Below are 67,864 nucleotides of genomic sequence, written 5' to 3' on the forward strand. Positions count from 1 at the left end.
GACTTTTGTAGGAGGATTACATGCAGATTTGAAAATGCGGCATATGAAGAATTTGCTGCCACATTAAGAAAGATGGTTCAGAGGACTACCATTTAGGAGTAGCAAGCTGAATTTGAAAGAGTTAGTAGTCGATGTGAGCCACCTTGGCCTAAACTGACATTGATGAGCACATTGATTTCAGGGCTGCGGGAGGAGATACAGGCAAATATTCGTGCTATTTGTCCTACCACTCTTGAGGAGGCCTTTGAGAAAGCCGTGAGGATGGAGCAAAAGCATAAGGCTCTCAAGATGGCAGCGAAAACCAATTTGGGCAGTTGAGATGAGCGGTTTGCACCTAGAACGCCAGCTGAGAATTCTGCGGGTTCAAAAACAGCGGCTGCGAGTACTAGACCACGACCACCTTTGAGACCTTCTTCCGATGTTAGAGGAGGCACAAGACCCCCCATTCGAACTCTTACACCTACCCACGTGGAGGAGCGAAGAGTGAAAGGCCTTTGCTTTCGATGTGATGAACGTTTCACCCCCGTTATCAGTGTTCCAAACCGATCGGGAGTGTGATGCTCATCGACGGTCTCGAGGAGGACGATGAGGTTGTTGGTGATGGAGAGTGATCATAGGAGGTCCATGAGGAGGCCGTGGAGGAGGGCGCAAAGGAAGATATCCAACCTGAAATAACGATGCATGCATATTCGGGTACTTCTGCGCCGAGGACATTATGGGTAGATGGACTCGTTAGAAAGCATTGTGTGCATATCCTCATCGATTCGAGGAGTACACACAACATTCTAGACGAGAGGTTAGTGAAGAGATGGGGCTTGGAGGCTGAACCGACCGCGGGATTCGATGTTGCTATAGGAGATGGCACGAAGCTTCGAGCAGAGAGCTTGTGTCGTCGGGTCGGTATACAGATGCAAGGACACGATATCATTGTGGACTTGTATCTGTTGGTGCTGCAAGGAGCGGGCATTGTCCTTGGCACTTAGTGGTTATAGAGTTTGGGACCTGTCACATTTGATTTTCGGAGCATGTGGATAAAATTTATGCAGGGAAACAAAGATGTGTGGCTTGATGGTGTTCGATCTCCGCCGATTCCTGCGATGCAGCCGATAGTGGGGCTGCCTTTTCCAAGTGATTTGGCCTATCTTCTTTAGTTAAGACCAGCAGAAGAGGAGCCTCAAATGAGTCCAGATACTACCATCGAGTTGTCTAATTTATTAGATAAATTTGTTGAACTATTTGAGGAACCAAAGGAGTTGCCACCAAGGCAAACGGCGGAGCATCGCATAGAGTTGTTCCTGGGGCTACACCGACGAACGTGAGGCCATATCGGTATCCACATGTGCAAAAGAAAGTTATCTCCAAGATGGTAGCTGAGATGTTGGAGCAAGGCCTCATACAACCAAGTCAAAGCTCTTACTCATCGCCCGTGCTATTAGTGCGAAAGAAGGACAGGACATGGCATTTTTGTGTCGACTATCAGGCACTAAACGCTATCACCATTAAGGATCGGTATCCTATTCCAGTCATAGAGGAGCTATTGGACGAGCTTGCAAGGGCGACCATATTCAACAAGCTTGACTTGAGGGCCAGGGCCAAGTACCATCAAATTAGAGTTGATCCGACAAATGTGCATAAAACTGCATTTTGGACTCCAAACGGGCACTACGAGTTCCGGGTGATGCCCTTTGGTCCTACCAATGCTCTAGCTACTTTTCAAGGCCTCCTGAATGATATATTTAGGCCTCTATTGCGAAGGTATGTTTTGGTATTTTTTTGAAGACATTTTGGTATATAGTAGGACTAAATTGGAGCATTGGAGGCATTTAGAGGATGTGCTGAATTTGTTGAAACAAAACCGGTTGATGATCAAAAATCCAAGTGCCTATGGGGAGTACCACAAGTGGAGTATTTAGGCCACATCATCTCACCAGAAGGTGTAGCGGTGGATCCTCAAAAAGTGGCATGCATGATTGCTTGGCCTATTCCTACTACCACCAAAGGATTGCGAGGATTTTTGGGGTTGTCCAAATATTATCGCCGCTTCATTGCCAGGTATGGCAAAATTGCTGCTCCTCTCACTTCTTTGTTGAAGAAAATCTCTTTTAGATGGACGGATGAAGCAAATATAGTCTTTGAAAAACTGAAAATAGCAATGACAATGGTGCCCGTTCTAGCTCTACCAAACTTCACCAATGAGTTCATTGTGGAATGTGATGTATCGGGAGTTGGCATAGGAGTTGTACTATTGCAAGGAGGACGTTCCATTACCTTTCTTAGCAAAGCTTTATCATAAAAATCTCACCAATTATCGACTTACGAGAGATAGATGCTGGCAATTCTGCATGCGGTGATAAGGTGGAGGCTTTATTTGATCGGTAGGCGATTCATTATCCGAATTTTTCTTAGAGATGTTGCTCAATTACATGGTATAACACGCACGATTGTCTCAAATCGTGATCGTGTATTTATGAGCGACTTTTGGATGGAGTTTTTCAAATTGCAGGGGACTCGATTGAACTTCAGTTCGGCCTACCATCCACAGACGGACGGCCAAACCGAGGTGGTCAATCGAGACATTGACCAATACTTAAGGTGCTTTGTTGGAGAGATGTCGAGATGACTTTGATGCTCATCTCTTAAAGAATGTGCAAAGGACCACAGTTGGAGCATACCGGGAAGAATTTGAGAGGATAAGTAGTCATTACCATCCTCTTTGGACTGATCAACAACTTCGCAGCATCTTCATCTCCAAGCTACAAGGAGACATACAAGCCGACATGAGGGCTTTAAGGCCTAGAATCTTAAAGGAGGCCTTCGAAGATGTAGTACTAATAGAAGACAAGCATTGAGCAATGAAGATACACCTCAAACAGAATTGGACAAGCCAAGATAGTGATACACTTAGTTAGAATATTTTCTTATTGTATTAGTTATTTATTTTCATTAAAATAAAATTCCTATAAATCGCGTTCGAACGCTCTTACGAACACCTGCATCAGGTTCGCAAATACAGAGAACGCAAAAAGTGCGTTCGAACACGGTCGGGTGAGTTCAAATGCCCACATTCGAACGCCTGCATTAGGACTTGTTGTTTTAGCAAATACAGGCACGTTCGAACGCGATCGGCAGGAATCCTCTAGAATTAGGGTTACTTATTATTTTAGAACTTGTTGGCTAGCCTTTATAAATATGTGGATGACAGCCAAATTCATTATGCTATTGGAATATTGATTTCTTGCCTCTCTATCATTTATCTACCCTAATCTCCCTCCTCCCTCTTCACTATCTTCCACCTCTACCGTTGGTAAGGTTTCTCCTAACTTCTAATCTCCCTCGTCTGTCGAGTCACTCCTCTTTTTTCGGATCACATCCACCATGCACCTTCATCTCCATACCCATCCATAACCCTAACATCCACTCCACCCATCACCACCAACATCATCCACGTTATTCTGTATTTTTATCCCAATTGTAGTTCAAATCTGCGAAGGGCATAAATACAAAAGTTGTAGATCCGGAAGTTATGAATCTAATCCACTTAGTTTCATAATTTTCTGACTATAGAGGAATATCTGATGAATATATTTCCACGGTTGCGTGGACTGATTCCTATAATAATTTTAGATCTTGAAGGAATCGTTGTGTAGCCTATCTTTGGTACGAGAACCCATCAATTTGATATCAAAACTTATCATTTGATATCAGAGCAGGCGAACTTCAGACCTCCATTAATGGTTGAAACAAGAATGAAAAACTGCTAGACACAAGTATGTATCTAAATACTAGGCAATGATATCACTTGTTCGCTTAAGTAAAACTCTGAAGAAATATTAAAACTGAAAGCAGAGATGAACGCCAAGATTTTAACGTGGAAAAATCCAAACAGAAAAAAACCACGGATCCAAACTCGGATCAAAATTAATCACTAGAATAGTATCAGTTACAAGACTAGCTCACAAAACAACCCGTCGATCCAAACGACTTTATTCCTCTCAGTCTTGCTCGCTAGAACCCATGATTCACTGCTTCTCATGATTGAAGTCCAACCTCAATAGCCCTCGAAATTGATCTTTCGTCTAGATAGCCCTTAAGACGAAAGATTAAGCTTTTTAGAAAAATAGAACATTGTTAGTTGAAGAACCGATGTAGCCTCAAGAAGTCCCCTTTAATAATGCTTTTTCGACCCCCTTAGAGATTGGGCATCACAATCCTTATATATGATCTCCAAGATAGAGCCAAATCCAAGTCTTATCCGAACTCACGAGAATCCAATATTTTCAAACTTCGTTGGTGCGTTCGAACAGCATGACTTGATCTCAAGTGCGTTCGAACGGACCCGAGTGCATTCAAACGCGACAACTTGAATTCTTCAAGTTGCGTTCGAATGCGTTTGTGAATGCAGCTCTCGGTCTGTGTGAACACAGTACCCACGTTCGAACGCGTTTGTGAACGCAGCTCTCGGTCTGTGTGAACATAAGTACCCACGTTCAAATGCGTTTGTGAACGCATCTCTCAGTCTGTGTGAACGCAAGTACCTGCGTTCGAACGCGTTTGTGAACGCAGCTCTCGGTCTGTGTGAATGCAAGTATCCGCATTCGAACGCGTTTATGAATGCACCGCGTTCGAACGCGTTTGTAAACGCAGTGTGAACTCAACAGCTTTTCTCCAATAATCTTGCAATTCTTTAAACCAAAGATATTCTAGACTTGTATAAAGCTCATATACATGTAAAAATATACTTAGAATATTTTGTACACAATTGCCAACAATTAAAAACCTAACAAAGGAATATCATATCAATAAGGAGACCTATGGGGAGCACACCGACAAGGGAAGACTCAATCCACGATGACCCTAACCGTGAGGTTGATTTTTCTAGAGCGATCATGACAGGACCGAGTCAACCAACGTCCATGGGTATGAATATGGGCTTAGCGGATGAACTTAGGGGCATGTTCTAAATATTGCTGCATAGAGTTGACACAATTCAAAAGGGTTACAATAATTTCAAGGAATATGTCATGAACCGATTGGATTCGTCATCTCCTCGACGACGATCAAAACTTCAAGAAGGACTAGCAGTGGGACCTCATCGAACTGATACCCCACAGGTCCAGGTGCGTTATGTGAGTGTCAGTGATCCCCTCTTACCTATGCCTACACATCATCCCCCACATCTATTACAAAACCCAAGACCGGCGGTGGTGGAACCCGAGAGGCTTGCGACATCGTTGTGCTTCGTTGATGAGGAGGATTGACACTTTGAGGATGAGCTTGATCCCTTTGGAGATGGTGATGGACGTGCTCGAGGATTTAGAGAAGGTAATCAACATGCACAAAGGTTTAGACCTGAACTAAAGATCTTTCTAAACCCAACAATGCTATTTAGGGGAGAATCGCACGCTTGGACTTTCCAAAATTCTAAGACGGTGATCCAACGGATTGGGTGTTTCAAGTTGAACAATATTTTGATGGTCAAGGTAAAGTGGAAGATGTAAAGGTCCAGATGGCAAGCTTTCACCTCCAAAGAACGACACGCAGATTTGAGACAGCGGCATATGAAGATTTTGCTGCCACATTAAGCAAGATAGTTCAGAGGATGATTGTATTGGAGTACCAAGCTGAGTTTGAAAGAGTTAGTAGTCGTTGTGAGCCACCTTGGCACGAACCAATATTGATGAGCACATTTATTTCAGGGCTGCGGGATGAGATACATGTAGATGTTCTTGCTTTGTCCTACTACTCTTGAGGAGTCCATTGAGAAGGCCGTGAGGATGGAGCAAAAGCATAAGGCTCTAAAGATGGCAACAAAAACCAATTAGGGCAACCGAGATGGGCAGTTTGCACCTAGAATGCCAGCTGGGAATTCTGCGGGTTCAAAAATAGCCGTTGCGAGTACTAGACCATGACCACCTTTGAGACCTTCTTCCACTGTTAGAGGAGGCACAAGACCCCCCATTCAAACTCTCACCCCTACCCAGGTGGAGGAGCGAAGAGAAGGGCCTTTGTTTTTGATGTGATGAGCGTTTCACCCCCGGTCATTGGTGTTCTAAACCGATCGAGACTGTGATGCTCATCGATGGTCATGAGGATGATGCGGTTGTTGATGGTGGGGAGTGTCCATAGGTGGTCCATGAGGAGGCCGTTGAGGTGGGTGCGGAGGAAGATATCCAAGCTAAAATATTGATGCATGCATATTCGGTACTTCCGCCGTGGAGGACGTTACGAGTAGACAGACTCATTAGAAAGCATTGTGTGGACATCCTCATCGATTCGGGGAGTACACACAACTTTCTCGATGAGAGATTAGTGAGGAGATTGGTTTTAGATGCCGAACGGACCACGGGATTTGACGTTGCTATTAGAGATGGCACGAAGCTTAAGGCGGAGAGCTTGTGTCGCCCGGTCGGTATACAAGCGTAAGGACACGACATCATTATGGACTTGTATCTGTTGGCACTGCGAGGAGTGGACATTGTCCTTGGCACTCAGTTGTTACAGAGTTTGGGACCTGTCATATTTGATTTCCGGAACATGTGAATAAAATTTAAACAGGGAAACAAAGATGTGTGGCTTGATGGCGTTCGGTCTTCGCCGATTCCTCCGATGCAGCCAATGGTGAGGCTGCCTTGTGCATATGATTTGGCCTATCTTCTTCAGTTAGGACCAGCAGGAGATGAGCCTCAAACAAGTTTAGGTACTACCATTGAATTATCTAATTTATTAGACAACTTTTCTGGACTGTTTGAGGAGCCACAGGAGTTGCCACCGAGGCGAACGGTGGACCATCGCATAGAGATTGTACCCGGGGCTGCGCCGGAAAAGGTGAGGACATATCGCTATCCACATGTGCAAAAAGAAGTTATCTCCAAGATGGTAGCCGAGATATTGGAGCAAGGCCTCATTCAACCAAGTCATAGCTCATACTCATCCCCCATGCTATTGGTGCGAAAGAAGGATGGGACATGGCATTTTTGTATCAACTATCGGGCACTAAATGCTATTACCGTCAAGGACTACTATTCAATTCCAGTTATAGAAGAACTGCTGGATGATCTTGCAGAGGCGACTATATTCAACAAGCTTGACTTGAGGGCCGGGTATCATCAATTTAGAGTTCACCTAGCAAATGTGCACAAAACTACACTTCGGAACCCGGACGGGCATTACAAGTTCTAGGTGATGCCTTTTGGTCTCACTAATACTCCACTACCTTTCAAGGCCTCATGAATGATATATTTCGGCCTCTATTGCAAAGGTATGTCTTGGTATTTTTTGACGACATTTTGGTGTATAGCAGGACTAAATTGGAGTATTGGCGGCATTTAGAGGACGTGGCGGCATTTAAAGGACATGCTGAATTTGTTGAAGCAAAATCAAGTGAAGACCAAGAAATCCAAGTGCCTATGGGGAGTACCACAAGTGGAGTATTTAGGCCATATCATTTCAGCGGATGGTGTAGCATGCATGACCACTTGGCCTATTCCTACTACTACCACTAGATTGAGAGGATTTTGGGGGCTGACTGAATACTATCGCTGCTTCATCGCCAGATATGGCAAGATCGCTGCTCCTCTCACTTCATTATTGAAGAAAGAATCTTTTAGATGGACAGATGAAGCCACTACAGCCTTTGAAAAACTAAAAACAGCAATGATGATGGCACCCGTTCTAACGCTACCGGACTTCAGCAAAGAGTTCATTGTGGAATGTGATGCGTCGGGTGTTGGCATAGGAGCTGTCCTATTACAAGGAGGACATCCCATTACCTTTCTTAGCAAAGCTTTATCACAAAAATCTCAGCAATTTTTGACTTATGAGATAGAGATGTTGGCAATTCTGTATGCGGTGACAAAGTAGAGGCTTTATTTGATCGGTAGGGGATTCATTATCCGAACCAATCAAAGGAGCCTTCCATACTTTATGGGACAGTGCATACACACTTCGACACAGCAAAGATGGGTCACAAAATTATTGGGGTGTGATTATGAAATCCAATATAATAAGGAAACAGAAAATAGAGCGGCGGATGCACTATCGCGCCATTCCGATACCGCCGAGCTTGCAGCCTATTCATCTCCTACCTTTCCCTTCTTTGACGAACTGAGGTATGCATGTATATCTGACCCAGATATTTTGAGATTATTTCAGGAGGTGACGGATGATCTAGAGCGCCATGTAGAGTTGGAAAACCGAGGGTGTCTTGAGGACTTATAGGAGGACATCTTAGAGTTGCATGAGGCTAGGATTGAGGCGAGATGTGAGGAGTTTTGTCTGTGCTTGCGAAGTCTGTCAAAGGGCTAAAGCAACCACATTGAAATTGGCCAGATTACTACAGCCTTTACCTATACTGAACCATGTTTGAAAAGACATTTCTATGGATTTCATAGAGGGTCTTCCACTGATACGTAGTTATTCCGTTATCTTTGTGGTGGTTGACATATTGAGCAAGTATGCGCACTTTTTGGTATTGTCATATCCATTTTCAGCCAAGTTGATGACTAAAATTTTTGTTAGAAATGTTGCTCGGTTATATAGCATGCTACGCACAATTATTTCGGATCATGATCATGTATTTATGAGCAACTTTTGGACGGAGTTTTTCATCTTATGGAGGACTCGATTGAACTTCAGTTCGGCCAACCATCCACAAATGGACGGACAAACCGAGGTGGTCAATCGAGGCATTGAGTAGTACTTCAGATGCTTTGTAGGAGAGATGTTGAGACGGTGGTTAGAATTCTTACCATGGGCGGAGTGATCTTACAACACTGTGAAAGGCTCTGATACCAATTTGATGGGTGATCATACCAAAGATAGGTTACATAACGATTCCTTTAAGATTTGAATGTATTATAGGAATTAGTCCGCGCAATTATGGGAAAATATTCATCAGATATTCTCCGGTAGTCAGAAAATTATGAAACTAATTGGGTTAGATGGTAGAGGTGGAAAGATTATGAAACAATGGTAGAGCTTCATTATGAAACAGAAAATTATGAAACAATGGTAGAGGTGGAAAGATGGTGAAGAGGGAGAAGGGAGAGAGTTTAGAGAAGATATGAGGCAAGAAATCAATATTTCATTAGCATAATGAAGCTCGCCAACAAGTCCTAAAATAATATGTAACACTAATTCTAGGGAATTTCCGCCGATTGCATTCAAACGCATCCAATCGCATTCAAACGCACCAAAAGCAATATCTATGTATGTGCGAACGCGATGCAAGCGTTCGAACGCGGGCATTCGAACTCGCCCGACTGAGTTCGAACGCACAATATGTGTTCTCTGTATTTGCGAACCTAATGTAGGTGTTCGCAAAGGCGTTCGAACGTGACCCCTCCTACATTCGAACGCGACTTATAGGAATTTTATTTTAATGAAAATAAACAACTAATGCAATAATAAAAGATCCTCACTAAGTGTATCTGCCCACCACGCTTCCCCTACCTTGCCCTTAAGGTGAAAAATTAGGGAAATACTCCAAAATGTCAGTTTTCAATTCCCATGTTGTAACACCCGCTGCAACCCTAAACACGTGCATGACACGAGCCCACATGACACGTGCATGGCACCTGACTATTTGGTTAAGTACTAACAATTAAATAAACATGTAAAACATCATAATTTATACACAATATCTAAACTAAGAACAATACAAGTCTAACTGCCAACAGTACACGGATAACCCTACTTGGGCCCCACACAGGCCACAACACATCATCAAGAGTTTTTCATCACAACATATACACAAATGGTGGTAGATACATAATTATACAAGTACAAAGTCACCTGCTAAAATATAAGTTAAGGATAAAGACACACTTTGGATGATGTCCACTAATACATCAAATAAGATAACACATCTAACGCATAACACTAACCACACACTACTCTACACCCGTTGGCAAGATCTCTAAGGGAGTATCCTGCTCCACTCGTTCACCTAGGTTTTTGGGAAAGAGAAAACAAAGAGAGTCATGAGCTAAAGGCTCAATGAATAGACCTTACCCCGAATTAATGAAGTCAAACAAAGAGTAAATCATGTACTGGATAATATGAATCAGAAAGAGCATCATGTTATGAATGAGAGTATGAATGTAACCTCAATAATATATAATTGAAATGTAGATAATATGTTATAACTGATAAAAGCATATAATCATCAACAATAAGTAAACAAATCTCCATGTCATAGTATCATCATGACTCTCTCAAATATGACACATGATGCATGCCATCTATGACCATGCTATGATATCAAATGCAACATATATGATGTAAATTGACCACTTGATAATTAGGTATTCAGATGAGAATAAATCATATGCAGTTCTCAACATCTCAGTCATCAATGTTAGCTCTATATGTCATTATCATACCAGACAACTGTGCATAATCAACACCCGGCACCCGGTCTCAACATCATGCCTGAAGGCTCTGAGCATACTCTAACATCCGCAAGGAGTATCTCAAATATAACCATACCCTGCCATCCGCTAAGGGTATCAACATCCATCCAGACCGGGCACCCTTCTAGTTGATAGAAATCTCGTAAGGATAACTCACCACATATGCCCTGGAAACGGCATGTGTATGAATGTCTCCTGCGCATATAGACTAACGACCTCAGACGTAAAGCCAACAGGATCGCGACTATGTTGAGCAATCAATCATCCACTAAGCACGTCCTAACCCTCGCGCCCACTCGGGTATCCTCACGCTTTCTATCAACTATCCTATCAATCACATTTCATGCTTTCCTTCTAAATGATAGATCACATGCATATATCTAGTACGATAACGAGTCAATGTATAACAGGAATTTAGGTGGAATAGGAATCAAGAGAAAATTGATGCAATGTAGACTCCAACCATGTATCTAACACATGCATAATCCTGCTAGTCTATCACATGCACACTCATACTAGAAATCACTCCGACACAAAGTCATAACAGTATAATCATCTCTAATCATCTCTATTTATCATCACCATACTCATATTCAAGATCAGCCTAATCAGATGCATGATAAAATATGCTCGACTGTAATCATCTCTAGATAAAGTCATATAATCATACTAGAGGCCAAAACATGTATATACATAAGATATAATATATCCTAATTTGAAAAATGCGTCTAGAGGATAAGATTACTCACCACTACTACAAATACCAAACAACTACTTATTCACGTTGCTATGATAATGTTCAAGTCTCGATAGCTAAGTCCACGGGATCTTGAATAGGGGGGTCGGAATCTAAAATTATTTAAATAGTATGATGTTAGCCGTTTATCTGATTATAATCTGTTCATGTAATATATGATGATTTAGAAGGTTTTAGAATTTCTACTTATCTTTATAACTAGCTAGATTTTTAATTACAGATAAAAATAAAATATAAATATAGATGAAAATCTAACTATAATTATATCTTGATTAATTAGTGATTACTTTATAAAATAATAAATAAATACATAAGCCTAGTATTTTATTTGTTACAAAAATAACAATATATAATAAATTAATAGAATTACTTAAAATGTATATCATAAGAATATTAGAATATAAATCTAATAATTATAATTTACAAATCTATCTATTAATCTAATACACATATAAATAAATAAATAAATAAATAAATAAATAAATATAAGTATTACCTATATTTATGTGTAATAGTTTATAACCTAATTAATCATCAATAAATTTTAATTAACAATAATCATAATGATGAATATCTATTATTATTAAAATAAATAATGTCTAAATCTATTTGTATTAATTAAGACAGAAATACCAAAATAAATAAATAATAAAATTAAAAAGAATAATGGATCACTAGTAGTAGTGCTGGGCTTGGCCCAGCATTGGCCTGCTACAGTGCTGGGCCGAGCCTAGCACTATTGCAGAAAAATAAGAAGAGAAGAAGCAGCTGAGGAAGAAGAAGAAGAAAGGAAGAAGAAGAAGAAAGGAAGAAGAAGAAGAAAGGAAGAAGGAAGAAGAAGGAAGAAGAAGAAGAGAAGAGGAGGGAGGTGCAGACCCGGGCCGGCGGGGAGGGCACCAATAGCCCGAGCTCGGGGCAAGAAAGAGAGAGAGAGAGAGAGAGAGAGGAAGGAAAGGAGAAAGAGATAGGGAGTGAGAGGTCTCATCGGCGACGGCAGCTCTAGGGAAGGTGTTGTCAATGGAGAGAAAGGAGTGCGAGAGAGAATAGAGAGAGAATAGAGTGAGAAGGTGGCCGAGAGAGAGAGGGAGAGAGAGAGAACGGCGGTGGAGGGGAAAAAGGGTGGCGGTGCCAGGGGCCACCGTGGCCTTGCTATGCATGGTGCTAGGCTGAGCCCAACACTATGTACATTTATATATATATTATATATATATATATATATGCACAATTAGTTTAGCTTAGTTAATTTAATATATTTAAGTTATACAAATTAAATATAATTATATCATAGTTAGTATATAATTCTAATTATATCATGTTTAGCAAAATACCTGCAATATAAATTATTATTTTAATCCTAAGTAGGTAATAGTAATTATTATGGTTATGTACGTATATTCTTACATAATTAATTGCAGTAACTTAATTCTTATTTTCTTAATTATCAAAGAGAATAATAGGCAGATAAAATATATTTTAAATACACAATTAAATAATATAATTATGATTAATAAATAATAAAAACAAATATAGAAATGAAGAGTACATAATTACAATAAGAAACTATCCTTTTGTCGGGTTAATTTTAATTAATAGAAAGACTGACATATTTGTTATAAATAATTTCAGATCCCGACCCCCCTGTTCAAGACTCTATGGACCTAGCTATTGAGGCTTGATCGTTATCGTAGCAGCGTGAACGAGTGGTGGTTTGGTATTTGCAGTAGTGTGAATAGTCTTATCCCTTAGACGCCTTTCTCAAATTAGGTTATATTATATATTTATGTACATGCATATTTTAGCCTCCAACATGATTATATGATTTTATCTAGAGATGATTACAGTTGAGCATATTTTATCATGCATTCAATTACGCTGATTTGGGATATGAGTACATTGGTGATATATATAGAGATGATTAGAGATGATTTTATTGTTATGATTGTTTACTGAGTTGATCTATAGCATGAGTATGCATGTAATAGATTAGCATGAGTAGGCATGTGTTGACGATACAGTTGGAGACTACATTGCATCATTTTCTCTTGATTCCTATACCACCTAAATTCTTGTTAAGCATTGACTTGTTATCGTACTGGATATATGTATTTGATCTATCATTTAGAATGAAACCATGAAATGTGATTGATAGGATAGTTGATAGAAAGCGTGAGGATACCCGAGTGGGCGTGAGGGTTAGGTCGTGCCTAGAGATGATTGATCGCTCGACATAGTCGTGATCCTATTGGCCTTATGTCTTAGGTCGTTAGTCTGTGTGCGCAGTAGACATTCGGACACATGCCGTTCGCTAGGGCATATGTGGCGAGTTATCCTCACGAGGTTTCTATCAACTATGTGGGTGCCCGGTCTAGATGGATATTGATACCTTAGCGGGTGGCGGGGTATGGTTATATTAGAGATACTCTTGCGGGTGGCAGAGTATGCTCTGAGCCTTTGGACATGATGTTGAGAACTGGTACCGGGTATTGACTGTGCACAGCGGTCTAGTATGATAATATTATACCGAGATGTCGGTGATGATCGTGATGTTGAGAAATGCATATGATTTCATTATTATCTAACATACCTGATTATTGAGTGGTCAATATACATCACATTTGATTGCATTTGATATCATAGCATTGTCATGGTCAACATGCATCATATATCATATTTGAGAGAGAGTTATGAGGATCATATGACGTGGTGACCTGTTTATTCATTGTCGAGGATTATGTATTCCTATCAGTTATGACATGTTATCTATATTTTATTTATGTATTATTGATGACACATTTATTTACTCATTCATGACATGATACTCTTTCTGATTCATATTATCCAGTACTTGATTTACTCTCTGTTTGGCATCACTGATTCGGGGTAAGGTCTATTCACTGAGCTTTTAGCTTATGACTCTCTTGTTTTCTTCTTTCTAAAAACCCAGGTGAATGAGAGGAGCAAGATACTCCCTTAGAGGTCTTGCCGGTGAGTGTGGAGTAGAGTGGGGTTAGTGTTATATGCCAAATGAGTTATCTTATCCGATGTACTAGTGGACATCCTCTAAAGTGTATCTGTATCCTTGTCTTATATTTTAGTAGGTGACATTGCACTTGTATAATTATGTATATACTACTGTTGTGTATATATAGTTATGAAAAGCTCTTGATGATGTGTTGTGGCCTATGTAGGGCCCATTAGGGTTATTTGTATGCTGTTGACAGTTAGACTTGAGTTATTCTTAATTTAGAGCTTGTGAATAAAATTATGATGTTGCTACAGGTTTATTTGATTGTTAGTATCTAACCAAATAGTCAGGTGCTACGTACGTGTCATGTGGGTTCGTGCCATACACATGTTTAGAGTTGGGTGTCACACTGCAACCCACCCGAGTCGACCCACCCACACCCATCTCCCACCCCCATCTCTTTACAGGGAGGGAGACAGTAGGGCGAGAGGAAAGCCCAACGGCTGCGACGCTGGCGGCGCGGCACGAGGCCGACGGTGCCAACGGCACAGCACGGGGCCGGCGGCATAGCGCGAGGTCGGCGGCGCAGCACGAGGCCGACGACACGGCCACGAGACCGACGGGTAAGAAGGGGAAAAGAAAGGGAAAGAGGGGAGGAGGAGGGAAAGAGGAGAAGATGAGGGCCGACGGCAACGGGCCGCGCTCCATGGACGGCGTCTATGGAGGTGCCTCCTCTCCTCAACGAGGGCCTGAAGCCCAGAGATGGCTTCTCGCCCTCCATTGGGGCTTCTCGGATCGGCGGCTAGACATGAGGTCATCGGCCGCCGTGGGCTCCGACGCCGGCGAGGGAGGGGGATTACACTATCGAAATTAATGGCAGGGGGAGGCTTACCAGGGGGTTGGCCGGTAGGCTCGGCAGCTCTCGATCTGGCTTCGTCGGCAACTGCACTTCGTCAGCTCCGGCTTCGGCAACCCAAGAAAGAGAACTGGAAGAGGTAGAGCGGTGGAGAAGGAAATGGTGCGGTCCGGGGAGGGGAAGGTGGAGGTTAATAGAGGTGGGGGGGATGGTAGCGTGCACGACAAGGGAAGGGGAAGAAGAGGAGAAGAGAGGACGGGGGGCTGGGGGATGGCAGGCGCCTGTGACGCACGCGCTCGGCGCGTGCATCACGAGATTTTTTTTTTTAATTTGGGGTGTTACAATGATAGTATGACATGGAGATTTGTTTATTCATTATCGAGGATTATATACTTTTATCAGTTATGACATGTTATCTATTTTTCATTTATATATTATTGAAAATACATACATTCATATACTCATTCATGACATGATGCTCTTTCTGATTCATATTATCCAATACATGATTTACTTTTTTTTGGCATCACTAATTCGAGGTAAGGTTTATTCACTGAGCCTTTTGCTCATGACTCTCTTTATTTTTTTTCTAACCCTCTCAGATATGTGGTACGTGATAGCGACTTGAGATATCCCGAGAAAATATTTTAGATTGATGAGGTGAGCTATAGGTGCAAGACGGTATAGATGATAGTTTGCATAGAAATTGAGTTATACTGTTATTTGTTATATTTGTATTTTATTGTATCAGACGATGATTTGTATAGTACATGTCAAATTATAGTGTACTAGTGTATCAGTTATTTAATTGTATCTTGATGGTTTATCGTGGCCTGTGTGGGTCCTACCAGATTAGGTAGTGGTCTAGTGTATATTATTGTGGACTTGGATATTCATATGTTAATAGGTTTATGGTTGATAGTATGATCTATTTGGTATTGGATTATGTGAGCATGGATATGTTAGTAGGTATTATTTGATGATGTCATGATTATATGTGCATAGGAGTGTATCTGTGCATGACGGGCCCTGCTCGACCTATCGCGTGAGCCGTGTGTGCATGGGGCCACGTGGGCATGCATGTGCTCGTACCGGACGGGGGCGTTATAATGCGACTTACTGAAATTTTATTTTAATAAAAATAAATAACTAATGCAATAAGAAAAGATCCTAACTAAGTATATCATCTTCTCTCTCGTTCTCTCATTCCCCGGCGTCGCCGCTTCTAATTCCCCTCGACCGGCCACTCACCCTAGTCCCTTAGGGGCGGCCCACTCCTCCCCCTTCTTCCAATTTATCTATCACTTTGCCTTAACCCTACCATCACCCATAACCCTTTCACCTCCACGTATTCACCGGTGCCACCCCATTACCGCTGGTCCACCACCATCCATCATTGCCTAGGATCTCGTGCCTCCATCCACGGATCAAAAGATGGACTTCCTGATGTCTGTCTACTAATCTAACGATATCTAGAGATCCCACTATCCGATTCACCTGAAACTAGATTTATTGGAAAGATATTTTCTAGGTGCTTCAACATATCAAAATTTCACATCACTCTGATGGCTGTATCTTTTGAGATCTATTTTTAAATTGCTATGTCAAATCTTATCTAGATTTGAAAATCAAGATAAATCGAGTCTTAGCCCGAGGGGAGATCGTATCAACTTGGTATCAGAGCCACTATTTCTCAGACACGTGCTTCCTATGAAGACAACCAGAGCCATGGCTGCACGACGAGATGTGGAAGAAGAGATTTCCCCAAAAGAGGAGGGGGAAACGATTGCGGGGATTCCCACTCGCGGAACCGCTCGACCAAATCTGAATACGGAAGAGACTAGCGTTCAAGCCATGTTTGGGTCTCTTTCCAAACAAATACCCATCAACAACTAGATGATGATAGAGATGATGCGGAAATTACAGGTGACAAGGGAAGCTATGGCGAATGAAAATGTACCATCGACCCCACGACGCGAGTCCACCACCATGAACCAGTCGCCACCGGTTCAGAATTTGCAAGCACAAGAGCCCCTGCTGCCACTACCCTATGGGCAGAGATAATCAAGGATGGTTCCACCAAGCCCAGTTGCAGGTGAGCCCATCCGACGAGTGAACCACTATGGAGATCGTCTTGGAGATCTAGATCCATGGGCGGGGCAATACGAATCGGAACCGCGTTAAGTTAACCAAAATCGAAGGAGGGATCATCAATCATCTATGGTGCACCCTCCTCCGGTTAGACAAGGACTGGGATATGATCCGGATTGAGACAACAGTATCGATGGGCAAATCGTACATCGTGAATTTTCCAAGTTCAAAGGTGGTAATACGATCAATTAGTTGTATAAGGTGGAACAATTCTTTGTGTACTAGGGTATAGCGGAAGAATATAAGGTGACGCTTGCGAGCTTCCACTTTGAAGATGCAGCGCTTCATTGGTTTTGAGTAGCCAATGCCCATGAGATGATTAAAACTTGGGCCGACTTTTGCGTCGATATCACGCGGTATTTTGCAGCGTCGGGGTATGAAGACTTCGATGCTCTCCTATCAAAGACGGTGCAAAGGACCACGGTTGGGGCATACCAAGAAGAATTTGAGAGGATAAATAGCTGATGCCAACCTCCATGGACGGATCAACAACTTCGCAGCACCTTCATCTCTGGGCCACGAGGAGACATACAAGCCGACATGAGGGCTTTAAGGCCTAGAACCTTAAAAGAGGTCTTTGGAGATGTAGTACTCATGAAAGACAAACATCGAGCCATGAAGTTATACCTCAAACATAACTGGACGAGCCAAGGAAGCCGCAATCTAGTTCAACCAATCATAGCGGTAGAAAATAATACCGGCGTACCAAGAACTGTTGCTGCAATAGTGCCTCCTCGAGCACCACTAAAGCCCTCCCAAGATGTAAAGTACGCGCCTAGAGGTTCGAGACGAGCACTCACACTTGCTCAAGTGGAGGAACAAAGAGCCAAAGGCTTATGCTTTCGTTATGATGAGAATTTTGTACCCGGACATCGCTGCGCTAAACTGATGGGATCGGTGATGCTAATAGATGGATTGGAGTAGGTAGAGGATGAGATTGTAGCTGAAGAGGAAAGTATGGCTGGACAACAAGGAGGAGTAGTTGAGGAGCAACCTGTGGAGGACATGATAGCCGAAATCTCCATCCACACTTATTTAGGGACAACTACACCAAAGACTTTGCGGGTGAATGGAGTAGTCAAGAAAACCACAGTGAGAATCTTGATCGACACCGAGTCCACCCACAACTTCATTGATAAGAGGCTTCTTAGAAAGATTGGTGAAACATCCAAACCTCCAAATACACGTGTAAACCGTGTGGGTAAATCCCCCTACGCGGTGCATCACATGACCTGTCAGTATAAGAAGTTCACAAGGTACACAACAGCACAAATTCACCATAAATAAACTCAACTATAAGAGTCCGGATACAAGTTCCACAGGCCACTACAAGCCTTCTAAATACACATCCAAAATACAATGCTAAAGTCCAAAATACATCATCAATCATAACGCCCTCATAGGGGCTTAATACAACTAATAAACGTATTGAAAAAGAAAGGCAGCTACTCCTTGCTACCCGCACCTGCGTCTCCTAACTTTGAAATAATGCCACCAAGAGGTGGTGAGCTTACAGCCCAGCGAGTAGGATCCATACCATCTAAAATAATAAAATCGCATGTGTATATACATTGTATGCCTATATTTGCTAGCGATAACAATATGCTCGTTGAAATTACTTAACATGAGTTACTAAATCAATGCAATCGATAAAGATTAACAGTCACTATCTTGGAACATGCTAGTCCCTAATGTATCAAGATAAGTCCACACAGATATAAAGCTTGATACAATCTCTTATTCATACACTTCTCAATCATAGTGTTTACATGTTATGTATAGCAATAAAAGAGCAGATATACATATATGCAAGGGCATATCATACAGGATACATGTAGAGCATCATCACACTAATGCTTATGCTACATTAACATTCTCATAATATCATGATGAGCAAATTATCAATAACTACATATGTAAAGATATAACATGGTATACTAAATGCATGTATTAATACCGACACTTCCTACAGTGTCATGACAGGTATAATGACTGTAACTACATTATTTTAGATTTGTATAACTCTACTCGCTTGGAGGGGTCTTCACAATATGCTAAATCTCGTCAGCTAGCCGGCTCCTTCGGAATCCCAAAATCCTCCTCACGCGGTGTCAATCCTATTAATTCACGCAAGTAACGCCATACGTAAGATTAGCGAACTAATAGAATTAATTATCTTATTAGAGAATTTATGTTTAAGCATATACATAAGTCGGGGTTCTCATAAGGTGAGTCTTATGTTATCCTAAAAATTCACATAATAATAAATTATCATTATTAGGGTTAGGCTAATTAAATCGGGTGGAAATGGATAAACGAAATTATAGGGTCCAAATGGCCCCAAATGGGCTAGGCTAGATGTATTGGGTTAAGCTCAAACCTAACCCAATAAGCAAGAGGGCCTTGGTGGGCTGTAGTCCAACTGCAGCCCACAAAGTTGCATGAGGTGGGCTGGGGGAGCAATCACAGCCCACCAAGGCTTGATGTGGGCTGCGCCTACAGGCCTACCACAACAGAGTTGGTGGGCTACAGTCTGTAGCCCACCAAAACCAGCTTAGTGGGCTGCAAACCAGTGTAGCCCACCAAAACTAGTTTAGTGGTCTGCAGCCCACTTAGGGGGGATGGGTGGGGGTTTGTTTAACCCCCACCCTCCCACTCCATCTCTCGAGGGAAGGAGATTGAGGCAGAGAGAGGAGGTCCACGGGGCGGCAGGGCTACGAGCGGCACAGCACGAGGCCGGCGACACGGCCACGAGGCCGGCGGCTCAGCACGAGGTCGGCGGCATGGCCACGAGGCGGACGGGTAGGTAGGGGGAAAAAGAAGGAGGGGAGAAGGGCCCGACGGCGGCCATGGGGGGTCCTTCCTCCCTTCAACAAGGGCCCGAAGCCCAACTAGCGAGGTTCCTCACCTCCCACCGGAGCCCTCGGACCGGCGGCCAGACACGGAGTCGCGGCTGCCGAGGACGATCGCGAGAGGGAGGGGGAGCAAGCTATCGAGACTTAATGACGAGGTTGAGGCTTACCGCGCGCTCGACTACGTCGGTTCTGGGGCTCCGTCAGCTTTGGCGTCGACAACCCGTGAGAGAGGGAGAGAGGTAGAGAGGTGGAGGAGAAAATGGGGGGGGTCGGGATGGCTGTGGTGAGGAGAAGAAGGAGATAAGGGAGATGGGGATGGTGGCGTGCATGGCAAGGGAAGGGGTAGGAGAAGGAGAAGAGAGGACGAGGGGGGTGGCAGGCACCTGTGATGCACGCGCTCACGGGAATTTTTTTTTAAAAATTGGGGTGTTACAATTGGGCTCGAGTCGGAACCCACGGATGGGTTCGATGTGATGATTGGAGATGGCACCACATTGCAGGCAAATTTTATTTGTGAAGGTGTGGAATTGAAGGTGCAAGGCCAAACTTTCACATTGGATCTTTATCCGTTGGCCTTGAGAGGTGCCAACATTTGATTTTTTAAACCTCACACTTATATTTCGAAAGAATGGTCGAAGAGTGCTATTGGATGGAAACCAACCGCGGCAAGGGCTGATGTTGCAACCACTTTTAGGACTTCTATATTCAGGGGACCGAGCTCTACTATTGCAAATGACTGTTACTAAACATCAAGGGAAATACCCGCTGACATGCAAGAGCTGTTGTAGGAATTCAAGGATCTCTTCGAGGAGCCCCGAGGACTATCGTCGACCCGTCGGTATGACCATCTCATTCCAAGGGCTGAACTAGCAAATGTTCGACCTTATCGGTACCCGCATGTCCAGAAGGAGGAGATCAGCAAATTGGTGGTGGAAATGCTAGAGCAAGGGATTATTCAACCAAGTAGAAGTGCCTACTCATCATCAGTGTTGCTGGTTCGAAAGAAAGACGAGAGTTGACAGTTTTGCGTCGACTACTGAGCCTTGAATGTGATCACCGTCAAAGACCAGTACCTAATACCGATGATCGAGGAATTGCTGGATGAACTTATAGGGTCGGCTTACTTCAGCAAACTTGACTTAAAAGCGGGGTACCATCAAATCCGCGTCGACCCGGAAGATGTGCACAAAACGGAGTTTCAAACTCACAATGGCCACTATGAGTTCCGAGTCATGCTGTTTGAGCTCACCAATGCACCGGCTACCTTTCAAGGACTAATGAATGACTTTTTTCGCCCGCTCTTGCGTCGGTACGTGCTTGTCTTCTTTGACGATATTCTAGTGTATAACAGGAATTGGAGCGAGCACTTGCGGCATGTGCGTGAGGTGTTGAATATCTTACGACAAAACTAGTTAAAAGTCATGATGAGCGCCTATGGGGTGAGCCACAAGTGGAGGTACTTGGGTCATATAATCTCAACGAGAGGAGTGGAAGCTGATCCAAGCAAGATAAAAAATATGTTGGATTGGCTGATTCCCACTAATCAGTAGGAATTGAGGAGATTCCTTAGGTTGATGGGGTACTATCGGCAATTTGTTACCAACTACGGCAAGATTGCTGTCCCGCTGACCTCCTTACTTAGAAAATGAGGGTTTCAATGGACGAGCAAGGGGACAGAGGCTTTTGAAGCATTGGAGATAGCTATGTCTACCGCACTGGTTTTGGCTCTGCCGAATTTCAGCAAGCCTTTCGTGGTGGAATGCAACGGTTCGGGTGAAGGCATTGAAGCTATATTAATGCAAGAGGGCAGGCCCGTGGCTTATATGAGCAAGGCATTATCGAACTAGTCGCGACAGCTATCCACCTACGAGCGCGAAATGTTAGCAATTCTACACGCCGTCACCAAATAACGACCTTACTTGATTGGCCAATAATTTACTATCCGCACGGACTAGCGTAGCTTACCCTACTTCATAGAGAAATATATGCACACCTCAGCACAACAACGGTGGGTCATAAAACTCCTTGGGTATGACTACGAGCTAGTCTACAAAAAGGGGATCAAGAATCGAGCAGCTGATGCCCTTTCTCACCAACTCGACACAAGTGAGCTCGCATCCTTTTCAGCACCAACCCTTTCTCTATTTTCATATATGTGGGGAACCAGTGCATAGGATCAAGTCATGGAGGAGCTTGAGTCAGAGTTCAATGATCGCTTCCCTAATTCCACACCTTAAGGACAAGGTTGCGGAAACATGGTAGATTGATACGATTCGGACTTCATCGATGTCGTCTCAAGTATGGATACACTTTAGGGGTGTCTTTTATTCTTGTTTTAGTATTTAATTCATAGAAAAATATGTTTTTTGTATGTCGCATTCGAACGCGGATGGAGTGCGTTCGAACGTGCTTGTGAACGCTTACATTAGATTCGCACATATAGAGAGTGTGAAATGTGCGTTCGAATGCCGCGTTCAAACGCGCCTGCAAACGCCTGCATCGCGTTTGCACATATAGAGAACCCAAAATGTGCGTTCGAATGCGATTAGGCGCGTTCAAATGCGGTCGGCAAAAATCTACTATTTTAGGGTTAATAATTGCCTTTTTTGAATTATTTGGTTAGTCTTTAAAGGTGTGGATGGCAACCATGAAAACATTATTGAATAAATTGAGTTTTGTCCTTGTCTCCTTCGTCTTCTTCTCTCTCGTTCTCTCGTTCCCCAGCGTCGCCGCTTCTAATCCCCCTCGACCGGCTACTCACCCTAGTCCCTTAGGGGCGGGCCACTCCACTCCCTTCTTCTAATCTATTTATTACTTTGCCCTAACCCTACCATCACCCATAACCCTTCCACCTCCATGTATTCACTGGTGCCACCCCATTACCGCCAGTCTACCACCATCCATCATCGCCTAGGATCTCGTGCCTCCATCTATGGATCCAAAGATGGACTTCCTAATGTCTATCTACTAATCGGATGATATCTAGAGATCCCACCGTCCGATTCACTAAAACTAGATTTTTTGGAAATCTCTTTTCCAAGGCTTCAACATATCAAAATTTCACATTGGTCCGATGGCTGCATCTTTTAGGATCTATTTTCAAAGTTTTGTGTCAGATCCTATCTATATCTAAAAATTAGGATAGATCGAGCCTTAGCCCAAGGGGAGATCGTACCACTAACGGATGGTGGTCTCTTCAAGGTGGAATGATGCTAATAAAACCTTTTGTGCATTAGGTGTTCACTGGTACTCAAAAAATTGTTTTGCTCGATAGATCCAATCGAGTGGATCGCCTCCATTAAATTGCGGCAAGTTGAGGTGAACAGTTCCTACACAGACTCCGCGTTCTTCTTCTTCTTCTTCTTCTTCTTCTTCTTCTTCATGTTAGTTAGGCCTTCTTTCTCTTAGGTTTAGTCCAACATCTCTAGGATGATATCGAGGAGTCGCTGGTTCTTCATATTCTTCTCATTCATCATCGTCGTCGTGGTGAGTTGGATCCGGTGCTCCATTGTAGTGAAAGCCGGCGCCGGTATGTTATGCCTTTTTGGTGGAGCAGGTAGAAAAGGCCCCCTAGCTTGGTCACCCATGAAGTCCTCATGGTCTTCCTTTGGTCTAGCATGGAATGTGGGAGGTAGTGTCCCTTGACGAAGAGGTGGTTCCATCGGTGGTGCAATCCGGGTGTGAGTGGGAAGCTCATTTGCTACTGTGCTCCTTGGTGCATCTAAGACGACCTGAATCATCACTTCCATCGACGCTTGCATGGTTCGCTGCATCTCTAACATATCCATGAATATCTTGATCAAATCTGAGTTGATGGAAGAAGTCATTGGAAGCAATCCACACGGTCGGAGGAAAATATTTACTAAATATTCTCTCATAGTCAAAAAATTATGAAACTAGATGGGTTCATTTCATATCTTCCAGATCTTCATTTTCGGTATTTACACCCTTCACAGATTTGTTATATATAAGATGAAAATAGGCAAAGTTACGGTGGAGGTAGAGATGACGGGTGATGGTGATGATGGTGGTGATTGATAGGTTGCACGAGGTGTTGTTAGGTGAATGAAGAGGGGGGAGAAGGTGGTGAAGATCCCAAGAAGAGGGAGGACCGGATAGTCGAGGGAAGCTAGGGGTAACCGGCGTTGAGGTGGCATGCGGCTAGGGTTTGAACGAGGAGGGAGACGTTTCAGACTAGAGGGGAGAAGATAGGTTAACTCAAATATACATTCCATAACTCCCTAATGAGGCTTCCTTCCATATATTTAGAGGCTAGCCTATCCACCAAACAATTGAACAAACTAGGCCCAACACAAGCTTTCGCGGGGCGCAAATGCGGCTTCTCCGTTCGAATGCCCAGTTAGAAAACCTTAGTTATCTAAACACCTTAATTCAGGTTGCACTCCACATTACATATTGAAGGCTAACAATTATCCAAACCACAATAAGTCCAATATTAAACCGACTCGACTAACATAAGCTGGAAATAACTTAAACAAAATGCTAAAATTAACTCTCTATCTAGATAAGTGATTCGAACCATGAGCCTAATGTTTACGAGGTGGTCCGATCTGACTCGGATCACATCACTTGGATACGTATTTTGGTGTGTAGACATAATTTGATAAAACACTACTTGCTTATTGTGTTACTTGTGTATCCTAATTTGGTAAAGCGCTGCTCACTCTACGTTTTTATGCGCCTTTTTACATTAATCGGATCCCACTATACAAACTCCGGTATTTGCCCAACCCTTACCTCCGACGCTACCTCGGAGTTACCAGTACAAGAAATCTCTCCCTCTTGTTTCTCCACTTCCCTTCCCAGCACCAGACCCGAGCTAATACATAATAAAAGAGCGATAAAGCTTCATGGATTTCTCGGAGCAAGACGTGGATGTCTTCGGAGAAAACTACGGTCATGACAACGAGGATGAAGAGGAAAATCGGGGCAAAGAGGAGGACGATGAGGAGGGAGGAGGAGGCGATTCCTCCGGCTCCTCTTCTCGTTCTTCTTCCTCTTCCAGCAGTGGCAGCGGAAGCGCGAGGAGCAGAGGTGGCAGCAGCAGCAGCCGAAGTCGAAGCCGAAGCAGCAGCGACGGGGAGGACGAGCATGACTCGGCAGCGAACAGGATCGGAGCCGTGGGGCCCGAATTGATAGAGGAGAGAGACCTATTTGGATCCGACAATGAGGAGTACGTTAGGACGCCGGCCCGTAGCGCATTTTTGGTCCCCGGTAAGGATCTTGACATGGGTTTGTATTAATTCTTTTGGCTTTCCGAGAAAAGTGAGTTGATTGGAGGTATACCCATGTTTGCTAATGATGAAATTTTCTTGTGGTAATTGGAAGGAATCTCGCTCACATAAATTGTAGTGAACAATAGATTTGTTTGAGTTAGTGGTAAATATCGTTAGCCTTTTAGTGACTAAAACCAAGAATATCTCAGCTGGCAGAAGAAATCTCTATGCAGGGTGATTACCAGCTAGATCATTATAGTTGAAGCTCAATCTATCCCCATAGGATATCATTAGTTTTTTATTTGGAATACTCAAGAGGAGTAACCCAGGTGATGTGAGCACAAAAAATGAACCTGATTACTGGAGCCAGCCAAAGTGCAGCTTACCTTTTCTGTCTTTTCTCTTAGAAGGGAAGTCCCTTGACTACTACTACTACACAGTTCCGCGTGATTATTTATTTTCATAGAGATAGAGCAAAAGGTCTTTACTTCTTACAAATCAAACCCTGTGTTTTGGCCAAAAGCACAAAAGCATAAGCTTGATTTGTAGATTGTTATGTGTGCATTGTAAATTGTAGTATCATAAAAAGGTCGACTGTGGTGGTGATGAGGGAGAGAAGATATGGAACTTACCTTACAAGAAACCACCTTGTCGGAGCATTACCATTTCCCGATTTGCCTATGATTTGTTCTATCTATCATGTACCTCCAAAGGAGGAGCACAATGGAAAGGAAAGAAAACAAGGGCTCGAATAAAAGGGTGCTTGAGGCGTCAATAATTGATGTCATTAGTTTGGTTCTAGTCAATCCAATTTATGATCCAATACATATCTTGTCCACGATAAAGAATACTCAAAATTTCGAGTCTACCATACCAGTTCCCGTATTGGCCAATACGGCCACTACAATCGATACTAGGCCAAAACCAAGGGAAAAGTAGTTTCAACCCAATAGATCAGTCCTGGTTCTGATCTAGGGCGAAACTTTTGACGAGAACTGCGGATGATCTAGCCATCCAATAGATCTAAAACTTTGACAGATTGTTCCTCTTGAAGTAAGGGATTCAACGCAACCGAAATTAATCGATCGGAGGTCTAGAATAGAAGTTATAAGGGAAATACTGACTGTTGGTCAGGTGGTGGCGTAATGGACGTGATTAATGTAAGAGGAAATAATGGTTAGGTATTGGGGGTGACAATGGCAGTGATGGTGAGGTAAAGCATTAAGCTAGACGAAGGGGTAGAGGGTGAACCGATCCTTGAGAGGCAAGGGGGCACGGACAGATTGAAGGAGGAAGGAGACAATGTCCAATGATGGATGCCGTTAGAGGAAGGAGATAGAGGTATAGAAAGAAAAATCTTCAATAATTCATCAATAATCTTCAATCAGGTTGCCTTCCACATATTTAGAGGCTAACCTAACAAGCAAAACAATCAAAGGATAACCCTAGGACAATACAGTTCGCCGATCACATTCGAACGTGAGTCAAATGCGTTCGAGCGCGCTAAATTTGTTCTCCGTCTTTGCTTACATGTGCAGGCGTTCGAACGGTACGTTCGAACGCGGTCAAACGTGTTCGAACACGCTAAATATGTTATCTATATTTGTGAATGTATGCAGGCGTTTGAACGACGCGTTCGAACATGACTTCTTGGTGTTCGAACGTGACTACCAGAAATCTTTATTTTTCCAAAGTAAAAGATATTTCCTTCGAGATAGGTTGGTCAGGTCCAAGCCTTATCTAGTTGAATCGTAACAATATTTGATTCCCTTCTTTCATGCATACTATAGCTGACAAACCTTGTCCGCTGTGTTTTTTATGGATGTGGCTAACATTAATCGTTATGTGATCTTATTCATTTTTTTTAAAGTCCTTAAACCATTTATTAAATCTTCATTGTTAGTTACCTTGACGGTTTTTTAGATCAACTTTGTTGCAAGTTTCTTTAAATAATGTCTTCTAAGTAAAATTGTTTTGGTAGGGTTTGCAACGGGGATAACATTCTTTATATTTATAACTTCTAGGTGCCACATTGATAGGAACCTGATGCACTAGGAGGGATACCTTGTTGGAGGGCTTTAATTTGTGTGGTGAGAAGATTGGCATTAGGCATCCTTTTTCACAAGTTTGAATCATTGAAACAAACTCCTTAGCAATGGCAATAAGGCTGCATACATAAACTATACATTCCTGCTAGGTGACTGCACCAGTCACCATGGCATATACTTCCTTTGGAATTATGTCTCCCTATTTAGTAGATAATTTCTTGATTTCACTTTCTCATGTTATTTATCAAATATCAATACAAAGACAACCTTTTTGTTTTGTCACTTAGTCACTTTAAATATTTGCTTGAAAGCATATTGTATCCATGGAGAAATTCTATTGTAAAGCCTGCAAAAAGGAAAAAAACATAAGATTGATACTCAAATCAAATTCCTCTGTAGGAAATTTTTGATATTCAATGTTAAAAACTTGACATTGTTATATTGTAACAAATTCGGAATATTTTAACTTTTTAAATTCCTGCACTAACATTAACTTGATAATAATACTGTGGTACTTGGGCCTTATTCACTTGTAGTATAATTCCAATACTAGTATAGCTATACTAATTCAGTAATTCTTAATATTACTATAAGAGAGCTTATTCTAATATAAACTATTCTTGTATTTTTTTGTAAACTAGTATAGTATATAGTAATTACACTTGATGTGATATAAAGTAGAAATGGTAGTTTGATAAATGACTAAAATATCTTTTATAATGGATGGATGAGGAGATGAGAGAGAAAAGAAATAAGAGAGAGAGTAATTGTAATGGTAGTTGATTAAAGTGATGTCTTTTTAAAAGTAAAATAATATTAGTAAATATATATTGGATGAAAGATGAAAGGAGAGAGAAGTAGGTATTACTATACTAGTATTGAGATAAGTGATTATTTAGTTGCTATACTAAGTATAAGGAGACTTATTTTAGAATAAGATATTTCTTATTCCACAAGTAAACAAGAGTTTAATTTATAACAAATTGATGCCATGGTTTTTCTATATAGAATCCTTTTGTCTATGACTGTTTCGTGACTTTGTCGTCTACATTATTTCTTTATGTATACTTTTTTTTTCCTGAAACTACTTGCTTGAAGTTTTCTTTTCTTGATTTTTTACTCTGTTAATGTTTCAGTATCTTGTGCTGAATCCGTTTCTTTACTAAAGAAAATATAAAAGTCAAGTTATCCATCTTGTTTCATCTTGTATTACAATTCCAACTTGCATGAATTGTATATCTGTAACAATAAACATTTTTTTCTCCAATATTCAATATGGAAGCACTAAAGTGATTGTCAAGTGAATAAATATGTTATTATGTTATTATCCTGGATCATGTCTTTGAAATCTAAAATAGCTTTCAATTGATGTTCCAATATCCTAGTTAAATATTAAGTCAGACCAGACTAACACTGGAAAATATATGATAAATTTTGGTGCTACAAAGAACAATGAACTTTATCTTTGTCTTCTTTGGATGTTTGTTTTGAATGCACTTAAACTGATCTTCTAGAAATCACTTCCACTTTGATAAAATCAGGTAACTCTTGTAAAACATTCACTAAAAGGCCTATTCCTTCTTTATAATGGCTGTCCATTTATTACAGTGTTGCCCCCTCTTCGAAATAGCAACAATCATACTAGAGGCAATTTTGGACGCGGTAGATGGCAACCTGGTTACTCTAATGACAGAGGTCCGCCTCTTCTTCCAAGGCCAGGATCTTATCAGCCAAGGCAAAATTTTGGTTATGGTTCTAGATTTTCCCATGCAAATGGCCGTAACGATGAACGTTTTGTTTCTGAAATGAAGCTTAATAAGAGTGAGGAAACTTTGTCTAGGAAGCCCATTGCATTTCAGGAGGTATTTTTGGTCTTACCGTTTGTTCTGCAGTAAAATTACAGCTCTAGGTTTGATAATGTTCCACTGAATCATTGCTTACAGCCTTGTGAAATTGCATGCTATAGCCGTGTTGAAGGCGGAGAGGTTTATTTTGATGATCGCAACTTGGTAAGAGATCTGAACTACTATGCATTTCCCAATTTTGTGTTTCTTCTGGTAGCTTTATGAAAATATTTCCATCTCATTGCTTAGTGTTATCTTTGGCAATTTGCCAAAATGTGTTTATTGACTTAATAGATTTTATGCCATTTATTTGATATTTACATACTTATTTGCTCTCACAATGTCTGCAGACACCTTATCATTTTCATGCTTTTAATCTCATTTTATGGATTTCTCATGCTTGTTTTGATGCATGTTAATCATCGAATAAATTTGCCATTTTCACTCTAATTTGGAAATTCTATTCTTGTTTACAGAGACTTTTTAAACGCAATGTCTGTGAGGATATCGGTACAGATTTGAATAAAGGATTTGAGTCATTTAAAGAGAAAATAGGTATCCCTTTTCTTCACCAAGAAACATTTATCTATTGGTGCTGTAATGGACTAATAAAAATATATCCATTTTATGAATTCTTCCTGATTAATTACTGCTTTATAACCAACTTTACTACAGTATCTGTTTGCTGGTGAAAGCCTTCCGTATGCAATTTGATGTCCATAAGAGAAGTACATAAAGGTTGATTGTGTTCCAACAATGAATTTACAAACTTCCATGACCATCTATTAGCTTGATGTCAAAATTATGCAGATCATCTTGAGGTTCTAAACTGAAGTAAATCTTGACATGAAATCTACAGAAGCAAATTGGTGGTAGAGTTATTTAGTTTATTTTCTGAATTTAGGGTGGGCCATCCTAGGAGGAAACTCTCAGAAATTTCTCTAGACAAGGAAAGAGTTAATAGGAAGGAAGAACCTAAAAGTTCGATGCAATAAGACTCCTCATTTTCCAAGTACACTGATCAGGCAGTAAGCCAAAAGCCCAATCCTACGATATAAAGTTATATCTGATGTGTCTTTTTCTTTCCATTTGTAAGATGATCCTTGACTATAATCCCATCAGTTTCTGTTGAATCCAATTCAAACTTTGACTCATTTTTTCTATTGTAGATATCAATTTGCTCATCTTTTTTTTTTCCATCACTTGATTGTCTTATTACTTGAGGTCTTAAACAAAAGAGTAATCTTCATCATGTTTTTCAGTCGTGATTCCTCTCATGCTTTGCTTGTGTTCTTTCTGGAATGTCATGTTCTTTGGAATATATTTACCTCTCACCTAGAAGTATCAAAATTTGATCTAGACCAATGTTTCAAAAGGTGCATGCAGATAGGTTTCATGGCACTTGGTGGGCAGTGAGATCGATGGCAGGTGAATGAACCCAACAAAAGATTCATGTTTTTCTCTAATTAATATTTACAACTAGTCTATATTACATGAAACTGAATTAATACAAATTATGCGGTCGATAATACTCCTCAACAGTCCAGGTTGCAGAAATTTCATGCAATCAGGCAACTAGGCGACCCTTCCAGAGGAAATTATGTGCATCCCTGAGTTGAGGAACTTCCTGCAGACCCACCTACAGGAACTTCCTGCAAACGAATGCTCCTTTGTAGCCCCAAAATACACAATTTCTGAAAATTCCTGCATTCGTGGATGCAGCAAATATGTTTTTTCGACACAATCCACTATTCCACTCCCATATTCCAACACTCATCACTTTGCCATATGAAAACATACATGAATGAAGACCTTGTGCAATGGAGGCATGGTTCGAAGGATCGTCTGATCCTGACTTGGATCCAAACCCGATCCCAATCAATTGACTAGGACCAGATGGGATTGGCCAATCCCGATCCAGATTTCCTCCTTTCTTTTACTATTTCTCTCTTTTTCTCTCCCTATCATAGCTATTACTTCTTTGATGCAGAAATCCAGCTTTGGCAAACTCCACTAGTGATCTAACTTCGGCAATCTCGGCTATGTGATTTTTTTATTTTATTTTATTTTCTCTCCTTTTATTTCTTCACTATATTTTTCTTCTTCTCTCCTTTATTAATTTTTTATTTTTTTATTTTTGTTTCTTCCACTTTCTCTCTTTCCTTCGTTGCAGTTTTGAGTAAGTTGGTAAATTTTTTAGTTTTAGACTTCATATGTGATTAATTATTATTTTTTTATTTTTATCATTTAAAATAAAATAAATTTTTTTTTGTATTTTAAAATAATATTTATAATTTATGTAATTAAAATAATTTGATCCAAGCGGTCGATACAGCTGATACGTATTATTTTTCTGGGAGGCTGATCTTGACCCAATTTTTCGAACTTTGAGTGGAGGTATTAAATAGAGACAAACAGAAAAAAATATATGCAGAAAAGACATGAAAGAATAAAATAGGGAAAAGATAAGAAACTTTGTTTAACGGAGAGGAATTTTATGCATTGGAGGTGAAGATGGCTGTTGGGGCAATTGTCGATAGAGTGGAACCAACAATTCTGAGAAAAGATGGCAGCAAATGCCCTCTCTTGTCTTCCTATCTCCTTCTTGTTCTTCCTTTCTCACTCCCCGCGCTCTCTCAGTAAAGCTAGGGCTACACATGAACTCTGTTTTACTAAGTGGATGAAACAGACTTTAAGTCTGTCAAATAGGCAGTTAAAGCATACATGAGCTCTCGGACCCACACATCATAGTGGGCTGATATGGCAAGTTCATGCCTGATAGGGCATCTGACACAGTCCCTGCATTTGTTCCCATTCTTGCAGCAATATTGTGTTGATAACTGCACTATTCTACGATGCAGGCTGTGTTGGCAGCCTCCATAGCTTTAGAATATTAATCTAGACAATAAGAAAATATAGGTTTCTGTCAAATCATTTTGATTTAAAACAGATCTTTATGTCAAATCATCTTTGTTTCAAGTGGCTTCTTTTATTTCTATAATTTGTTCATGTTGAATATAGTAAAAATGGCAAGTTTTATTTGAGCGTAATATCTATTTAATTCCCATCATGTCAGAATGAATGTCTTGTGTCTAGTTTGTCTTATAATATGACAAATTTTGTCTCTTGGATATGATAAAGCTTACGTTAAATATAAAGGCTGTGCAGTATGGTACAAGCCTGTAATCTTCATCATTGTACAGTAATGCTATGTCATTATTGTGTGGCTAAACCATTTCTGATTATTTATAAAAGGATGCCTCAATGAGAACTTTGGCCATCTTCACAATAGTACTTGAAACTTCATTACTATTTCTTTATTGGAGGCTTATCAATGTTAAACTTCAACATCAAAACAAAAACACTGTTTTTGATTTTGCAGTTGCACTAAGCAATTAATATCATTAGGCCTCAAAGTAAATTGAAATGTTTAACATATCCTCTAACTTAGTTAATTGTCTCTTTAATTGGAACAACTCTGATATTAATTACTAGCCCATGAATAAAAATTTGTAAGACATACCATGAATCCTTGTAACTAACATTGTTTATTGAATGTCTAGCTTCTGACTTGAACTCTATCTTGTTAGTTCTTAGTAATATTTTTCTTGTTTTGCTGGTTACCTATGGAATTATAATAATCTTCCACCTTCTCCTATTTAAGTGAATTGGTTTGGGAAGTTAGAAGGTCTGGTTGGAAACATTAATTTTATATTAAAGCATTACTATATGCTATTTCTTTTATTGTGTAATTGAACAATCAGTGTACTACTGGTTGTTCTATTGCTTATAATTCACATTTCCCATCTGCTGTCCATCAAGTTGTTTCATTGTCTTGGCGTTATCTGTATGCTCTTCTAATTAGTGGTTAGATTCTTGGTAGGCAAGATAAGTTTTTGGTCTGCGCTGTTTCTTCCTTTCTGTCTTCTTACATTTTCCATGAATCTGCTGTAAATCTTATCGAGTTAAATGTTTTATTTTCTGCGGCATCTTTTAGCTATATAACCTACTGCTTGCTCTGGCAATAGCTTTTCTCTGTGACGGTCATATACTATGATATTTATAACTCAAACTGAAGAAATCCTTACTCTCTTATATTCTCCTCAATAATGGTTTTAGCATTAATACTTGTGGAAAATTTGTGTTTTCTTATCAGACTTGGGTTCTGAAGGATTTGGCGATCTTCTTACTTGTATAAGAAACAAAAACACACCTCTTCAAAATATACATTTTGTGGTAAATCCCCTATACTTTTAATTTATTGCTATTTCTCATCTGCTTCATTTCTTAACAGAGATTACTTACGTTCTGTTTACTTATCTGCATGATCTTTGGCAGACCTTCCGTAACAACCTTAACAAGGTACATTTCTACCTCAATTCACATTAATCCTTCTTAAAATGAGTGTTGTCTATCTTGATGTGGACTGCAAAAGAATCATGAAAATTGGGATTTTTTCTTCGCTTGAGCTCGAGCCTAGGTCTAATATCGATATTTACCTTGCATGGCTCATCTACTGTATGATTGGCTCATCTACTGTCCTTGATAAATTGCATTTTGTATGTACTTCTGGCATTATGGATATGCTTGTTGATGGACAAAATAACATGTTGTATCATCAGATACTGGCTACAGCTTACATAAGAAATGAACCATGGAAAATGGGTGTCCACAAAAGAAATGGTGTTGTTTATCTTGATGTGCATAAGCTTCCAGAAAGACCACAAAGTGACATGGATCGTCGGAGGTAATTTCATATCTGCACTTAAATATGTCCACTTTTCTGCAATTATTGTGTGACCATAGCACAATTATATCTGAGTCCAAACTTTTGGATCCTTTCTTCACAAGACAATATTATTGAGCTATTTTAGACCAAGGTTTCAAAACTTGGTATGGGATCGGAATAGGCCATTCAGAAAAACGATACATACTGGCCATATCGGTTGCATCAGCTGTATTGACCGGCGGTATCGGATCAGACTATTTTTTAATTATATAAATTCTAAATATTATTTAAAAATATGAGAAAATTTCTAAAAATTTAGAAAAATGATAAGAAAATAATATTATTCATATATGAAGTCGAAAAACTAAAAATTATATTAATTTATTTTAAACTTTGATGAATACTGAGTTGGCTCTCCCTTTTCTTTCCCCTTATCTTTTTTCTTTTCCCTTTCTCTATTACTGCGAAGGCAAATTTATATTTTCTAATTTTCTTTCGTTTCTTCTCTTTACCTTCTCTCTTATTATCACAAGGCAAATTCTTTTTTCTCCCTCTCTCTCCCTTTCTCTCCCTTTCTCTCCTTTTCTCTCCCGTTCTCTCTCAATCTCTCTCTTCCTCCCTCTCTTACAGTCGTCGCAAGGTAATTTTTTTTCGTTTGTTTCTCCCTTCTCTTTCCCTCTCAATCTCTTCTTCCCTCTCCCTCTGTTACTCCTCAATCTCTTCCTGACTCTCCAATCTCTCTCTCGTCTCTCAATCTCACTCTTTGTTACTGCAGTAGTAACAGAGATTGAAGGAGAGAGAGAGAGAAGAGAGAGAGTGGAGAAAATAAAGAGATGAAGAAGAGAGAGGGAGATGCTAGATGGAGAGAGTAGAGAGAAATGAGAGATATAGGGCACTGATGAGAGAATAAATGAAAAAAATTAGAGAGAAGAGATGGAGTGAGAAGAGAGGGAGAGCCCGTACGGCCAATCTCAATCTGTTTCGGCCGATCCCACTCGTTATTGGCCGAAATTTGAAACTATGTCTTAGATGATTGCATGTTGATTGTTGACATGCACCGGTGCTTTTGCAACATAAGTCATAAGGAATATACTTACTATAAGCTTAAGTACGATGTTTAGCGAATTGCAGGGTACATAACTCAATTCTGATAAACTTGTCTGATGTCAAATTTAATTGATCTTGTAAACAGCTTACTCCTCCAAGATAGCATGTTGTAATTGACCATGAGGAAGTAGATCTTAATCCACGTCGCAATAGTGGACAGAATTAAACACAGAATTTTCGAAGGCAGTATGGATCGATCTAATCGTTGAAATGATCTAAGATTCAGATATGTTATTCCTTTGGAAGTTAAGAATCCAACGCAAATGGAATCTCATCGATATGATAGGTAGATCAAAAAATATGGTGGAATTAATAATCAAAGGTTAGGAAATAGTGGAATGGAAGTAGGTGATATGGTTAGAGTTAGGATTATGGAAGATGATGATGACTGTGGTGGGTGAAATAGTATCTTGAATAAGATGAAGGGAAAGAAGGGAGCTTGCAGGTATGGTTGGTCGCTGGAGTGAAGAGGGAGAAGCGTTAGCGGATTAACCTCGCTATAGAAGGAAACTCAGAATGGATACCAATAGGGAGGAAGGAGGAGGGAGAAGGTTAGCTCAAGCCTAGATGCAAAACAAAAGCTCCAATAATTAATAATTCCAAAGTGGCTGCTATTCCACATATTTGGAGGCTAGCCAATCATCTAAAAATCCTAAACAAATCCTAATACGAAACAATTTAACTAACAGGCATTTGAATGCCCTTCGACCGCGTTCGAACGGCCAAAAATAGGGTTCTGTATGTGTGAATGCTATATAAGTGTCACGACCCGAAATAGGAATCATAACCAGCCATGCATCTCAATATACTTGAGATACACGAAGCCTTATCAATACTTTCTACGTGAAATAGATAAACAAATACAAAAAAATTAGAATCCATGAGCCAACAACTATAGCTCAGTGAGTGGAATCCACTCAAAACCAAATAAATTTTAAATCATATTAATGTTGAATAAATTAAACTAAGAGCAACAATATCCATAACAGTATGCAATAGGCATGCTCTCTAAATACTAACAAAGATAATAATAGAGAGTCACAACTTGTAACCTTGCACGTTTCAACATATTAACATCTTTTCAATATTTATACTGTCATATGTCTCAATGGGTTTAAACCCTATGGATCCACATCAACTAGAAGTCACCTCGAGATGACGCTCGGGACTTTTCTTCATAACTGGTCCAGTTAGGGTTATCAGATGGTATCACCCTATGATCAACACACTCTGTCTTTTCCTCTAACTGTTGAGAGAAGTTAGAGTCACCTAGGAAATTTTCTCATTCATCCTAGGACTGTTCCCTAACCACGCCAGAGTCACCTAAGAAAGTCACCGCAGTGATCTAATTTAGGACTTTCCCCTGGGCTTTCAGATAAACTTGAGTCACCACGGAAAATCGCAAGCGATTTATACTGGGACTGTTCTCTAAGTCGTACCAATACTAATCTCATTTTTCTTTACACAAATTTCAATATTTGCACGAAGTATGATGATGCACTGAGTATAATAATTAAATGCATATAGAAAATATAACAATTAAATTTTCGCACGTATGAATGAAATAAATAGATTTGCACACAGAAATTGCAACAATTAAATTTTTACATGTAAGGGTGAAATAAATAATTTGCAAAGAAAATTTACATGGTCTGACAAAGATACAAAATATAATAAAATAAATATGTGAGTGAACCCACTCACCTGAGTCTAGGCAAGACAACCGAAATCTCAATCTCTAGCTCACGTACTAAAAATCACCACCTTAAATAATAAATAATAATAAAATTTTTAATTTGAATAATATCAATATTTCTAAAATTTAAAAAAAAAACTTAAGAAAAAACTAAAATGGGTTTAACCCACCTATTGGATTGGGCTGGGCTGCTGCTGGCCCAGCCCAATCCAAAAAGAAATCAATTTAATCGGGTTGGGCCGAGGCCCAGCTAAAATTAATTGGATTGGGCTCGGGCTAACCCGCAGCCCACCCAAATAAGTGGTTCGGGTCGGGTCTTTGGATCCGAAATCCAACCCGAACCCGAACCCAAACTTTAAAAGAAAAGGGTTGGCTCGGGTTAAACCTAAGCCCCACTCAAACCCCTTCTCTTCTTATGACCAATGCGAGGAAGAGAAGGGTTAAGGGAGGGAGTGACCGCCGGCGACCCTGCCGGCGACGGTTCACGACCACCCTCAACCTCTCGGCTCTCTTTCTCTCTCTCTCTTCATCATCCTCATGAGGTGGAGAACTCACCACCGATGGCCGACGCCGCGGCCGACGTCGATTGGAGCCACGAGGGCTCTTCCAGAAGGCATCCATGGCGCAAGGCTAACGACTTGGAGCTCTCAAGCACGAGCAACAGCAACTCGAAGCCGCCAGCCGGCGAGAGTTGCCGGCGAAGCCGAAATCCCCAATTTAAGTATTTTCGATTTATCTTTTTAAATTTAAATTAAACTAGAGGGATGAGAGAGGGCTCACCGGGGAGGAGTGTGGTGGTCCCAAATTCTTCCGGCGATGCTCCGGCGATCTGATTCCATAGCTACGATTTCGACAGTAAGAAAAGAAAGAAAACGAAGGAGGAGAAGAAGGCTAGGAGGTTGAGGAGAGAGAGAGGATTAAGGTTTAATTTATAGATTAGAAGAGGATCAAATCTAATCCGATTTGGATTAGATGAAATCCCCCTTTTTCTGCGCCTCGTTGCGTGCCGGAGACGGAGAGGGAGAGGGGAGGGACTGCACGTGCAGAGCACGTGCACCCTCCTCTCTCAACCCCTAATTAAATTTTTTTTTCTCTGGTTCTGACAACTATTCCCAACAAAAAGAAATTTCATCCTCGAAATTAAAATTAGTGTAATAAAAGGATAAGGTAATACTGTAATAGTCGCTATGAAAATTGAGGAAATAGCTTCGGATACTTTTCCCTCATCTCATCTTCACGCTCCCAAGTTGCTTCTTCTGGCTTATTGTTTTGCCATAAAATCTTCACGAAGGAGATTACCCTATTGCGAAGAGTTCTTTGCTGAGTCTCTAGAATTTCCACAGATTGCTCCTCATAAGATAGATTTTCTCGGATCTCCAAAGGCTCGAAGTCGATCACATGGTCTGCACTAGGCACATACTTTCTCAACATAGATACATAGAAGACATTATGTACTTTAGATAACCTAGATAGTAGTGCTATTTGGTATGCCACCTCTCCAATGCGCTCTAACACCTCAAAAGGTCCAATAAAGCGAGGACTCAACTTGCCTTTCTTACCAAACCTGATCAATCCTTTCCAAGGTGACACCTTTAGGAAAACCTTAAGGTTTCTTCTCCGATTATCAGCATAGCTCTTTTGACGGCTTTGAGCTGCAAGAAGCTTTTCTTTGATTTTGACGATTTTCTGTGTGGCATCTTGTACTATATCTGGTCCCAATAACTGTCTTTCACCAACCTCAAACCAACAAAGTGGAGATCTATATTTTCTACCATACAACGCCTCGTAAGGTGCTAACCCTAAACTCGAATGGTAACTATTATTGTATGAGAACTCCATGAGTGGAAGATGATCATCCCAATTTTCTTTCCACTCCAAAGAACATGCTCGCAACATATTCTCAAGGGTTTGAGTAGTCCTCTCAGATTGTCCATCAGTTTGCGGGTGATAAGCTGAACTGAACCTCAATCATGTCCCCATAGCTGAATAAAGACTCCGCCAGAATTTAGAAACAAAACGAGGATCTCGATCAGACACTATAGACAAAGGTGCACCATGGAGTCGAATAATCTCCCTAATATAAAGTTGTGCAAGACAATCTAGGGAGTAAGTCATACGAATAGCCAAAAAGTGAGCACACTTAGTTAGTCTATCAACGATCACCCAAATTATATCATGATTTGATCTAGTGCGGGGAAGTCCCGAAACAAAGTCCATAGTCACATCCTCCTACTTCCATTTCGATAAAGGCAAAGGCTGTAACATCCTTGCAGGCTTTTGGTGCTCAACTTTGACTTGCTGACAAGCGAGACATCTGGCCACAAAGTTAGCTATGTCCTTTTTCATGCCATTCCACCAGAAGTTTTCTTGCAAATCTCTATACATTTTTGTGTTGCCTGGGTGGATATTGAATCCTGAACTGTGAGCCTCTGATATAATTTCATTCTTTAACTCCTCACTGGCTGGGACGCAGACTCGATTCTGGTACTTGACTAATCCTTCATCTGATCTCGAATAGCCAGGAGCTTCTCCTTTTTCTAATCCTTCCAAGATCTTCTCGAGGTTGGCATCCTCTAATTGAGCAGCCTGGATGCGATCTAAAAGTGTAGGTTTGACCACTAGTCGGCTGCAAATAGCTACTCTCTCTGGATTTGATGTTACTTCAATCTTCAGGCGTCTGAATTCTTCAATAATGCACTGCTGACAAGTAAGTGCTGATAAGTGCCCCTCTGATGATTTTCTGCTCAAAGCATCGGCTACCACATTTGCCTTCCCAGGATGGTAATTGATACTAACATTATAATCTTTGATTAATTCTAGCCACCTGCGCTGCCTCAAATTAAGTTCTTTCGGAGTGAAAATATACTTGAGGCTCTTGTGATCAGTAAAAATTTCACAAGATTCTCTATAAAGGTAGTGACGCCAAATTTTTAGTGCAAAAACCACCGCAGCCAACTCAAGATCATGAGTAGGATAGTTTTTCTCATGAATCTTAAGTTGTCTAGATGCATAAGCTATCACCTTTCTATGCTGCATCAAAACACAACCGAGACCCTGTCGTGATGCATCACTGTAAATTACAAAGTTGCCGCCCTCTGTCGGAAGTGAAAGGATAGGAGCTGAAATCAATCTTTGCTTGAGCTTTTGGAAGCTATTTTCACAATCATCTGACCACTCAAATCTCACCCTCTTTTTGGTGAGGTGAGTAAGTGGCAAAGCAATCCGTAAAAATCCCTCCACGAACCTTCTATAGTAGCCTGCCAATCCAAGGAAATTGCGTACTTCCAGATACTGAAGTAGGCCTCGGCCATTTGCTAACAGCATCGATCTTCTTTTGATCCACCTTGACTCCATCTTTGCTAATTATATGTCCTAAGAAAGCCACCTCATCCAACCAAAATTCACATTTCTTAAACTTTGCATAAAGCTTTTTCTCACGAAGAGTTTGAAGTATTATCCTTAGATGTTCCTCATGCTTTTCTCTGCTCTTGGAATAGATCAATATATTGTCAATGAATATCACAACAAACTGGTTCAAAAAGGTCTTGAAGACCCGGTTTATTAAGTCCATAAAAGCTGCAGGTGCATTTGTAAGACCGAAAGGCATCACTAAGAACTCATAATGGCCATAGCGAGTCCTAAATGCTGTCTTTGCAATATCTTCATTCTTGATCTTCAATTGGTGATAACCAGACCTCAAATCAATTTTTGAGAAGACCTGAGAGCCTTGCAATTGATCAAAAAGATCATCGATCCGGGGTAGTGGATACTTGTTCTTCATAGTGACTTTATTTAACTCCCGATAATCAATGCAAAGGCGCATTGATCCATCTTTCTTCTTTACAAATAAAACTGGTGCTCTCCAAGGTGATACACTCGAACGAATAAAACCCAAATCTAGCAACTTTTGAAGTTGGCTTTGCAACTCTTTAAGTTCTGGCGGTGCCATCCTGTAGGGTGCCTTTGATATTGGTTCAGTGCTAGGGAGCAGATCTATGGTGAAGTCTATCTCTCTATCGGGTGGAAGACCAGGTAGATCTTCAGGAAAAACATATGGAAATTCATTTACCACCTGAAGTTCATGAATCTCCTGCTCTGCACGCTCCACGCCCACTACCGATGCCAAAAAGCCTGGGCATCCTTTCTTCATTAATCGATTTGCTTGAAGTGCTGAGATAATACTGGTCGTAGGAATCTTTCGCTCACCCTGAAAGAAAAATTATGGCTTCTCCGGAATAGAAAATGTAACCCTTTTCATTCTACAATCTACTATAGCATGATGTGCAGATAACCAATCCATACCCAGTATAACATCAAAATCATGCATGTCCATACAAATAAGATCTATTGGAAGTTTTTGATTGTCTATCTCTACTAAACAAGATCTGCAAATAAGATTTAAAAGTATGATCCTCCCTATGGGTGTAGGCACTGTTAAATATGATTCCATAATCTCAGGTGCAATAGGTAATAAAGAAAGAAAATCAGGTGAACCAAAAGAGTGTGAGGCTCCAGAGTCTATAAGGACTTTAGCTGGTATGAAAGAAATAGATAATGTACCTTGCACCATGGATGGTGAGTGCTCAGCCTCTTCCTGGGTCAAAGTATAAATTCTTCCTTTATTATCTGGCATCGCTCTTGGATTTCCGCTACTTGCTGGAGGCCTATTGTTTGCTGTGCCAGACTGGGACGGTTGATGCTGTTGATCCTACTGAGAAGCCGGACGCTATCCCCCACGTGGTGCTTTGCAATCTCTCACTAAGTGGCTGGGTCTTCCACAGTTGTAGCAGCTTCGTGGTACTCCATTGCACCCAACACTAGACGAATGTGAGCATCCACACCTCGTGCAAATTTTAAGCTGACTCTATTTGGGACCTCCCCCAGAAGGGTTTGGTCCACTCCCGGCCCTCAAGGGCTATCCAGACGGCTGACCACCTCCTTTGTTTTGCTCCTGGTACCTCTTCGGCTTCTTCTGTGGATGCTGCTGTTCTTGTTCTTGGCAAAGCTCCCCAATGTTTCTCTCGGCGAGGAGTGCCTTAGACACCATTTCTGGAAGTGTCTGACACTGGAATAGTGATATCCTATCTCTGATGGCTGGCCGCAACTTACCCTCGAAGAAGCTAACTTTCTCTTCCTCGCTCGCTGCTATATGTGGAACAAATCGCAACAGCTCGGTGAACCTCGCCTCAAAGTCCACCAAAGACATGCCTCCCTGTCTCAGCTCAAAGAACTCATCATGTTTCTTTTTCTTTAAGGCCCGAGGGTAGTACTTTTCGAAGAAAATCCTCTTAAAGTTTCCCCAAGTCAGCTCCTTCTCTCGTCCAATGTACTGGCGCTCAATCATCTCCCACCAATGCTCTGCCCGATCCTCAAACATATAGGTCGTCAAGGCAACCCTTTGATCTTCTGAACAATCCAATACTCGCAATATCTTCTCGATTCACAGTAGCCATGCCTCTGCTTCAATCAGATTAGTGGTCCCTCTAAATGTAGGTGGAGATGCCTTCAAAAAAATTTCGAACACTGTACCCCTATCTAGACTAAGGGGCCTTGACTCTGATGTAGTCGGAGTCTGCGATGACTGTCCTCCAACAGCCTGAAGAAGGGTCTGAAGCACTGATACCACTGTATGAGTAGCATGAACTGGGGCAGGAGTGGGGATCTGGGCAGGGGTAGGAGTCTGGATAGGAGTAGGAGCTTGGGTAGTAGCAGTTTCTGATTCCGAACCAGGAATAGCAGTTGGTTGGTGCAAGAGCTGGCGCTTGAGTAGGAGCCAGCTCTTGCTCCCTACTCCTGACAGGAGATAAACTCTGGGCCGCAGCTCCTCGTCGACGACGACGTGTATACATATTGCCCCTTCAAGATTTATAAATAAGATAAGAATAATTTTACTGAATATAATAAAAATTTTATAACAAACCTGAGCTTATGCCACCGGACCTCCACATAACTCTAAGGGTGTTTTAAAGTGACAATTTTAGCTCTGATACTAACATTGTCACGACCCGAAATAGGAATCATGACCAGCCATGCATCTCAATATACTTGAGATACACGAAGCCTTATCAATACTTTCTACGTGTACGATGGCAAAATAAATAAATAAATAAAATGAAAATCTGCTTTATTAAATTTAAAACTAATTGCAATAAAATAATAACATTGTTTATTAAATTTAAAACAATGTTACTATTTTATTGCAATTAGTTTTAAATTTAATAAAGCAGATTTTTATTTTATTTATTTATTTATTTTGCCATCGTACACGTAGAAAGTATTGATAAGGCTTCGTGTATCTCAAGTATATTGAGATGCATGACCGGTCATGATTCCTATTTCGGATTGTGACAATAGGCGTTCGAACGCCCTTCGATTGCGTTCAACACTAGCTAGAAGTTTTCTTATTTTTATCCAAAACAAAAATAGAAAATGATCTAGTTCGAGGCGAATTGGTCATGTCCAATTTGTATCTTAATTAAGAACTACAACAACTCACCATGCTTCCCTCATCTAGTCCTCAGTGTAAAGTGAGAAAAACGGTCCATTACGTTGTCCTCCAACTCCTATGTTGCCATATTCATAGCCGTCCTAGCCACTCCACTAGAATCTCCATCTTTATTTGTCGTGTCGACGTCACCGCTTGGCTAGGACTCATATGGGTTCGTCCATCTCACGCTCCTCAATGGTCTCTGGTAAGTCAGTTCCTATGGCTAGATCGGGTCCAATCATAGCTTTCAGAATTGAGACATAGAGGACTAGATGTACCCGTGTTCCTTTAGGCAGCTCCAAGCGATAGGCTACTGGTCCAATACGCTCCAACACCTTATATGGGCCAAAGAACTGAAAGGACAGTTTTTTGTTTTTCATAGGCTACAAGGTCACCTGGTGGTATGGCTGTGCTCGCACAAAGACCCAAGCACTCATTGCAAACTTGTGCTTGCGATGTCCTCGGTCATAGACCTGTTTCATCCGGCTTTGAACTACAACATCTGGCTTTGAACTACAACGATGTGCTCACGAAATCGTCTTAATATCTCATCTCAATCCATCAGCTCCAAGTCCACCTCCGACCTCTTTGTAACTGCTAATAGATTATATGTCTGTAGCACGAGGGCAATCTGACCATATACTACTTCAAATGGAGTCATCTGAATGGAAAGAGGTCAGCTTAAGCTGCTTTGGTGACCAAGTTGTTTACTTCATATTGTAAGCGGTATTATAGGACCACTCTGCCCAAGGCAAATACCGCAACCACTCTTTCGGTCGATCTGCCACGAAATATCTCCAATACTGCTCAATGCCTCGATTGACTATCTTGATTTGGCCGTTTGTTTGTGGATGATAGGTCAAATTGAGTGTCAATCGTGTCCCCTGCAGTTTGAAAACTCCGCCCAAAAGTCACTTATGAAGATGCGGTCCTTTTTAGAGACGATCATCCTCAGCATCCCGTGAAGCTTTGCTACATCCTTCACAAAGATCTTAGCAACTGCCCTTGCTGAAAATTGATGTGCTAGAGTTGAAAAATGAGCATACTTGCTCATTCTATCGACAACTACAAAAATAACTTAATACTCTCAAACCTTAGGTAGCCCCTCTATAAAGTCCATTGATATGTCCTCTCATATTTGCTCCAGAGTTGACAATGGTTGGAATAGTCTAGCTAGCTTGAGAGACTCTACCTACTTTTGTTGACACAGTTGGCACTCCTTGACGTAGCGCTTTACATCTGCCTTCATTCCTATCCATGTATAGCTTTGAGAAAGTTGCTTATATGTCCCAACACCCCTTTGTGGTTCGCTATTGAAGTGTTGTGGAAGTGCTCCAACAGCTGGCGGCGTGCCTCCAAGTCCGTAGGCACACGGATGCACCCATGGTCCAAGTTCAACCCATTGTGCGCCTCAAGCTTCGGATGTCGCATCGGATCAGTCATGATTTCTGGTAAAAACTCAAAATAACTTTGGTCAACTGTACCTGCATGCCTTAGGTCCTCTAAGAAGGGAAAGGTAGGAGCAGAGAACGCTGCAAGCTCGGCTGGCGGGTGACGGGATTGAACATCTACAGCTCGATTTTCGGTCCCCTTCGTATACACTATCTCATAATCGTATCCCATCAACTTGGATATCCATCTCTGTATCCCATCAACTTGGATATCCATCTCTACTTCGCAGGAATATGTATGTGTTGCCCTAAGAAATACAGAAGGCTCTACTAGTCTGTACGGATCACAAATCGTCCTCTAATGAGGTAAGGACGCCACTTGGTGATCGTGTGAAGTATCGGTAGTATCTCTCGCTTATAGGTGGACAATTATCTTGATCTCTCAGACAAAGCTTTGCTCAAATATACCACTGATCTTCCTTCTTGCATCAACGCTGCTTCTGTTCTAGTACCCAATGCATTACACTCGATGACGAATTACTTGGAAAAGTCCGGCAAGGCAAGAATAAGGGCTATGGTCATGGTTGATTTGAGCTCCTCAAAGGCTGTCGTGGCCTTTTTTCCCCCACAAGAACCAATTCTTCCTTAGTAGAGTGGTCAACGGAGCGGATATCTTCTTACATGCAACAACAAAGCGACGATAGTACCCTATCAAACTGAGAAAATCCTGCAATTCACAGGATTTCTTCAGTTTCGACCACTCCACCATGTAACATATCTTCTCGAGATCGACGGCCACACCATCTACCAAAATCACATGTCCCAAATACTCCACCTGCTGCTCTCCCATAAATACTTTGATTTCTTGACCTTGAGCTCATGTATCTTCAATAAATTTAGCACCTCTCTCAAGTGCTATAAATAATCATTCTAAGATTTGCTATAGATAAGAATATTATTGAAAAATACAAGCACATACTGACAAAGCAAGGGGCGAAAGATACCATTCATCAAGCCTTAGAACATTGTCGATGCATTTGTTAGACCAAACGGCATAACCCGGAACTCATAGCGGCCATCATGAGTTCAAAATGTTGTTTTGTGAATATCATTTGGGTGCACTTGGATCTGGTGGCCGACCCTCAAATCAAGTTTGCTGAAGAATAAAGCGCCTGTTAACTCGTCCAACAACTCCTCATTAACTGGAATGAGGCACCGATCATTAATAGTGATGAATTTCAGCGCCGATAATCCACACAGAATCGCCAACTCTCGTCTTTCTTCCTCACCAGCAGCATAGGTGAAGAATATGCACTCGACTAGGTTGTATGATTCCCTGATCCAGCATCTCGGTCACCAGTCTAGAGATCTCCTTCTGAATGTGAGAGTAGCAAAAGGCCTCACATTTGCAGGTTCGGTGCCTGACATGATCTCTATATGGTGGTCTGCTTTTCGCACTAGCGATAACTCTTTCAGCTCCTCAAAGAGGACCCAAAACTCCTGTAGGAAATGAGCCAAATCATTAGCTATACCTAACTTTTGTGTCTCCTCAGCCTCAGTGAGAGCTAACTACATCAGTAAGTTGGGTCCATTGTGTTTGACAAGCCAAGTAACGGTTGCAAGGTACCTATGGTGCAGCCGAATGCCATTGAATCGCACTCTCCTGCCGTTGTGCTTAAAAGTGAGGCACATTTCTCCAAAGTTAAATGTGACTGGGCCCAAGTTCTATAGCCATTGTGTTCTCAAAATAACGTCCACTCCACGGAGTGCAATTGGATACAGGTTCATGACAAATGTCTCTGGACTCGTACTTGAATGGTACTACAAACATTGCCAATAGTGATAACAAATCTTATCGTTGGTTTGGAAGTGAGTCCGATCTTCCGAATGCAGCAGCTAGAAGTTTTCTTATTTTTATCCAAAATAAAAAAAAATGATCTAATTTGAGACAGTTTAGTCATGTCCAATCTGTATCTTAATCAAGAACTGTAACATAGCAGCATTAGAAATGCTCTTCCAGAAACAAAAGTTACAGTTTTTATGCATAAATGAAGACTTTTATCGCAGAAATGAATGAATGGTGACTGTTGTACTTTTCTTAATAATGGCAGGTTTTCGGTTCCAATATGACCATCTTCAAATAAATTAACTTGCAGGGTGAAGAATATAATATATGATTTATTGGATGTTCGTTTTCTAAGTTATCTCCTAAAATGATGCACGATTTAATTACTATTTACTTGCCAGATCTTGGCAATGGTTTTGATATTCTTCAAACATTATGAAATGTCTGTTAGTCTTCTTTAAAGCTTTTTTGAGAATGTTTCCGTTAACCTACTTTAAAGGTCTTCTTGTGATCATGAATCCTGCTTCTTCAATCTTATTATTTTTATTTTTTGTTAGACTTGAAATCATTTTAAATAAATGAATTAACATAAAAGAGCTGATCTGATCATCTTGATCTTTGATCTATCAATTGGTGAGCCAATGTTTCCATACAGCCATTTTAATTATAATTCCTAAAGGTTGTCTTTTGTATTAATGTGTAAAGTCCCAATTATTTAATGGTTTAAACTTGGTGTGATTTAGTTGATTATCTGATAGAAAGTTACAAACCATAAGACCTAAACTTTTTGCCCCATTTTGCAATTTAATGGATCTTGTGGAGATTTTGATTTTTGGGTGAAACTGATTTGTTTCGGCCATAATTGATCCTAAGAAAACAACTAAATCTACGAAGTCCAAGTTTGATTTTAGGTATTGGGTTGGACTTTTAGGTTTTCCCACCAAATTCAAACGAAAAACAGTTATTGATTTCTAAGATCCAGTGGTCCAAATTATGCTCAACAGGTTGACAGTAGCAAAGAAGTTTTATGGAGCTAAGTGGATAACAAGCTGCATGAACCTAAAGCCGGTCTCGATAGATTTTCTACTTTGGTTTCTTTTAATATAAAACTAAACAACAAGTATATAATTACTTAATTAGTAATCTTTCATATCAAGTCTGAAGAGAACACAAGAATTAAAGAATAAGGAGTACACAAAAAATAAAAGTACACTTATTTGTATCAAAGAAAGTAATAGAAAGAGTCAAAAATTTCACATGGCACCATCAAAAGAAAAGGAACAGTTTCTAACTTAATGTGCCAAAGGCTTTTACCTAAAGAGTAGTCATATTAAATACGTCATTTAACACACTATTAGATTTTTTCTTACTTGATCATCATAGTCATCCATCACATTTAGATCTAATTTGCCCTCATTGCCCTTTTGAATATCCAAACTATACCTTTTCAATGCCTTTGCCTTATCTAATTATGGTTGATGAGGAATCATTGGCCACAAATTATAGACCCTTTATATTAGTCCTTGATGGAAATGTTGGATATAATATGTTGCCATTTTTTGCTGCCGCAAATATAGGGTGGTGACGAGATGGCCACGACAACCGCATTTCGAACAATACTAAGCTTTGTAATTCTCTTTATTTATTGTTAGAAACTTGGGGGTTTCCTCTCTTCATTCCCCTTGTAGTGTCTGAGTTGATTTGTGTGATACCATATGCCTCGTTTTGAATTAAGGAGGCATGATCATGGCGACATGCGTAAGGACTACAATACTACAAGCAAGACAACATCAGAAGCAACTCACTTCTTTACTTGTATGCTTGCAATTGGATATACCAACAATGGCCATGCTATAGGCACAGACAGTGCCGACCACCGGCATGGCACAGCACGGCATAGCCATGGTACTTGCGGGTCATGCCGTAAGAGAGGGAGAGAAAAAGGTAAGAGACTACTCACCTTTGCCGCTTGCCGAGTCGTCGTCGCGCGAGCTCGCACCTCCGTCAAGTGCCCTAGCCCGAGGAAGGGAGGGAGAAAAGTCAAGAGAGAGAGAGAGAGAAAACTTAAGTTGCGGATCCGAATCCTCCCTCAGGCTAGGGCGCCTAACCGGGGTGCAAGCTCGGGCGACGGCGAGTTGACGACAAGGTCAAAGGAGAGCAGCGAAGCTATTAGGAGGGGTGCCGTGTGACACCCCTCGTCCCTTGTGCCATGTGCCGATACATTGCCAGCACGGCCATTCATGGGATATATAGAGAGCCTCATTTTGAATGATAGCTGTTTGGCTGGAAATACTAAGAAATGAGCAGTAAATGAGCTCTGGTGATCCAATGTGCATATAATTTGGTGACCTGCAATTTTGTTCAGGATTCTCTTATGGCTTTAGTGCTTACTGGTCAATAATGGCTAATGGTCCTATCAGTTAGATGTTTTATATATTAAAAATAATGAAACTTAAACCACCAAAACAGCTGAAACTGTGATTATTTAATTTTCTTGGAGACGGAAGCCTGAATGAAAACTGAGAACTTCAAACATTGCTAGAAGCCCTAGTCAGCTCTTCTTTCTGTCATAGCAGGTCTATCATCCTCCATATAAATAACTGATAGATTCTTCTTTTTGTTCTTACATCTGCAAGAAGCTAATTACCTTTTTTTTTTTTTTTTTGAGAGGATGGTATGTTATTAGAAAGCATAATAAAATTAGTTCCTAGTGAAAAGGAGTTCATTCATGTAGGTCCAGATTTATTTGCTCCAGATGATTAAGAATTATCATTCCACTAATTTGTGGATGTGTCTTTTAGCAGATGCTATTGGGGCTATGCTTTTGAAAACCTTGCCACTGAGAACTCTAGAGATCCTGATGAAAATGGGAAAGGTATTGATGCAAATGTAGAGTTCTGTTCTGTGATAAAAACTAAATTAGGTGCACATCGAATTATTATGGGAGCTGAGATGGATTGCTGTGATTCCACTGATGATGGGAGGAGGTTTTTCGTGGAGTTGAAGACAAGCCGTGAGGTTTCTATTTCTTTCCAAGAATAGTAATATAGTGGAAACTGCTTTGGGCTGCCATATAGTAAAATTGACAAGCTTTTACAATTGGGTTCTTTTACAGTTGGATTACCATACAGAAGAAAGATATGAAAGAGAAAAACTGCTAAAATTCTGGGTAAGTTTCCTATCCTCTCTTTGATATGTATGCTTTTAGAACCTACTATAGCATGTAAACTGCTTAATCATATATCAGGTTTGTGACCGCCTGTCTCTCTTGGTTTTTAAATTAGTCCTGTCCTTTACTCTTTCTTGTCTAGTTTTGTTGTGTCATATTGATGTATTTTAAGAATAAAGCTTTTATATATATATAATAGAGATTAGTATCTTGGAAGTTGGAACAATAAGTATGATCACTAGTATCTTGGAAAAAGTGCTCTATAGGATCTCGTCATAATTGACTTCTAGATAGACGTTGAAAAGGGAAGAAGCAATTTATGCTACACTTCTATGCATTTTTATCCAAAATTATATTTTATTGCTTCAATTATATGTGTGATGTTAATGATAGCAATTCTTAAGCTTCTTTGAATACATTGGTAAGTAAAACCATATAGCTTAATGTTACTGGCAGTTGCAAGAGAACTACCACACATTATGCTTCATATTTCTGACAAGTATTCCCTATTCTGCATAAGTGGTGGTATGCAATTGGATTCACCAATGTATTTTATTTAATTGTTGGAGAATGTTAGATATGTTTTCCTTCATCATCCAAGCCGTTTCCCAGTACTACAGGTTTGGCGGACTCAAAACTTATCTGTATTGATGATGCTTCAATTTTTTAGTTTTTTTAAGTTTTCAGTGTTAAATTGGTTTGGTCTCTAGAAAATTAAGTTTATACTGATAGCTTACAGACTTTCGTTCTAATTGAAGAATACCCATTACTAGAAACTAAGGCTAGTAAGTAATGCTGACCTATAGTTAAGGCGGTGCCAGTAATAAATCCAAATAAGAGTTTTTCTTTGTATTTGGATCAAAAAATTACATTATTGAAACATTTAATATACATTCTGGCCATTATATCCCAGAATTTATTGCACCCTTCTAAGTTCATTGATTTGTTTCTTCATGAGGACACTATATTATTGGAAAGCAAGACCTTGCATTCTTGGCTCTTGACTCTTAAAGGTCCCAGATCAACCAAACCTCATTACTTCCTTTACATTCAATAACTGAATGAAGCATCACATTCTCTTATAGTCTTATTGGCTTCAGCTGGCTTACAAAATATGCTTATAAATGTCACGCTTGAACTGTTAATCATTAATTTATTTTCTTTAGAGCCCATAGTGAATTACTTCTATCTGATTTCTCTCTACGCATAAGAAAACTGTCTCTTGAAGGCAAAGGGGTAATTATGTAGAGAAATCAAAATGATAATCCACTTCAGTTTGACACTTATCTTGCCAAAACAAATTCCCACAATTGGTACTTGCTAGTCTGAGCTGAACAAGGTAAATTTACAGATGTCCATTGAACTTGCTATTCATCTATTGTTTTAAAAGCTTTTGTGCTGGCAACCTATTTTTATACAAACTCCAAGGTGATTACAGACAAGGTCACTTTACAGATATCCATGATATTTGCTTTTTCTTTCTGACTTTAACTGCTAAAAGTATTTAAATTTCAATTGATTGATTTGTCTTGCATCTTGATTTGAGACATGTTAACCTGATGTTCTTTATTGGAAATTATGCAACCTTTCATCCAGAGTAAAAGTAAATATTCTTTCAAAGGGGAGGGCTTAATTATATGTTGAAATACTACCATTGGGGCATATTACTCAATGCATTTTTTATATAATTTTATACGAGAGAATATTAGGGATTTTCATAAATAATCCTGAGTATATAAATAATCTTTCAAAGGGAAGGACTTAATTATATGTTGAATTACTAGCATTGGGGTGCATTTCTCATGCTAAATGTTTTGATAATTTATATAAGAGAAAACATTAAGAATATTTACAAACAAGCACCTTCATTATTAGGAAATTGCAAAATAACAACCTTAGTCTCAACTATTTGTAATTTGACTCCTCTATTTCTAACTATATTCTAAAGAAAACATCTTCTCTCGACCTCTGCCAGATTGTGAAGAATAGTCTAACTATAGTTATTTACATGTTTTGACTAAAATATTATTTCTTGCATGGTTCCAAGTTTTGGTCCATCCCAAGTGGGATAAGCCGAAAGGGATCATGATGGACCATAGCCTATCTCGATACATGGACTAGTTTTGGCCAGGTATCGGCCGTATTGGCTGATCCCGCCCGGTACGGGCTCTCCCTCTCTTCTCTCACTCCATCTCTCTTCTCTTACCGGTACCCCATCTCTCTCATTTCTCTCTACTCTCTCTCGCTCCTTTCTCTCTTTCTTTTCTCTAATCTCTTTCTCAGTCTGTCTTTTTGCAGCAGAAAATCTGCTACAGTACACAGAGAGTGGAGAGTGAGAAAGAGAGAGGGAGGAAGAGATTGAGAGGGAAAGAGAAGGAGAAAAGAAATGAAAAAAAAAATCAGAGAAAAAAATAACCTTGCGACAGTAAGGGAGGGAGGAAGAGAGAGATTGGGAGAGAGAGAAAGAGGAGGAAGAGAAGAAATAAAAAAAATTGCCTTGTGCCAATAAGACAGAGAAGGTAGAGAGAAGAAAGGAAAGAAAATAAAAATAAAAAATTGTCTTGGCAGTAATAGAGAAAGGGAGAAAAAGAGAGAGAAGGTGAAAGAGAACAGAAAGCTAACTTGGTATTCATCAAAGTATAAGTTAATGTAATTTTTGGTTTTAAGACTTCATATGTAAATAGTTATTATTTTCTTATCATTTTTCTAAATTTTTAGAATTTTTTTTATATTTTAAAATAATATTTATATAATTAAAAATAATTTGATTCGATACGGACGGCCGATACAGTCAATATGACTGATTCGTATCATTTTTCGGATAGCCGATCCCGATCATGGTACCGAGTTTTGGAGCATTGGTTTCTTATTTTTTGGGAACTTAATATTAAAGGAGGGCATTAGTCAAAAGATTGTACAACCTAACTGAAATCAAAGAGAGGTGGCCTTCTGTTAAAAATATGAGTTGAATTGCAAGCAGTTAAAATTGAGGTGGTCTATCACAATATCCAGAAAAATGTAGGTGGTTATTTGCAGAAAGAACCCATAATCTAAGTACTTCTAGCATCTTACTCTGAGTTCTGTTGATGTCGTGCATATCATAAATCTGATCTAGAGCTTATCGCTGCAGATCCAATCATTCCTTGCTGGTGTCCCTTATATTGTCATTGGATATAGGTACTTTGTTTCTTAAAATTTGTTCATATCATACTTCTTTTCTTGCCTTATATTTTCTGTATACTTGGCTTTTATTTTTCTCAAATTTGATTGGACATGATCCAGGTTACTTGCTGTATGTGGTACTAACACTTTTTAATTGGTTTTGGAATGTTACTCTTGAGTTATTAATGTGAATAACAAAGGAGGAATGTGGACCATTTGAGCCTTCCTAAGTGATTCCACATTTGTGCTAGCTAATTTAGAGTTTGAAGTACTTGATTTTCAAGTAGTTCACTTAGTCTGTATTAGACAACAAGGTTGTTGAGATCTTTAGGAAGACGTGTAAGGGAGGGTGACTATTGTCAACATATTTGAGCCTTCTGCCCTTCTCCCATCAATAACGGAATCAGCCACAAAGCACAATCAATAATTGGGCTCCAGAAAAAAATTTGAGCAAATTTTATCATTGGCTGTCTATCTGGTAGAAAACTCTAGATATTAGCCAAATTTGTAATAAAGAAAATCAGGTAAGAATGAAATCTTCTTGAAATCTAGAAGTAGGAAAAGTTGCCTTATTTCGAGCAATTTAATGTCAGACATCCAACAAAAGCTTTCTAAGATTAAGTTATACTTGGAAAAGAATCATGGCAAGGTAGAGCCAAGTGACAAAATTACCTTCACAATTTGTAGGGGATAGGAGATTTCACAAATCCATGTGTTCTTGAATTCGCACTTTCTACAAACATCAAGCTTTTTACTTTTTATCGGAAAATGACATTCTTTTTAGGGTTATTTTCAATTTTGAATGATAAGCCACTTTACATTTTCTTTGCATGTCGGTTTTTTTTTTCTCATTTCTCTTTCAACTTTGCCCTTGTTGCGTGATGAATAAAAAACTAATTGTGACTACCCCTTTATTGAGATGAGAAGAGAGAAATCTGCTATATATTTAACTCTATTTTTTGTAAATTGTACTATTCTGTCACTTTTTCTTTAGAAAGATGTGAGCAGTAATAAATATTTGTTCTCTTACATATATTTACTTAATACGTAAAATAATTGTGAATTATGTTTTGTTAATTACGTTCAATAACTGCGAATTACATTCTGTGAATATGTCTGACTTTTTTTGTAAATTGTACTATTCTATCACTTTTATCTTAGGATGACTTGGGTGATAAGAAATGTTTGCTCTCTTATTTGTTTGTGTATTATGTTGAAATTATTGTGAATTACAAGAGTAATATGCGAACTATAAGAGTAATAATTTTGAATGTATTACATAATTACTATATTTTCTCTTTTGGTTGGAGGAAGAAGTGAATTTTTAGTTAATATAGAATACTTGCATGTCTAGTCAGTTGTTCCCTTTGGTTGGAGGAACTGGCATGTCCAATCAAACGAAAGATGCATTTAAGTAGTTGATAAATGACTTGTAGACTTGTACATCTCTCTCTCTCCTTTTCATATGGGTTGAGGGTAGATTAGGAAGAAAATTGTAAGAAAAGTGTGCATGCGAAAAAATAAAATAAAATTCAAACAAGCCTCTCATTCAAAGTTGAAAAAAATTATGTATTATGGTGCAAATCACCCTTCTTTTTGTGGTGCAAAGTTTTATGGCCTTAGTGTGCATAATTAGTTGTACATCCACACAGTTGTGTGATATTTGCAAGAAACTCCTTTTTTAACTGATATGAGGGCAGTTGGCTCAATAAATGAGAACAGTTTATTCTTCGAAGGAAGGAATAAAAGAAGATCAATGCTAAATTGGAATGTACAGAGTAATGTATCATTTCCACTTTACTGCTCACCAATTTGACCTTTTGCTATACTGCAATTAATTCTCCATAAATAAATAAAAAAAGGCTATCGTGCAATTTTAGACTCTTTTCATTTTGCTTGTCCTGGAGTTTACCAACTAGTTCTTTGCTGACTTGTCCACCAAGTCATTGTGTATCTGCCTTGATAAAGTAGCTTACTCTCCTCCATTTTGATTTCAGCACTACTGATACTTCATTATTATTGAGGGATTCGTCTCAAACCCTTAATGTCTATTATTAGATGAATTTTTACTGCCATTCATTTGGCAGTCACTTTCATCCCATGGTTAAACATTTGGACGGTAAGATCAAGATGACTTTACAAATTGGGAATGATTTGCAAGATAAATCTCTTTATAATCACATTAGCAAATATGGATGGAAACACATTATTTGCAAACAAGGGCTACTTTGCCTTTCTAGTGAGCACATCTTATGTGGAATGCTTTTATTTACGTAAGAAATGTGTACATTTACATTAAGCAATGTATTTCTTTTGTATGCAATGCATTAGTTTATGTAAGCAATACGTACACACTGCATTTCAATGCAACATATGATTACAATTTGTAGACCTTGTAGGCAAACATGACTTTTGGTTTATGTTTGCTAATGTGATTATAAATTTGAATTAATTTGCAATTCAATTTAGAAATTGGACTATTAGTCTGTTGAAATTTAGTTTTGAGATTTATATTAATATCTCATTGCATTGATCCTTGCTGCAGGGATGATGGTGGCATACTTGTGCGCACTGAGAGGCTAAGAACGAAAGATATTACACAGAGAGTGAAGATGAAAAACTATTGGCAGGTTTGTCAATATCTTCTGTCATTTTCATTCTAGATGTGGCTACTTTAGAGAGCACTACTATTATTTCATATGCATATCATTCAATTTGTTAATTTTCTTCTCAGAAGATAATATAATGTTAGAAGTATCAAACAAAACTGTAAAATTATTATGCAGTGTGCATCACTATGCATGCTCCTTATCAGCATATTGACATCCTTCCTCGTGTAGTATAATAAAATGAGTTATGCTTAGATTGTGGCTATACTTTAATTCAGATAACAACGCTATTATGCAGTGTGCATCACTATGCATGCTCCTTATCAAGCATATTGACATCCTTCCTTGTGTAATATAATAAAATGAGTTATGCTTAGATTGTGGCTATACTTAAATTCAGATAACAATGCTACAATTGCACTTTTACCAGAAGACCCATTCATTGAGGTTTCTTGATGCATGGGAACACAGTGCAAACTGCTAGTTTATTGTGCCTTGACCATTACTTTTGAGCAGCATGAATCAATTTTTTTTTCAAGCACAGAGGTAACAATGCTTGTTTTGTTAGCTCATTAAATTCTGCTATTATTTCCACTGTACTTATCTTTCCAGTTCAGTTAAATCTTTTAATCTGCTCTTTGTACCAGAATTTCTAGTTTCACCTTCCCCACATCTCTGCTTGTTGGCTTCAAATTAGACTCATCCATATGTTTATTTTAAGTGGAATGATTAGCTTCAGATGTTATTTTGATAGAACTAGCAGTTGTGGTGTTAATCCCAGCATAAGATCATTCAGTTCCTTTGGAAGTAACAACTTTTAACCTCACTGCAGGGAGGTGTATGCCTGGCGTTTGCTGATGAGGTTTTGTGTTGGTTGTATGGAACTGTAAAAGAGAGTACGTATTCATTGACAATTCCTTTCACATGTGTCACAATTGATCAATTTGTTAGTATATCTGTTCATATTGTATGGGGAATGATTAATGTTGATTGGCTGTATCTTCAGATGAAGACTACATCCTTCAATTTGTTCAGCCATTTCACCGCCTGGAACTTCTCCGAGCTGAGTCTTGTCCAGATTCCATTACTCAACATATGGAGCTACTCTCAAGTGCCATGGAGTAGTCCTTCCATTGGACTTTATAAATTTCCTTAACTAAATTAACTCGTTTTGCAGGCAGCTTTGCATCCTCAAGTTTGCCAAACAGCACTCACCTTTACATGGCTAAGGATGCTAACTTAAGTATCTTCGTAAGCTGATAACTTATGTAACTTCACAATCTCCTTGGAAGATAATAGACTGCGTAAAGAATTGTTTGTTCTGCTGGCCTAGGATGTCTTAAAAACTCCTTCAAAAGCAATACATTAAATCTTGTAAAATTATGGATAATCTTTTTTGTGTAATAAAAGAACTTGTTTCAACACACGTCCTGGGATCATTACTTACCTTCATTTCAAGCTAGTACTGGTATGAAGAAACTTATCAAATTAGTGATCTTGTTTGATATCTTGATGCAAGGAATGATAACGGACAGACTAAATGCTACTTTTGGTCGTCCAGTTGGTCTTGATGGGTCCGTAATGTGCAAGACTAATTTATTCGATCAGGAGTGCTGAACTCCGCAGGCAAGCTGAATGAGTCATAAAGAGCTTTGGAAATACTTTTAAGTAGGGGTATAATCGAGCTGAGCCCTGTTCAAGCTTGGTTAAAGCATTAAATTTGAATTGATTATTTTCAATTCGAGAATTTCAAATTAAGCCTAATTTAAACCTGAATATAGTCAAGCTTAAATTAGATTTTGGTGGTTCATACTTGTAAAATCAAGTTAAACATGTAGCTAAGTTTTCTCAAGTCCAGCCTATTCAAGCTGTGTCGTGCTTAAGCTCACTTTGAAATAAAATTTAAGTCTGATTAAATTGATCATGCCGAGTTTTATCCAGCCTTATCGAATCGATCAGGATTGCTTCCTTTGACAGCTATATTGGGTTTCTTTGTTGAATTTAGTTATGTGGGTTTTTCTTGGATGATTGCATAGAATTACTCACTTTATAGAAAGTGAGTATTTTCTTCTCTCACTTTCTAGCAACTAAACAGTAGTGAAATAACTAATGTAGAACATAGGAAAGATGCCTAAGAGTAAGTTATGTGGGTTTTACTTTTAAACCGTATCAATGGCATCCTTACTTAGACACCCTATCACCACATGCTACACACGTGTTGTTACTTAGAGGGGATGGAATGTCCAATTTCGGGTGGTTAGGAGGAGAGAGAAAGGGGATTTGAATATTATAATCCAAATCCCTAAATCCCTTGTAAGAAAATCATTTGAAAATTTTCCACCATTCAATGAAATAGCTCCTGTTCTCAGCTGAAAGGGAGGTTAATTCATATTGTTCTAGCTAATTGTTGTAGAATCCAAAGGGATGCGGGCAATTAGAGTCTCTTGCACTACCGTTAGGGTTTCGATACTAACAATTGGTATTAGAGTAGTCATGATCAACTTTCGGGGGATGGAGAGCAGGGCAAGGGTAGCCATCGATGAAGTGACTCAATTAGTGACCTTGGCAAAGCTCTCACACAATAACGAGCAAGAGAGTCAAGAGTTGGTGAGTTAGCTTCAGATCTGTCCCAAGTCCATGAAGGAATCAATGGATCAGTTCTAGGCCTATGTTTGCTCAAAGATTGAAGCTATTTTCCAAGGATTGAATGAGCTCCACATCAAAGAGAGCCGGTCAAGGCGGAAGATTCACGCTAGTTCCAAGCTTCCACAGCCAAAAAGACTCGAGGAAGATCGTCACAACTGAGAGAGAGAATACTAGATCTAAAGGCATGGCCTCACCCAGATTGGTGGCAAAATGACGCGGGTGCTGCTATCGAAATGCCCAAGGTGGAGTTGCCCCAATTTGATAGCGGTAACCCTAGAGCATATTGTAGGCGCTATCGTTGTTTCTTCTTATTCACTACAATACCCGAAGAACACAAGGTGCGTTACACGTGTTTCTTTTAGTAGGCAAAGCAAAAGCTTGGTTTCAAGATTATGTTAGGTTTTTATTGTTGGTAATTATGTACAAAATATTCTAAGTATATTTATACATGTATATGAGCTTTTATACAAGTCTAAAAAGTATCTATTTTGAAGAATTGCAAGATTATTGGAGAAAAGTTTATGTGTTCACATCGAATTCACACCGCGTTTACAAGCGCGTTCGAACGCGGGCTCACGCGTTCACACAGACCAAAAGCTGCGTTCACAAGCGCATTCGAACGCAGTTACATGAGTTCACACAGATTGAGAGCTACGTTCACAAGCGCATTCGAATGCGGGTACATGCGTTCACATAGACAGAGAGCAGCATTCACAAACGCGTTCGAACGCAACCTGTGAAATTATAGTGATGCCCTAACTCTAGGGGGTTGAAGAAGCAATTTTGAAGAAGACTTCTTCAAGCTACATCGGTTCTTCAACGAACAAGGTCCTACTCTTCTAAAAAGCTTAATATTTTGTCTTAAGAGCTATCTAGATAAAAGAACCGAGTTGTGTAGGAAATGGCTAGGGATATGCTTTACGCTAAAAAAGTTACTCAAAGGTTTTGGGCAGAGACGATCAATACAGCGGTACATGTGATAAATCGTGTTTATCCAAGACTAGGTACAAAAATGACTGCATATGAAATCTAGAAAGGTAAGAAACCTAGTGTTAAATATTTTTGATTTTTTGGTAATAAATGTTATATCTTGCATGATCGAGAACATTTGACTAAATTTGACACTACGAGTAGTGAGGGCATCTTCTTAGGGTATTCTAATAATAATAGAGCCTACAGAGTATTTAATTTTGACACTTCTATTGTTATGGAATCTATTAATGTTATTATAGATGAATCCACTGCTGATATAACTAAAGATACTCCTCTTTTTGTTTCTGCAGGTACACATGACGAAGAAATTGGAAAGGAGCTTGATCTGGAAATTGAGAAACAGGACGAGAACAAAGTTGAATTGAACAAAGATGACTGCAACGTACTAGAACCATCTGCTAGAGTGAAATTAAACCATCCACTGTCACAAGTGATTGGAGACGTAAATGAACCAATGAAGACAAGACAACAAATCCAAAGTGAGGTATCATTTACTTGTTATACATCATCTTTTGAACCTAAAAATGTGAAGGAAGCATTGTTAGACGATTCTTGGGTTAATGATATGCATGAGGAATTAGAGCAATTTTCTAGGAATGATGTTTGGTATTTAGTTCCTAGACCTAAGAATGTGAACGTAACTGGAACAAAATGGATATATAAGAATAAAAGTGATGAACATGACAATATAGTTCAAAACAAAGCTAGACTAGTAACACAGGGATACACTCAGGTTGAGGGTATATATTTTAATAAGACATTTGCTCATGTTGCTAGATTAGAGTCTATTCCTATACTGCTTGCCATTGTTTGTTATTTAAAATTTAAATTGATTCAAATGGATGTTAAAAGTTCTTTCTTGAATGGTATCCTAAATGAAGATATTTATATGGAACAACCTAAGGGTTTTGAAGATCATAAATTTTCTTCTCATATTTTTAAATTGAATAAGGCCCCCTACGGGCTAAAACAAGCTCCAAGAGCTTGATATGAGAAGTTGACTACTTTTTTAGTGGATGCGGGGTTCACTCGAGAGGGAGTGGATAAGATATTGTTCATTAGATGTGTGAACAAAAGTTTAGTTGTGGCACAAATATATGTGGATGACATTGTCTTCGGGGCAACGAGTCAATCTTTAGCTAAGGAGTTTGCAGATCTCATGCATAGTCATTTTGAGATGAGCATGATGGGTGAGTTGAAGTTCTTTTTGGGACTTCAAATTTCTCAATTGGAAAGAGGGATATTTATCTCTCAAACCAAGTATGCTAAGAATCTTGTAACTAAATTCGGTTTAGAAAATACAAAACATGATTGGTAGTCTTTTGTACTTAACTACTAGTAGACCAGACATTGCATTTAGTGTCGGTGTGTGTGCTAGGTTTCAGTCTGAACCTAGAGAGACACATTTGTTTGCTGTGAAACGTATCATAAAATATGTCGGTGGCATAGTTGATTTAGGTATCTGGTTTACTTATGACTCGGGTGCTATAATATCGGGACACACGGATTCTGATTGGGCAGGTTTATGTGATGACAGAAAAAGTACCTCAGGTGGATATTTTTATATTGGAAACAATCTGGTTGCTTAGCATAGTAAGAAACAAAATTCGATATCTTTATCTACTGCGGAGGCCGAGTACATTGCAGCGAGAAGTTATTGTTCTCAGTTATTATAGATGAAACAGATGATCAAAGATTACGGCATTAAACAAGATACTATGGTGCTTTATTGTGACAACATGAGTGCTATTAATATATCGAAAAATCCTGTTCAACAATCGCATACAAAACATATTGATATCCGACATCATTTTATACGCGAGTTAGTTAAAGACAAAATAATAGCACTAGAACATATTGAGATGGAGAAACAGTTGGGAGATTTGTTTACAAAACCTTTGGATATATAGAGATTTGAGTATCTTCGTACTTCTTTAGGGATTTGTACTTTGGACTGATTTTTTTTGTTTTAGTTTGCAAGTTTTTTTTTATTATTTCATTTCATTTTTTTCGTTTCTTTTACTCTGAAATTTTCTCTTTGGTTTTAGTTTCAGATTTGTCGAGAGTTTTATTTTTTAAAAAAAATTGATGCACTCCTAGATTCAATAATATATTCTTGACATATAAATATTTTTTTTTTCTTGATTATGAATTATTATAGTCAATTTTGTCATCTTATAGTATATTCTATAATTTCTGATTTATTCACTCTCTCGACTTCTATGATAATTAAACTAAATTTAATGCACACATAATGTGTGTATATTCTTGAGTGAGCATGACATCATGAAATGTTTTTTTAAATAGCTCACTATTGACTTTGATTTGCACAGTTTGATCTCATGCTTAGTCATCAAAAATATGTTCATAAAATATCAATGAAAAGGGCTACAATGAGTTAGTGTGAAAGTCATCTTGTTTAAAGTTTAGTTTGACTCAGTACATTGCTTGCAAATTAAATAAAAAAATTTGATATATGTGAATATATTTTTGCACATTGTTTGATATGTACTACAAGAAAAGAGCTACATACTCATGTGTGAAAGTCATAATTTCACCTATATGGTTTCAGTATAAAAAATAAAAAGAAAATTACAGAAAAAATTCCTATTCTGTCATGGAGAATAAGTCGAAAAGTGTAAATTTAAATTCTAAGTCAGTTTGACTACTATGTTGCATCATTGTTTAAATGGGAAAGTTTATTTAAGAAGAATGTTTCATGTTATCTATGCTCAACTTGCATATGCATATTGTTATGATTAATCAAGATTAATTTAAATTTGAGTGATGCATTAGAATTGATTATAATATACTTTTGATGATTTGATTGATCTGTGTATGACTTATTTTATTTGATTGTCATATTCTATGTCTTGAATCTATTTTGAATTTCTAGAAGTGTATCTCCAAAAAGATTTTTTATTTTTTAGACTTTTTACTTAAAAAAGGGGCATTCGAACGCCAGACTTCTTGAGTTCGAACGCAGTGATTGGCGCGTTCGAACGCGTAGACTGGTGCGTCCGAACGCACTCGAGGGTTCTTTAAATATTGCGTCTGAACCCAAGGGTGTTCATCTTCCATCTTCCAAACCCTAGAAACCTTTCATTTTCTCCCACTCAAATCTTCAAGATCTTTATCTTTTTCATCAAATTTTTCACTTCAAACTCTTTTAAAGGGTAGTTCTCCTCCGGATCTAGAGTCTTTCGGCCGAAACTTCAAGTTTTTCTTCACTTTTTGCGAGGTATAATCGTCCATCAAATTTCTTATTTTTTATTCAATTTAGTCTCTTGATCTTGATTGATTTTGTGCGTTTTCAAGTTTTGATCACGTTAGAGTTAAAATCTTGATGCTTCTTGAGCGATTGAACGTGATTACTTATCTTTTTCAAGTGGAAGATGGATTTCACTTAGGGCCTTCATGGTTTCTAGAATTTTTTGGATTTCTTGTTACTTTTTGTATGCTTTGGGCATATGTTGAATCTTGCGACTTGTTTCTCTATCTAGATTGCCTAAAAAAGCTGTAGTTTCCAAGAAACCAAGGCCGCATTCCTCACCATCTTCGGCTCCTAAGTTTTCTACATCCACTGCTGCAGGGAGATATAAACATAATTTTGGCACTCGACCTATTATCTGTGAAAAGCTAGTTGTCATTTCTGATTTTTGTGCCTTGGGGATAGAACAGATATTTACTAAGCGAGGATGGTTGTCCGTGTGTCGGATGAACGAGACATCATATGTGGAGGTTGTCAAGGAACTTTTTAGCAATGCCACTATTTTGGAATGTTGTATACGGTCTACCGTCCATGGGGTTTCGGTATACTTGGACTCTGATGTCATTCGTGCTGAACTCCAACTTTCTGATGGCGAGTTACAGTATCCATCTTTTGATCCTCTTTCTGATGTTAAAGACTATGCTATTAATGTGTTAATACAAGGGGAACATTAGAAAGGAAACATGATGCCTCATGCGAAATTGACTTCAGTGGCTCACATGCTACACCTTTTTTATCTTTACAACGTCACCCCCAAGACTCGACATTCAAGTATTAGTCCAGATGGGGCCTTCCTCCTTCATGCGATGCTGTCGGGGATTTATATTGATTTGGCTGCTGTAATATACGATTCTATTTTGATAGCTGCACAGAAAGAAGCGCCTCGTGAAGGGTTGTCGTCTGGTATTTTTATTACCAAATTGTGCACTTAGAGTGGGGTGCGAGTGGATGCTTCAGAAGCTTCGCTTACTACACAAAAACCATTGGATTGGATAACACTTAAGCAGAGTCAAGCTCATGATCAGCCGTCTCCTCTCAAGCCGTCCTCTTCTGCTGGTGGACGTCCATCACACCTCGACAGTTCTGCTGATAGTTCTAACGATGATTCATATCATTCTGAGGGGGCGTTACCACAGTTCTTTGACCGGTTTGATCAGCTTAGCACTCAGGTGCAAGACTTACATTCGGCTGTGAATGATTTACGGGCTAAGCAAGCTCGTTAGGGGACCGTGCTCGACTCCATGTTGTATATTCTTCATCGTCAGTTTTCTCCTAGTTCTTAGTCTTTGGAATTTGTGTCAAAAAGGGGGAGAGTTAGATGTTCGGAGTGAGTTTAGGAGTTTACTAGTCTAGGGGGAGTTTACTAGTTTAGGAGTTTACTGGCTAATAACTTTTGTTTGCTTGAAGAACCTGTGAACTTGTGTTTGCTTGAGAACTTGAGAACTTGTGAACTTGTGTTTGAATTGTTTTTCACTTCTAGTTATTTTCACTTGATCTTGGATTGATATATTTTTATTTGCAGGGATTGAAGTGCTAAATCTTCTAGACTTGTTGAATGCTCATTTTGGATTTTTTGTAATATCTTGTAATGTAGATGTTTTGTCACAAATTGCCAAAGGGGGAGATTGTTAGATTTTTATTGTTGGCAATGTGTACAAAATATTCTAAGTGTATTTATACATGTATATGAGCTTTTATACAAGTCTAGAAAGTATCTGTTCTGAAGAATTGCAAGATTATTGGAGAAAAATTTATAAGTTCACATCGAGTTCACACCCCGTTCACAAGCGCGTTCGAACGTAGGCTCACGCGTTCACACAGACCGAGAGCTGCGTTCATAAGCACGTTCGAACGCGGGTACATGCATTAAGATAGACAGAGAGCAGCGTTTACAAACGCGTTAGAACGCAACCTGTGAAATTCAGGTTGTTGCGTTCAAACGCACTTTGGCCCGTTTGAATGCACCTGAGATCAAGTCAGGCTGTTCGAACGCACCCGGGCCGCATTCGAACACACCAACGAAGTTTGTAATTTTTGGACTTTCGTGAGTTCAGATAAGACTTGGATTTAGCTCTATCTTGGAGATCTTATATAAGTATAGTGATGCCCTAACTCTAGGGGGTTGAAGAAGCAATTTTGAAGGAGACTTCTTCAGGCTACATCGGTTCTTCAACGAACAAGGTCCTACTCTTCTAAAAAGCTTAATCTTTTGTCTTAAGGGCTACCTAGATGAAAGAACAATCTCGAGGCTACTGAGGTTGGATATTAATCACGAGAAGCAGTGAATCGTAGGTTCTAGCGAGCAAGACTGAGAAGAACAAAATCATGAGGATCGACGGTTTGTCTTGTGAGTTAGTTTTGTAACTGCTATGATTCTAGTGATTGGTTTTGATCCGAGTTTGGATTCGTGGTTTTTTTTTCGTTTGGGTTTTTTCTATGTTAAAATCTTGGCGTTCATCTCTGCTTTTGTTTATAATATTTCTTCGGACTTTTACTTAAGCGAACGAGTGATATCATTGCGTAGGATTTAGATATATACGTGTGTCTAGGGGTTTTTTCAGATTACAAGGAAGCCAATGATCACATAACATGAGAAGAATTTGAAGAAGATTTGTGCATGCGGTTTGATGACTATGACAACATTATTGATGAGTTTAAAAAGCTGAAGCAAGAGATGATAATAACCGTGTATCAAGAGCGCCTTGAAGAGCTCAAAGCGGTGATGCTAGTCAAGAACAAATTCTTTATGGAGGAAATATTCCATCTAGAGTTTTATAAGAGAGGATATCAAACGTATGATATACATGTTCTACCCTCAAACATTTTAGCATACTGTTTTTATTGCTAAAATGCAGGAAAACTTAGCGGATTCAACAAACAAAGCCAAAAGAATGCCAACTTGGGGCCCCACATATACTAAATCTCATGCACCACCTTTTGGTCCGTCGGTGAGAAATTTTTAGCTCAAAAGGGTCCAGCAGCATCTCTTTTTCAGCAAACATCTTCAGCAAATTCATTTTCCAACAAATTCATTTTCCAGAGTGCAGCCAAGAGCTAATTCTACAGTAGCCTCACTCCTTCCTATTAACCAGTTGTCTCATGCAGAGATGAAAGCCAAAAGAGATAAAAGGGTTGTGTTATAACTGTTATGAGATTTAAAGGAAGGGTCACGGCAGCAGTACATGATCAACCTGGAGGAAGAAGCACTGGATGAGGAGATCAATGCTGAAATTACTATTCCAAAAACTAAGGATAACCACAACCTCAGACCTAAGCATCTCCCTTCATGCTCTAGAGGATATGTAACAACCCCGAATTTTAAAAATTAAATAAATAAAATAAATAAATAGAAATATACATTTTATATAATGAGGAATTTCATGTTATCCCTTATATTTTAAAATTTTAATTAAATTAAATTAAATTTTTAGGTATATCTTTAAATATTAGAATCCACTACAACCATACAAATAATCGTCAGTGCAGATTAGACAGAATTTCAAGTTATCAGCGAAGTTCTATGGGTCGTATTAGATTGTGGTGGCGATTGGGGTTGTAGCTTACCTCCTCCTTCTATCACTGGACTCTAAGATCCACCTTATTTTCCATGTATCCCAGCTTAAACCTCACCTAGGTGCAGGAAACATCAAGCTCGACACTGTCGTTGACTGATGGAGAGGGAGTCACTCCTTCCTCCGGACAAAATCATATGCTAATGGATGGTCAAACGTGGGAACAGGGCTGTCTCTCAGATTTTGGTGCAATAGAGAAATGCGAGGCCTGAGGAGGATTATCACGCCATTGTCAGCCAATTTCCCTCCTTAGACTCCTGAGGACAAGGCTCTTAAGGGCGAGCGACTATAATGACCCAGAGCAGAGCACACGTGAGCTATTGGAGAAGAAGACTGGCTATTTTGCAAATAAGTCCTATATCATTGAAACATGGACCATATTTTTACTTTTTAATCCCATATCAGTGGCATCCTTACTGAGACGCCCTTAGTTACCACGTGCTACACACGTGTTGTTAGTTAATGGGTAAGCAGTTAGGAGGAGAGAGAAAGGGGATCTAAGTATATAATTAGAATCCTTAAATCCCTTGTAAGTATCTCATCTGAAATTTTTCCACCCTTCAATGAAATAGCTCCCGTTCTCAACTAAGTGTTGGAGGTTACAATCTGATTCCAAAAAGTTACAAAAACTCTGAATAGTCGAGTCTAGTGTTGGACACTATCTCCTTAAGACCAATTCGTCCTCCACCAATTGCTTCTGGAACAGTGGACGTCGGTCTCCTAGGATACAACGACTGTCTTGCACTGGAAAGGAAGCAGCTTTCTAATGCCTTGATTGAACCTGAACCATATTGTATTCTCTCTCAAATACAAACTCAAATTTAAAGACTCGACTCTAGAAGGAAAGGAATGAACCAATTTTTCTTACATATTTATAAAATTAAATAGGCTCGACGAAAAGACGCAAAAAGTCACCGAATGGATGCACCATTTCGGATTAGAAACTAATTAATAGTTACATTATGAAGGGATGCACCATTTCGGGCAAAAATTAAAAATCTTGACCCGTGCGTGCGAACCGAGCCGAGTGGCGCGCGTGTGTGAGTTAAGTTGCATAGTAACCTTTACTCACAAAATAGGTACCCTTTTGGGGCCCAAAGCCCATAAGAAGTTTGTTACTTATATACCATACTAACATTTCTTAAATATTTAATATGATACTAAACTCACTTTTCTTTATTTTCCATTGCCATAATACCTACTTTAGAGTCAATTTTTATTCACTTCTCTTCATGAATTTGATTAAGTGAATATTTGACAATAAAGTACACTTTGAGATAAATTAATTCCACCATTAAACTATCATTAATAATGTGTGGCCCCCCACTTAAAACTTAGCTCAAAATTAATAAAAATTCATGTCAAATACATGAAATAACCAACACTAAGAAAGAGGTTAATCCATATTGTTCTAGGCTAATTGCTGCATAATCTAGAGGGATTCGGGCAATTAGAATCTCTTCCGCTATTGTCAGTGTTCTGATCCTAATAGTTGGAGGAGCGAAAACAAGTCAGAGAGGAGCGGACCTAAAGAAAGGCTTCAACAGCGACAATAAAGGCTGTAGGGAGGCAGTGCTTAGGGGTGACGGAGACGACGAAGGCAGGCAGGGAGGGAGGTGGCGAGGCAAGCGCAAGCAAGGTGGTAGGGGGCGCGCGGTGCCAACACAGATGAAACAATCACCGTGGAAGTAGAGAAGGAGGCTCAATGTTTGGTGGTGGAGAGGGGAGAGGAGGGAAGAAGTGGTGTTTTTGGAATATAGCATTTATTGGTTAAATAACCAAGTTAATTTGTAAGTCAATGCCACGTAAAGACGAGTACAGAGGACAGTTTGCCTGACAGCTTTACAACTACTTATCTACATCATTTTAATTTCCACTAGTTTAGAAGGGACAGGATTAGCGTCAGATCTCTTTTTTTTTTTTCATTCAGCGAATTAGGGTGATATTACACTATTAAGTGTAACTGAATAGGTTAGTTTTATATGTATTTAATCGGGTAGGTCATTTTTAATCCTGATTGCTGCATAATAAGCAGAGCCATTATCTCCTAGATGACTGCTT

The 67,864-nt window shown here is 39.5% G+C and overlaps 1 protein-coding gene across 1 annotated transcript; it reads left to right on the top strand.

Moving 5' to 3' along the window:
* The first annotated feature begins 24,675 nt into the window (after positions 1-24,675).
* Positions 24,676-56,747, top strand: LOC140788964 (NAD-capped RNA hydrolase DXO1). Its single transcript, XM_073138521.1, has 13 exons — positions 24,676-25,231; positions 28,890-29,143; positions 29,225-29,290; positions 29,602-29,680; positions 33,282-33,361; positions 33,464-33,487; positions 33,748-33,872; positions 49,186-49,399; positions 49,497-49,550; positions 52,681-52,727; positions 55,258-55,342; positions 56,154-56,217; positions 56,328-56,747. The coding sequence occupies exons 1-13, from the start codon at positions 24,868-24,870 to the stop codon at positions 56,444-56,446; spliced, it is 1,575 nt and encodes a 524-aa protein (XP_072994622.1). The 5' UTR covers positions 24,676-24,867; the 3' UTR covers positions 56,447-56,747.
* Positions 56,748-67,864: the final 11,117 nt, after the last annotated feature.

This window comes from Typha latifolia, chromosome 5 (assembly GCF_019914945.1).
Source record: "Typha latifolia isolate L0001 chromosome 5, TyphaL0001v2, whole genome shotgun sequence".
Taxonomy (NCBI): domain Eukaryota; kingdom Viridiplantae; phylum Streptophyta; class Magnoliopsida; order Poales; family Typhaceae; genus Typha; species Typha latifolia.

Excerpts from the sequence above, each read along its gene's own strand:
- LOC140788964 (XM_073138521.1), top strand. The coding sequence starts at position 24,868 with ATGGATTTCTCGGAGCAAGACGTGGATGTCTTCGGAGAAAACTACGGT. Across the intron at positions 29,681-33,281 it reads GTCATTTAAAGAGAAAATAG|ACTTGGGTTCTGAAGGATTT; the intron begins GTATCCCTTTTC and ends TTTTCTTATCAG. Across the intron at positions 33,488-33,747 it reads TCCGTAACAACCTTAACAAG|ATACTGGCTACAGCTTACAT; the intron begins GTACATTTCTAC and ends TTGTATCATCAG.